This window comes from Hippichthys cyanospilos, chromosome 2 (genome assembly GCF_059441005.1).
Source record: "Hippichthys cyanospilos isolate Australia breed blue-spotted pipefish chromosome 2, RoL_Hcya_1.0, whole genome shotgun sequence".
Lineage (NCBI taxonomy): Eukaryota > Metazoa > Chordata > Actinopteri > Syngnathiformes > Syngnathidae > Hippichthys > Hippichthys cyanospilos.
In genome coordinates, this window is record NC_142370.1 from 23,930,997 (window position 1) to 23,997,264 (window position 66,268).

Consider the following 66,268-nt stretch of genomic DNA (forward strand, 5'->3'; position numbering starts at 1 on the left):
GGCAGATCAAAATCTCTGATTTTCTTTCCCTTCTTTCTTTCTTTCCTTCAGCTTTAAGGAAGGGCTGTGAAACTGTTATAGTATTTCGATGATTACGTCAACAAAAGACAGACTGTCCAATATGTAATGAGCTCGCCTTTATCATTGCGATGATCTTTGTGTAGATTTTTCATGGGTCGGTAAAAAAAAAAAGCAGGGTAGAACAAACTGCTGGGTGAGGTGGCAGTGTTATGACTCCTGGCTGACATAAAATTCTATTATTGTGGCCAGCCTACAGTGGATTGAGCCTCTGAGACCCGGATGCAACAGCCTGCTTTCCCTTATTTCACTCTCCTAAGCAGGAGCGGGAAGCAAACGTGGGTGAGGTGTGCTGCCAAGGGAGGTACCCCAGTTTCATGAACCGCCCACACAGCTATCAATCTCACTCAGGCCTCGGCACTGGCCCATGGATCTTTCTGATTGAATTCTTCCAGGCTTTAACAGCGCCCAAGCCTTAGAGCAATATGTGTTGCAATTCTAGATCTACAGGAGCACGTATATGTTTTAATCGTATAACGTTTTATTTTGTACATTCAAACACAGATATCTGAAATTTTGACGTCTTGCTTTGTCAAGATAGTGTGTTTGTTTTAACATCTATGGATTGACAAATAATGCATAAAAAAGCATGACGAGAAGCAAAGTCAACTAAAGTTGAGATCTTAGTTTATTGATCGACTGACATTACGGGTTTCAATATGCTGCTGATGACAAAGAGAATATGCCTTAACAACATGAGTCTTATATGATGTTGCTAAAAAAATGATTCGTGGTGAATCCTTTATCCTGTACAGCAGATATGTCTAAAGTCCGGCCCTGGGGCCAAATGCGACCCGTGGTCAATTTCCATCCGGCCCGCAGCCTCCGTCATAAAATCAATAACGTCTGGCCGGCATGGAGAATGAATACATTGGGCAGCAGCGCTGTTACCTGTGTGTGATAAATGCTGCCATCTATAGGCTCAATTAGGAGCAGCAGATTAGGATATGAGTACTGTAATTGACTGTGTGAGCCCCTAATTTTCTAAAATGGCGACAATCAACAAAAGGAGGGAAGTTGAGCTGCAGTGTGACGCAGCGAGATGCAGTCAGCACCAGCAGCTGTATATGGCCAACTTTTACCGACAGCTGGATAGGGACAAGTTTCCGAGAGGTTCGAGCATTTGGTAAGAAAATGCTAAGCTTGTTCGGGTCGACGTATTTGTGTGAGAAGACATTCTCGGTTATGAACTTAAATAAGAGCCGTGTGTGTACACGGCTATCGGACTCTCACTTACAGGACATCTTGCGCATCCATACTACTGCCGTAGAGCCACACCTGGCCTTTGTCCTGCACTCCAGATCTCAGTTTCAACCACTCATGCGGACAAGTCACTTTTCATTTACGATAAGTCTGAAAACTTTTTTTTTAAGTTTTCTCTCCAGAATAATAAACATTTAAAAATCCAATCAACATTTATAGTTTCTAATTTCATATATTAAATGAGCCATGCACTTATTTCTTATTTTAAATGAGCTCTGCACTTGTTTGTCACAGACTGGCATGGCGAGTGGAGTGCGGGCGTGCAGGAGGATGGACCAAGAGTGCAAGGAGCAAGGAAGCCAGGAGAGGATGTGCTCAAAAATGCGGTTTTAATGAACAAACAAATGCAGGAACAAAAATAGACCCAAACTGGGCAAAGTACCAAAGGAACGAGAAATAAGCAAAACTAAGCTTACGGGGAAGAGCGATCGGGGAACTGGAGAACGCTATGGACGAGGGAGCGAGGGCGTGGGGGTGGGTGACCATAACAATAAACCGACAAACTAACAGTGACTAACCTACTACGTATATACACAAGACACTAATTACAAACAATGCGAGGCAGCTGGGAGAGAACAAGAGGAAGGGGAAGCTGGTTGGGTGACACACAAGGAGCAGGAACACGCAGGTAACAGGTGGGCAAGATCAACTAACGAACAAGAGGGAGAGGTCGACGCGGGGGTGAAACAATCCGAACAGAATGGCTAAACAAACAAAATCTCCACAAATAACCCCTCAACAGAAAAAAAACCCAGGCAAGAACGTGACACTTGTTGATATGACTATTACTTTCTCATTTCCCTGTTATTGTGTTTAAAAATTATATAAATATTAAACTGCCATGGTGAGACATTTTTTTATGTTTCAAATGGAATTTGCACCCAAGAGTACAATTACTTCTGTTGAACTGTTATAAAAAAGGTAGTGTTAAAAAAAGTGGTTAAGTGAATATTCAATTTCAATATTTAATGTCAATTCAATTTTGATATGCATGTTTCAAATGAACCAAAACACATACTTAAGATAGCTGAAATAAAAATAAAAAAGCAAATGTTAAACACAGAACGGCTCGCTGAAATGTATTTAAATTAATTGCTGCTATATGTAAAGAACGCCTGCCAAGGTTGGCCCCCCCTTACATTTTTAACACACCAAAAGTTTGGACACTCTTGGTGTACAAGATTCAGCCTCATTAAAAGAAAAACAAAACAAAACATAAAGAACAGGAGCATTGTTGCAGTTGTTGTATTTGAGATTACACACGTTCCAAGACAAATTGAAACACATGATTAAGTACAATTTTGTGCAGCTGGGCAACAGAAACAAAGAAAATATGGCTAGGCTATCTGCAACCACATCTGGCTTGTTCATGATTGTTTTGTTTTGTTTGTTTTTGGAGATAGTTCTAAAATTTGGGGGTTTTTATTGTTTCTTTTTTTTTCGGTAGATGATCTGTGGCAGCACTTGAATGATGAAGTAGGGAGACTTGGAAGAAGTGCAACTGCAGACGCTTTATTTGAAGTGCATCAATACTCAGTAAAGGGGAATAACAGACTCAAAATCATCTTGTATATTGGAAGAGCCATCGGACTGCCCATCCTAATCTCATGCTGCTAGCCAGAGAGTTTCTGTGTGCACCAGCATCATCGGTGCCTTGTGAATCTGTTCTCCATGGCAGAAGAAATTGATAGCAATCGCAACACATTATTTAAACATATAAAAAAATACATTATGATTGCAATGACTTGAATGATATTATTGTATGTACTCGTACCCCTGGGAGTACTTGAAGCAATTTAAGGGAGCACTCCAGATTTTAAATAAAACAAACAAATATGCAAAAATCATTTTAAAAATATGATTGAATTAATTGTTTCAGGCTAACCCTAACTTCATAAACAATGTTTATGTTCAGTAGGTTATTCAAGTTCTTTAAAAGTAAAAACTCAAATTCTCCTCCTTACTAGAATGGTTCGACTCAACTCCAACTCAATCCCAAAAGAGGACACTTTAAGTTGAATACTTTTTCTGTGGACAAATATTTATTAATAATTAAGTTAATTCTTTTTTATAGCAGATTTCTTCTATGATCCAAAAGAGGACACTTTTGGACCAGTACACATGAAATTTGAAAGGCTCTTAAACTGAGTAAATCAGACACTAATGGCATTTTCAAGACCCCCTCCCCACCCCTCCGAGAAGAAAAAAAAACAAAAAAAGAAAAGCCTTTGCACTGGTTAAGGGCTACTTGGCTGAAAAGATATTTCACAGGGGGTACATTACTGAGGACACTTTTGGACCAGTACATATGAAATTTGAAAGGGTCTTAAACGGAGTAAATCAGACACTAATGGCGTTTTCAAGACCCCCTCCCCACCCCCGAAAAGAAAAAAAAAAAAAACATAACAAAAAAAGAAAACGCTTTGCACTGGCTAAGGAGCACTTGGCTGAAAAGATATTTCACAGGGGTACATTACTGAGGACACTTTTGGACCAGTACATATGAAATTTGAAAGGGTCTTAAACGGAGTAAATCAGACACTAATGGCATTTTCAAGACCCCCTCCCCACCCCCCGAAAAGAAAAAAAAAATCATAACAGAAAAGAAAACGCTTTGCAATGGTTAAGGGGTACTTGGCTGAAAAGATACTTCACAGGGGGTACATAACTGAAAATAGGTTGTGAACCACTGTACTAGGTCATCAAATCAGTGTCAGTTCAGTCTGGTAAATTCGTTGCCTGCCGGGATTTTTAAAGTCGAGAAGATGTCAGTATTTTGATGACACAATACCAACTCAGCGTGTCATAGTGCCAACACGCTCCACAATGCCTCAACAATACATCACCACACAGAATAGTTACTCGAAAATGCAAGAAGAACACGAAAGAAGAACACAAACTATTCTTACTCGGGCAACAAAGTAGCTATTGACAAAACGACAAAAGTTACACAAATGATCAAACAAGGTAGCAACGCAGAAAGGATTCAGACGATAGAAACGAGGAGTAATAAACAGTAGGTTCAGAGAACAGTCTAATAACGAACAATGTCCCTCGGTTCCGGCAGCACTTGAATAGTGGGCTGATGCAGGTACATAGCCAGTGGTAAATGTAAAAATGGTAGTTGTTGCCAATTACAAAGCTTTTACATCCCACCTCCTACCTATGTGCATGGTAGTTGGTAGGATGACAAAGTAAATACATTACTACTTTAATAACTCTCAAGTCAGACATGAGGCAAGGAACAAGGCAAGGAATCTCAAAAGCACTGAGGCATGTACTGTAAGTACCTCCACAGTAATAAACTTGGTCATGTTACAGTATGTTCAATGTTTGACAGTATTATTCAACTTAAAGCAGACCTTTTCCTATTTTGCTCACCACAGCTAGATAACAAACAAACAAAAAAAACACTATCCTTAAAATCCGAAATGTTGTGAAGATTCTTCGAATCATTTCAAAAGTCCTGTCTACCACACAGAAGAATGGGACTCATACACGATAGCGCTTCTTCAGGAGTTTGTTGCATTGCAAGTGCAAGCATTGGTGGCTCCATGCATTTTGTCCATAAATGTCCCAAAAGCACAACGGGTGCACAACCATAACCTGGGAGAAAAAAAACAAAACAAAAAAAACTGCGAAGACACCCACTCTCACCAATACAAATGAACACACAGTTGAAAACCAGAGGCAACTAAGACATGCCTGCTATCCAACGGTAAATGGTGGTATTGCAACTTCAAATTACAATTGACCCTTGTATGTTTGTTAGTTCAGAACTGTAGATTTACATATTTGTCCCTTCAATTTCTACTGTATCTTTTTCCATATTTTGGATTGGCGTTGCCAAGGGAATCAATTAGTGTTCACCATGCATGTTCTCTCAAGTAGCATGATAGCTTCCAATTACACAAGAGGCTGAAAGTGAGTCTCCGCCAAAATATCTCCCACAACAAACTTAGGCAACTTCTACAGGTGTGTATCTCTCATTGATGTTTCAAACAAAGTTCACTATGACCTTTGTGGAGCTCAACTAAATTCCATCTGGTACTCATGATCAGCACTTAGTCTCCAAACTAATCATTGCATTTTTTTGGCGCTATTTGATGGATTGCTTTGTGTGTGCATGAATAAAAAAAAAAAAAAAACAAGCCCGAGCCAATTGGTTAGCCTTAATGACATAATATTGACTTGAGCTGTCTTCCAATCTCCAGGAATTTAAACTGCAGAAGCTACATCAGATAATGTAGTGATAGCTACTTTGTAACAATAGCATTTGAATAGCATTAACACGGAAACTCCGTTTTTAATTCAGCTTGTGAATCATCATGCTAATAATGATAATGATAAGCGTCTGCATGACCAGCAAACGTTAGCATTTATTTTCTTTTATGTGCGTGAAAATAGCCACTAAGCCGTGCATTGATTGTTGATAATGTTTTTATCTCTCTTGTCGTTTGTAAATCTAATGTAGACTAATCAAATTTTTCACTCCTACCTGGTCGCTGGAAGTCAATCTCAGAGATGTGATAGTGAATGTGAAGCTCTCAAACATCAAAAAGGAAATCAAATGTTTCTGATTGCCACCACTGCGATGTCATTTTTTTTGCCTCCTCAAGTGTGACATTGGGTTCTTTCGGGCCAGATGCAAAGTATTCTTATTCCGTCAAATCATTGTGTTTTTCTGTCATCTTCCACCAAGAAACAAATAAACATAAACAACAACAAAACATTCCAACCAGGACAGGACACAAAAGTGGAGAAGTAGAAATAATGTATATACAAAAATCCTAAGCAACCACAGCGAGCTTCAACAATTAGAACTAGTCTTTGAACACTAGACCTAGAAACTAACTCGGGGAAAACCAACCAAGGAAACTAGAGAAACGGAAGGTCCAGTAACTCTGAAATAGCTTGACTTGACAGCTGACTCGACTTTATTTTCTGTCACTGAGAACTCAAATACTGTCAGGCATCAATCAGGAATAGCATAAAAAAGCAAACTTAGCAAACGGATGCAAGGAACAAACCAGTCACAGTTAAAATCACAACAGATTGGTGTCTACGCGGAATCAAAGATAAGTCACATACGTCCCGCTGTTGCACTGCAGCTGTCTTTTGTAAGCTTAAGAGAGGAGTCAAGGAGGCCATGGCGGACTACAAGATAACTCGAGCGAACCACGTCTCCAGCAACAACCCTCGGCAGATATGGCAGGGCATCCAGGCCATCACGAACTTCAGAGGAGCAGGGACGGCAACAGTAGACCCGAGCGTGTCTCTACCCAGGAGTTAAGCAGCTTCTTTGCACGGTTTGAGACACAGCAAAGGGCCACATCTGCACCACCCTTCCACTCATTCTGACAGAGCAGGAAGTGAGACAGCAGCTGAGGGCGGTGAACCCCAGGAATGCCAGACGGAGTACCTGGGAAGGTGCTTCAAGCCTGCGCGGACCAGCTGCCTGAAATCAGCCATCATCATCACAGTAGTAAAAACATCAGCCCCGACTAGCCTCAATGAGTACCTTCCCGTTGCATTAACACCTGTAATCATGAGGTGCTTCTAGAGGCTGGTTCTCCCTCACATCACAGCCTGCCTCCTCCCTACCTTCCTCCCCCAAAAGTTTGCTTATCGGCCGAGCAGGTCAACTGAGGACGCCGTAGCCCTGCACTCTATGTTGACCCACCCGGGGCAGGGGGAGAGCTATGCTAGGGTGCTCTTCATTGACTGCGGTGCGGCCTTTAACACGCTCATCCCTGAGATCTTGATCAGGAACCTGCTGGACTTGGGCATCCCCCCACTCACCTGCTTCTGGCTAAAGGATTTCCTCACTGACCGGCCCTAGTCTGAGAGACTTGGCCCCCACCTCTCCTCCACCCTTTTCCTCAGCACCGGCTCCCCCCCAGGGCTGCATGCTGAGTCCACGGTTGCACTCTCTCTACACGCACGACTGTAGCCCAGCCCACCCGAACAATACCATCATCAAGTTTGCGGATGGCACCACCGTCGTTGGGCTCATCTCGGGGGGTGGGACGAGATCCAGAGGTTGTCCACGTGGTGCTCGGTGAACAACCTGTCACTGAACACCTCTGAGAAAAAGGAAATCATCTTTGACTTCAGGAAGAAGAAGCTAGTCTGCTGACCTACGTGCGTGAAGGTCAGAAGATCATCGGTTGCCCTCTGCCCTCCCCGATGGACATCTACAACTCCCGCTGTCTCAGCAGTGCCACTAACATCACCAAGGACAGTTCTCACCCTGGTTTCCACGTCTTCGACCAGCTGCCCTCCGGGAGGTGCTAAAGGTGTCTGAAGCCCAGGACCAACAGACTGAGGGATAGCTTCTTTAACCATCGATCACCATCTTAATGTAGATTATTTTTTGTGGACAAATATTGTCAGTAACTAAGTGAATGATTTATTTTTGTGAAGGGATCTCTACCGTAATCCCAAAAGATGACGCTTTTATGTTGGATATTTATACATTTCATAAACTGTGGTAATATTGACATAGGTCTGTCATTTATACATACATGTAAAATACATTTTTCTCTCCATTCCTATGTTGGGAATAAGCTCTGCTGTTCTCATTTTGCATGGAAAAATACCGTTTTAAAGGACACTTTGAAAATATATGTAATGAATCCATGATCAAATTGATGTTCACGTTTGTCATTGATTAATCTCAATAATTTGTTGTATTTTGTTTCGAGTCAATTCTTGGATTTTCAGCCTCTCTCATGAATACAAATGGACTGTTTTCATGTTTACAAATCAACATTTGTGCCTATTTTCCCACATTACAAATTAAACCAGTAACTGAATCATAACATTGTTCACTTTCTGCGTTGCCAAATTGAAATGATGTTTTCAATAAAGGGATGGTAATCCGAATCTAATTCAACATATATCGGACGAAACAAATGTCACTATTATATTTTGGTATGGAATGCAATGATTGCTTATCTCTTACACGATATTTCATATCAGTTGCAGATGTATTTCTGCAAACAAGCAGTTCCATACTGCTATAGTCATCCAAAATGCCCCAGGCGGAGAATTTGGTCATGTGTTTCAGGCAAATTACTGATGAGGAATTCAATTGCCAAGCTCACACACCCAGTGATGAAATTGGATTTGATTACATGTGACAACTGGCATTTTGGAGTCAGCAGCAGAAGCTCTGCGCACTTACGATTTGCCTTCCCAGTGCACTAAATGAGAAAGCAGCGGCATGACATCTGAAGGGAACCATTACTACTGGGTTGCGGGCGAACGTTATGCGTGGCAATGACCTGTGTCATGTCCCATTAGTAATGGTAATGATGGCATTGGCGGTGGGAGGGTGCCACCTGATGTAATTCAAAGATCTGCGGAGCGCGAGTGACAAGGTCATTGCAAATGACAGTGCACAAGCCTGACAGTCACTTCCGAGGAGAAATATGTCCTACTTTCGGATGACTCAAAGTATCACAGAACTTAAAAAGCGTCATCGGCCGCAATCAGTAATTGTCACAAAGACAAATAAATTACCTTACAAATTCACCCCGCTGATTCCAGTCACTGCGATTGCTCACAGACTGTATGGATGTATCGTCTCATTGTTGTTGAAGAGATAAGCATACCTTTTTAGCATTTACGGGGCAGTCTTGGAAATACCACGAGAGCGGATTTTCTCAACTCCTGACGCACCGGGACGTTTATTTTTCTTCTCATTATATAATAGTATATAATCAATGAAATTGATCAAAATAGCATTTTAAAAATAAATCTAAACACACAACATATTTTGTCTTGGCTTCCCAGATTCAAAACAGATTTCTGATTCTATGTAATGCAATGTTTGTTTCACAACATTGCACTGTCACAAAGACTCACAGTGATATCACCATTATTTCATCCCCTAACTGCTATGTTTGTCCCTCTGATTGGTTGAGCTGAAGATGTGTTCCAGAGACTACTTATCTACATTAAGGCTGAATGATTTTAGTAAAAGTTGAATTGCAGTTTTTCTGACAGATATTGTGGCTTGATTTGCAACTTTCATCAAATCTCAATCTAGTGGAATCATCAAAATATAGTATTAAAAAAAAAAAAACCTCATAATTTTGATTTATCAATGTGTGAATCTTAAAACTCAGTACCTGGGGTGTGCAAAACACAACCCTCCAAAAAAACCCATTGCTGATGTTTGATTTACTTTTGACCGGGAGTTCCCGATCTGTAATTTGTGCCCTTACTGAAAAGCAACTTTTGTCTAACTTTATGTCTCGATATGCATTATTCGTGATAAATATTTTCTGTTCATAACTACCGGATTTCCGCCCCTGATGAACACATTTGAAGTCCGTGTTGCTGCGGAGCTTTGCAATGAGCAAAGAAAGTACCTTACCTCCTGGAAGATTTGGGACAGCATGTTGTAGATGAGATGCTTTTTGTAAAAAGAAGGTACCTAAATATTGACTGCAAGGTGTTTTATCCGTGTGGATTTATGGTGTTATGACCCTGTGGGTCCTTTGTTGTTTTGTGTGTTGTTCTGCTGTGTTTTCTCTTTTCTTGGTTTGCGTGTCTGTGCCTTTTTTTTTCTTGTAAATGAGTAAATTGAGAACAAATGGCGTCCACTCATTGGCTGGCTTGCCTGAATGAAGCCCTGTTTGAAAAGCCCACCGATAGCAGTCGTTCTTTCTCCAGCCATGCTGTTGCCAGGAGACGCCAGCTTGTAGAAACCATTTGTAGCAGCGCTAAAAAGGTTTGTGAGCTGTGGGTTTTGTTAATAGTCGGAAAGAATTGCCGTAGTAAATAGGAGGGAGTTATCATTTTCTGTTAAACCTTTCTCTCCTGTTTTTTGTTAAGTAGGTAGGTTAGTACATTGGTCCCCAACCCCCGGTCCGTGGAGCAACTGGTACCGGGCCGCGTGGGCTGCAACCGAAATAATGTTTTGGAGATGATTTCGTTTAATGGTACGCGCACACCGATACGAACGAGGCGAAAAAGCGGAGAATTTTGTATTGTAGTCAATGGAGTTCGCGTGACTGGGCGCGAATGCACGTCGGGCGACGCCATGGACTCATGGCGGCCGCTTTGCGGTCACCGGGAGCGATCCAACACGGCCAGCTGAGCTTTCAATACAAAACAGAGCCAAGAAAGAGCACTCACCTGGCTTGTAGAAATGCGGAAGCGAGAACTTGGGACAACCGGTATGTGCAGCGTTTGCTTCACTTAACAGCTGTTGAACCGTAGTTACTGTGCTAACGATAGCGCAGAGAACTGAGCTAACGATAGCGCGGCAATGTCAACACAATATTTAGCACCTGTTTTTATTTTGTGTTTTGTTCATAGATATATTGTCAGATTTTACAGTTGTCTATTTTTATATATATTTATTTCTTAATTTCATTTTTACTTGCCACTGAGGTTAGAGAGTCACGTAATTTCAATTCTCTGTCTGCCCTTGCACATGTGGTAGAATTGACAATAAAGCAAACTTTGACTTTGAATAAAGGAGCTGTCGGTAAAAATATTGGCTTTGTCACATCCCAGAAAAGTAAAAGTTCTCAGCAATGCTCTTCTTTCCGGATCTACCGTAAAGTGCACAGCAAGCTCTTTCCACTCCCCTCCCCTCCCCTCCCCTCTCCTCTCCTCTCCTCTCCTCTCCTCTCCTCTCCTCTCCTCTCCTCTCCTCTCCTCTCCTCTCCTCTCCTCTCCTCTCCTCTCCTCTCCTCTCCTCTCCTCTCCTCTCCTCTCCTCTCCTCGCGCGACAAAAAAGTGGACAAAAAGTACAACAGCGACAGAAAGCCCTGCGAATGAGCGTAGCGATTCGGCGAATGAGTCAGCGTTCAGTGTGCACGTAGCATAACAGTTCTTATATTTGTGATGTGGTTTTTAGAGCAGCCAGCCAGCCACCCCCCACCCCGCCTTGGTCCGCAATATAAATCTAAGGCGTTGACCGGTCCGCGGCCATCAAAAGGTTGGGGACCACTGGGTTAGCAAAATGCCATTTGTTCATTTTTGGGTGGATTTAGAAGGGTTTTTATGTTGTCGTCGTTATTTTGGCACATGTTCTCCCTTCGAAGGGAGGGAGAAAAAAGCCTTTTTTGTTCAAACTTGACTTCTTGGTATCACTGACCTTTTCTGGTGGTGAGAAGACAGGGGGAGCACACACACGAATGTTATGTCCCACGTTCCCCTAGACCGGGGCATAGCAATGGACTTGTGTAGATATAACACCCAATATCTTTCATGCTTCAGTAATAGTGGCGATTATATTAAGATTGCAAGGAAGTTTATTATTATTGATTTTTTTTTTTTTTCTTTTTTCGTCCCCCCAGCACCGGAGCACTAATTACAGACAGACTCAGCCAAGTCCATTACTTTTATGGGGAGACGCTAAAGTAGGTTGTTTCCAGCGGGTGAAACTGGATAGTCATTGGATAAAGGCTGGCCTTATCCCGTCCACCGGACACTGTCTATTGGGCAGTGTGCCAGCCTGGACGCTAGGCTTTTGCATGATTGGATGATGTTGTTCAAGGCAGGATCTCTTTTTGATTGCCAAATTCCAATTCAATAACCTTAACGTATAAACAACAGTTGTTGTTCTGAACTTGTTCTTGATCTTGAGACCTCACCGGTCCTCAGGCCTTTTCCTTCATGCTCAGCTCCTTCTTCACTGAGAAAACCACCTTTGAATAAGACCCTGAGATACTTGAACTCCTCCACATGAGGCAGCACCTTATCTCCAACCTGGAGAGGCCACCCATTTCCGACTGAGGACCACGTTCTTTGAATCTCGGTATTCACTCGTATTCACTCGTTTGCCCCCCCGCCCCCGATCAGTAGCAAAGACAGTTGGTCAAGATCAATGTCTGTGGTTAAACTTTACATGTTTTTTGTTCAAATAATTGTCTATAGGTTATCCCATATTTGTTTTTGCAATAAGTATATTGGGAGAATATTAGACATGGATGTTTTCTGTTGGAGTTGTTTGTGAAGGAGGTGTGAGCAGATGACAGGAGAGGATCTGCTGCAGCTATAAGAAGAAAGCAGGCGCTGCGACCTGACCACAGGGGGGACCAGCTTGGGGTTGGTCTTTATGTTCCCGCCAAAGAAGATAGCAGCCTTATATGGAAATAAAGTTTTGTATAATATTTTCAACTAGAAAGTGTTATTGAAAAGTGGATTAGCTTTTTAGGTGGTGTGCACCATACATTATCAATAGCAGGTGGCTTCATTGGAAAGGAATTACTTTGAAGAATTGTGACCACATGTAGTTGCAATTATGTAGTTTATTGCCATTCATAATTTTAAAATGACGGATGTTGCGCATCATTTTAATGTGAATATATGCGTGTGTGTGTGTGTGTGTGTGTGTGTGTGTGTGTTGAGACTTTTTTTTAAATTTAATATATAACTATTGTCCTCAAATGACAAAATTGGTCATGTTATCACTTTTGTGATGAGATTCTTATCGCGGAACGATTGTCAACTCAAGTTAGCATATGTGGTCCTAGATTTGAGTCATATCCCCTTGCATGTCTTGAGGTAACATTTGTTGTGATTTGCTTTTATCTTAAAAATTAACAATGAAATAACATGCAAGTGTTACCCTTTAATAAATGGGAAGAATGTTCCTACCAATCTAACTTTCAGGCTCCTTTTTGTTGCCTGGTGCATACAATGTGTGTGGATTTCTCTGCTTTTCAGAGTTATGCTTTTAATTTAGCCCAATTAAAGAACCACAATATTGCCTCGTGAGTAAATGTGACCATAAAAGCAGTGCGGTGTGGGATCATTCATGTCTTGATGAGAAGTAAGCAAACAACATTTCCACAGACTGTTTCAGCAGCATCTGGTGTTGAAACTGACAAAAACCCACACACAACGGCAGCCATAATTTAGACTGAGGCTATGGTGTTACGCATCATCAAAATCAATTCTGTTTGGGGGAATTCATCTAAATTTGATCTGCACTCTTTCTGCAGGGACATTACATTCTAAGGCACAGACACATTTTATTTTGAATTACAGTTCTGCAGCAGGGATGTTTTACAATGTTGCCACCGCAGGATTGATTTCTTTAACTCGGGAGTAATAGCTTCTCGGTGGGGGAGGCATCTTTCCACTGCAGAAGATTTCGCATCCATTGTGCCAGCTCCCTTGGCTGCACTAAGGCAGCGATCCATCTAACATCACAGCGACAACACTTCCTGTGGCTGCAGGAGCTGCTTACATCTGATTGAGTGAAGGTACAGTTGACCTTCAGCCATTTTACCGAGACTGACTTAAAAAGGACCGGTCAGAGCTGGGATTTTATGGCTGAGACTTCCCAAGGTTCGACTGACCTGACGGATATTACCAGGATAAAGCAAACTTTCATGCCGCCACGCACGTCCATACAGGATCGAAGTATGAGTGTACAATGCAGCCGGTTTGTGCATGAAAGAGTTTCCTAGTTTTGGAATCAGTGCACCAGAGTCACTTTGCGATGAGTGCGAAGGTCCGACTATACATGCCTCTGCCAATAAGACAGTGAATTAAAGGCCCGCAGTTTAGATAGCTGTGGCCTATTTTGTGTTGTCCCTCACATTCACACTGACTGCGGTCAGCATCACGCACACATGATCGCCATGCTCGGCTGTCCTCACACTCACCCCACGGCGCGTGCCGATGATGTCCGCGTGATGCTGACCACAGTCTCACATTTGGTGAGCAGCAAACGCTCGTCGTGCGGATTTAAGACGCAGAGTGCTGACAGCTTGATCAGGCTTTCTTCTCTGGAATTACTGAGGTCAAATCATCTTAATGACGCACATACAGTCAATGACTTCTTAATGCTGAAAGCCTCTTATTTTGTCTCTCCATCAAAGCATATTGTGGCAGCAGTTTCCACGAGTCCAACAAATTATTCAAGAATGTGCATCGACACTGGCATGTATATACTCTGTTTAATGTGAGAAAGCTGAATAAAGTAGTGGGTTTTGAAAGCTTTATTTATAATAGCATTGACTCTGCCAGGGGAAGTACAGTGGCATATTAGTTAACAATATTTCTTAGTAGCAAAAATGATCCAGATTCAAATCTCTTTTTACATCTGTCAACGTTCTGCATTTATTCTCTGCAGGTAATTCAGCTTGCTCTCACATTCCAACATATGCTGAATGTTAGTCTTCATTGACTAAATTGTCAAAGGGAGAATGTGTGGTGTTCTCTTTCTGGTAGAATCTCTCATTTTGGAGCAGTATGTGTGTATTTTTTTTTTGATGGATTTTTTTTAACAAATTTTTACCTTTTCTTGATTCCGTCAGATCTTAAATATGTCACACAGGGTAAACTAGCTATCATAGAAAAAAGTGGACATTTTTCTTAACTAAACCTGTTACATCCAAGCTTGCCAAATTCAGTAGCAATCTGCATTCATTCCCTTCTAAAAAATAAAAAAATCAACATATTAATGATTACATTGGAAAAAAATAACTGCTTGATGTTGTGTTTCGTGTGCTGAACTTGGTGCCAGCAAAGCCAAAACAAAATTGCCAAGATTCGACCAGCCAAACCTTTGGTACGACGCCCTGTATGAACTTAGTCAGCATGCAAACGATGACAGAAGGGGGAGAAATAAGTCACTGAACCCTCTGCCTAAGGATACTTAAAGAGCAATTGAAACCAATTTTTACCAAACAATTTAAGTCAGGTGTGTGCCCAATCACTGATGAGTGGCTTAAAGCTGCTTTGCCCACAATAAAACTCACACCTGGTAAGAATTGTCTTGATGAGAACCATTGTCTGATGTGCACCTGGTTCGCTCAAAGGAGCTGTCTGAAGACCTTCGATCAAGAATTGTCGGTTTGTATAAAGCCGGCAAAGGTTACAAAACCATCTCTAAAATCTGGATGTTCATCAATCGACAGTCAGAGAAGTTGTCTATAAATGGAGGGAGTTTGGCACTGTTGCTTCTCTCCCAAGGAGTGGCTGTCCACCAAAGATGATGCCAAGAGATCAGCACAGAATACTCAGAGAGGTAAAAAAAGAACCCTAGAGTGTCTGCTATCCGTGACGTACAGAAATCACTGGCACAGTTCATCAGAGCATGCATCAACTGTATGTAAAACATTGACTAAGAATGATGTTCATGGGAGGGCTTCGTGGAGGAAGCCATCCCTGTCTAAAAAAAAAACCCATTGTTGCTCGTTTAATGTTTGCTAAAAGGCACTTGGACACTCCTCAGAAGTTTTGGCAAAATATTTTGTGGACTGATGAAACCAAAGCTGAATTGTTACACACAATGTCATGTGTGGCGGAAAAATGGAACAGCTCACGTCAACACCTCATCCCCACCGTGGAGCATGGTGGAGCGTGCATCATGGTTTGGAGCTGTTTTTGCTGCCTCAGGGCCTCGGCAACTTGCAATCATGACTTGACACTTCACGGACAAAGACATCCCCGCATTATATGCAGAGACCAGAGCCAGTTTTTGCATTGAATATATGCATTTTGTCATGGTTGGCATTGGATAAATTGAATTGTATAGTCCCACCCCTAACACACACACACACACACACACACACGCACACACACACACACACACACACACACACACACACACACACACACACATATACATATATATATATATATATATATATATATATATATATATATATATATATATATATATATATATATATGTATAAATTTGGGGTATATTTGTGATGTGTACATTTTATATACAATACACAGTATAGGTGATTTTATTTATGTATTAATGATTGTATTTGAATTATGTATAGAGTGTTTTGTTCACTGAAATAAACAAAAGGAAACACTGGAAGATGCTATTGAAGTATTGATTTTGACTTTGAACTGCTATTTAACTAACAGATATCCATCAATCCATTTTCTATAAATATGTTGGGACTAAACATGCAGGGATGTTCAGTCTGTTAAAGAGAGGTTGTTGCTGTTGGCAGACATTTACAAAAAACTGAAATAACTAAAAAATATTTTAAATTTCATATACCATCTTTTTGCGTAAAGATCTGATATTATCTGCGGCTTACAGTCCAGTACGGCTTATCCGTGACAAAAATCAATTTTTTACTCATATTTTGCTGCTGTGGCTTATATACCAGTGTACCTTATAGTCTGGAAAATACGGTCTGTACACACACACACACACGCACGCACACACACGCACACGCACACGCACACACACACGCACATACATTTATATATATATATATATATATATATATATATATATATATATATATATATATATATATATATATATATATATATATATATATATATTGGTTACGCTCCTTCCATTGTTGCAGTTTTAGGTTTTTATCCAATCAGAATTCAGTTAATAGATACTTGCAATATAGCCAATCATATCACGAGTTGGCGACAGGAAGGCCAGTTAGAAAGCCTCAAGTTGAACGTTACATATACGCACTCAGTGATCTGATACACAGCATGGGAGGCAGTGCTATGCACGTCAACCAAGCTTGGCCATTCAGTTGTGTCAATCCATGTGTCCTTTGCTTCTGTAAAGGTGTCATGCTCAGTCTTTTTTAAAGACAATTAAAACATACGATAGAAAAGAATTTATTGTTGGAACTGAAAAAACTACAACCAATAGAAGTCTTCTCAAGGAAAGAAAGAAGAATGGATTTTGTGATTTTTTTTTTTTTTTTAATTAAGTGTTTTGGCAGACAGCCGTTTTGGTGAGTGCAAGTATCTTATTTATATTTTATTGTGTTTGTTTTATTTTAATATAAAGTTCATATTCAAATAATGGTAATTGAATAAAATGATGTTCTTCCAGTATTAAACTGTGATTTGTACCTTAATAAAACTTTGTGGACTAATGATTTTAAATTTCCTTCTATTTTTAAGTTTTGACAGTACAGTATCACGTTAGAATAGGTGTGGTGGGTTTATTGGTGTTTAAATACTCCAGAAAATAGTCTGTGTTGTACACAATTAATGTCACTCCCTCTCACTGGATCAACCATGCCACAAGTTTTCATATGTACTGATGGCTGTATTTCGGCGTCCAGTTGCAGGGGCAGCAGCTTGAGCAGGGAAGCCCAGACTCCCCTCTCCCCAGCCACTTCATCTAGCTCCTCCAGGAGGATCCCCGGGTGTTTCCATACCACCCGAGAGACATAGTCCCTCCAGCGTGTCCTGGGTCATCCTCGAGGGTGCATGGAAGTTTGCCCAACCGGTCTACATGTTTTGTGAACTTGGCAAAGGTGTTCGACCGTGAGGGGGCTACGGGAGTACGGGGTACTAGACGCCCTGATATGCCGAATTAGTTTCCGGTGAGTTTCGGACTCCGCCAAGGCTGCCCTTTGTCACGGATTCTGCTCATTACTTTTATGGACAGAATTTCCGGGTCCAGCCAAAGTGTTGAGGGGGTCCAGATTGGGGCTCTCAGCATTTCATCATTGATATTTGCAGGTGATGTAGTGCTGTTGGCCTCCTCACGTCGTGACCTTCAACTCTCACTGGAGCGGTTCGCAGCAAAGTATGAAGTGGCAGAGATGAAGATCAGCACCTCCAAATCCGAGACAATGTTCCTCAGTCGGAAACGGATGGGGTGCCCTCTCCGGGTCAGGGAGGAGGTCATTCCGCAAGTCAATCAACCGATCAAGTTTTATTTGTATGGCCCTGAATCACCGAAGTCTAAAAGGCCTTCACAGATGAAAAGAAGTCAGGTCGAGACATCTTTTGAAAAGAGAAGTCATACAGACATCTTTTCGGTGTGAGGTACACAACAGCATCCCCTGTCAAAGCTCCCCGAAGGGGAAGGAAAAACTCAAAAAACCCCATTTGGGGAAAATCAGAAACCTTCAGAAGGGACCACAGGTGGGACGAGCCCACTGGTTGAAGTGGATGCTGCATGTACCAAATACAGACAAATACAGGCAAACAATATAGATTACAGAAAACATTGTGATATATAGTGCGACGATGACTTGACAGCAGGCAAAGCCATTGGGCAGGAACCATCCCACATTCCAACCAAGTGGACGGCGGACAGTCGATCTCTTAACCCGTGACGGTCGATCAGCGCTGGGCCAGATGGGAGCGGTCAAGTCAACCTTCAACATCTAGCTAGCCCCCTTTCCGAGCCGAGAGAAGGGGGCAGGAAAAAAAGAGCGACAGCTATCAGCAGCAAAGTGGCTGATCAGATCAGCATTTTGTACATAACAAGTACATGTTATGTTCTTGTCATATTCTTTTTTTAATGCTTATTTTTAACTATTATGCTGCGGTGCAGAGGCTTGGACTTTCTTGGAGGTGACGCGTCGAAAACAAAGGTGCAAGAACATTGATGGTGAAGTGTTATATCTGGGTGTCAAGATTTGGACTTGTTCGAGGTGATTTATTGGAAGATAAAAATACATGTGTTTCTGTTGGGTTTGAGAGTGGGCTCGTTACCCCGGAAACGATCCGAGGAGAGGTGAATTAATAAAACCGGAGTCAGAGAGTTAGTTTTACCACTGCAGAGGGGAGAGCTCGAAGGAGAGCGTAACCGTGTGTCAGCCTCTCGTTGCAAAGTCTCTCTCCACGAGTTCTCAGGCTGCAGCCTTTATTTGAAAAGCTGTTTCTGGGTCGTGGCGGGTCTCGTGTTTCAAACTGTCGCACACCACGTGGCTATTGAGCAAATGGCAGGCTCCGGTCGTGCCTTTGAACATTGTATGCAAATCACACACAGGTGTATGGAAGTTGAATATTATATTTTTTCAACATGATAGTGTTAGGCTGCAAATCTGCAATCTATCAACAAAAGAGAAGCCAGAACAGAAAGACAACATCGTATTATCCTGCGGACTTGTTGTTTGTTACTCTTTGTGTTTTGAACTATTCAATTTTCCTTTTGTAAATACCTTGTTTGATATTTTACGACTGAATACCTTTTGTCACACCTGGCAATATCTGGCACAGCCGGTTGCAAAAACATGGACCTAGGGACCGCTGACTAATAAAACTAAGGCGAACGAGGAAGAACCTCAGAGCGCGGCAGCCCTGCAGCCTTTGTGGTCCTGTTTTGTTCTCCTCATGCATGAAAACGTAAATGTTGCCTTCTCTCTCTCTCTCTCTCTCTCTCTCTCTCTCTCTCTCTCTCTCTCTCTCTCTCTCTCTTAGTCAAGCATTCGGACGGTAATTGGCTTGGTGAACCTGACAGTGCTATATGTAAAATGTACACGTCACAAATTAACCGCAAATTTTATACATTCTCTTATTTGGTTTAGACTTTTTTTTAATAATATATTTTTAAAACTCTTTGAGCACAGCCATTGATTCACATCTTTTCAACATCTATTGCATAGTTGTTCTATAAATGAAAACCTCGGACAGATACACACATTTGCTTGCCGGTGGCTAGATAAAAAAATAAAAACCAACAGATAAGCAGCATTGGACTATAAACCGCATGGGTCAAATCAAGAGGAAAAAGTCGCGGCTTATAGTCCGAAAAATAAGATACACAGAAAAATGGTATATGGATGTTTTTTTTTTTTAAATATTTCATAAAAAATGTAATTGTATTGCCTACTTACAGCAACATCACTGTAGCTGGCGCTAGCAGTGTTCCTGTATGCCTGCGTCCACAACGTATAATTTTTGCCAGGGACATATACTGTACCCTCAAATCTACTGTATGTGTGCCCCCAAGTGGTGTGCTAAAACATTGTTTCACATAAGAGTAGTGATTCTCATTTCCTTCTATTTAATTCCATTTAAAACATAACTTTATCTATACTGAAAAGAAAAGAAGAAAATAATGAAAAGAAATAGATATGCTTCCTGTCTGCTAAGGTGCTTTTTTTTTTTTTTTTTTTTTTGTGCTGTCCACTTCCGTACTTGTCACAGTTCACCAGTTCGACCACCTCACTTCCAGCTTCACATCCGCTCAGCCCTCCTGCTAATCAGCCCCGAACATTAACACCTGCAACCACTTACCCGCTCAGTATAAAGCCTGGTCACTTCCCTCCACAACCCGCCAGATCGTTTCTATGCGCTACGCCGAGCTTTCCAGCAATTCCTCCTGCCTGCCTGCCTATTGTCCGACCCTGTTTGACCCTGACCACCCGATTGCCTGCCGAATTGACTGGATCCTTGGTATTTCGACCCTGCCTGCCTCTGACCGCCCGCTAGCCTGCCGCTTTAACCAGTCTGCCCAAGTCCCCTTCCCGTCTGCTTTCCTCCGTCCGGCCGCCAGCCAAACCCCAGCTCCCCTGACTCCGGAACCCCCCAGACCTCTGTGCCACGCTCCCGTCAGCTCCCACGACTACCCGCACCTTCTGTTCAATAAAAGCTCTACCATTGCCCTTACCAGCGCGTGCGTGCTCTTGGGTCCTCTCTCCTCCCGTCGTAACAGTACTATGATATGGGCGCACTGTGCAATGACGTCACTACGCAGCCAGTTCTGAAGAGTCATGTATTGCGGCGGCACGACACACAATAACGCCTGGTCCTGATTGAAAGCAGTCTTGTTGCATTCTGTTCACTAATGTGACGCACAAATGTAAGTACAATGTTTCATACTAACATTTCTGCCGCCTTCCCACTAAGTAAATCAACATCGACAGGAATCGTGGTCAGTCCCCACCAGTCACTTCACTCCACTTTTCTCGATCGCATACCACATGAATTAAATTACCTAACCAAGAAGAAATACTCGTATAGAACAGAAAAGAAATGTTCTGTTATTAACACAACACTTCAGCCTGTCCACAAGTTAAATAGAACAAAACCAAATAAAATACTAAACGATGTGTGCAAACCCCAAATTGATTCACACATGTATTACTCATATACATGTAAAATGTATAAATATTACTATTGGAACTGATAATGACCCCGATATGATGGGGGATGAACAAACTGGCACATGTTTCATAAAATACATAAAATGTAGCTGCTCACTTGAACATGTTAAGTGGTGAAAAATGCATTGTGAAAAATAAACAATGGTTTCTCACATATTTTGGTACTGGAATTTCCTTTGAAATGACAATGTATCTTGTTCTAGCTTTTTTAAATTTTTGCTTATTTTTGTATTATAAAAGCAATACAGTTTATAGCTAGCTTTAAGAGTAGCAATTGTCCACATGCTATTTTTTAGGGGAAAAGGCATGTTCCTTACAAATCAGAACTTAGTAAAGGCAAAAATAATGATTAAAAATAAAGACAGTTGCCCTTTGTTATTCTGTCTTGCAAAGCAGCCTGAAGTACTATGTTGATTCTTTGCACATCTGTAGATTGAAGCAGGAATCATTTTTTGATTGAATTGAATCAAGCCATATTGACTCAAATCGTTTTGAATTGAAATCTGAATTGAATCAGAGACCTCGAAATCAGAATTGAATCGAATCGTGAGACAGTCAAAGATTCCCACCCCTACTTTGTTTTTTTACATTATTACATCAATATATTACTCATCATCGGACGATCTGTGGAGCAATGGTTAGTACGTCCGCTTCACAGTTCAGGGACCTGCGTTCAAATCACCTTGCAATTGCCCTGTAATTGGTTGGCAACCAGTTCAGGGTGTCCCCCACCTGCTTCCCAAAGCCGGCCGGGCTAGGCACCACCAAGCCTGCGACCCATGTGAGGATACGTAAGTGATTAGAGAAAATGGATGGATGGATGGATGGATGGATGGATGGATGGATGGATGGATGGATATCAGGCATGGGACAAAATACAAATTCCACAAGACAAGATATCTAACAAGTCTGAGTGCATGAGAATGAGGTATGACAAAAAAAAAAAAAAAACTGCTAATAAGTTTTTCAATTTCAAAATGACTTATTTTTCTTGAGCAGGCTGCAATTGATCATGTTATTTTTTGGAAATAGAAGCATGTCCATATTGTAAGGGAGACTGTTCAACCTGTTACCTACGATCTAGATCCAGACCTCAGAAGTAGCCGTGTTCTGCTGAAAATGGTCAGAGTTCTTCTCCACAATGGCAAACACAAACTCGAGACGTATGCGATTCTCGCTGATGGCTCTGAGCGCACAATCCTACTCCAAAGTGCTGCTCCAGAGCTAAACCTCCAGGGACCAAGTGAGGATTTGGCACGTTTTCATATCCATATCCTCCATATCCTCAACCGCTTATTTTCAGAAATTGTTTCACATTCACAATGCTTTCTCTGCGGCAAAGCTGGGCCTTTTATAGCATTCTCATCCTGTCGAGGCATTGCAGAAGACTTAATGCCACCTTAGAGGACCCCCACTCCATTCATTCAGTCAAGCTCAGCCACTCCTCCTTATTGGCTTCGACTGTCCCCCATCTCATCACACCAATGGAGCATTTGGGCCCACCAGGAGGCCCAGTGGAATGAAGGACACACCCAGGATGACGCTACATCGACCTGCCAAAGATATAATGCAGCAGCCGTCTACACTTCGATGTCTTCTTACCAACATTTCGACTTCTGCTGACCTTCTCAGTCATGTGTCCCGATTATGGCAGATGAACATTCTCCCATATCGGGGCGAGAATCCCGTAACTAGGTCCAAGCAGGATAATGCCGCGATCATATTGGAGGAGAAGACTGTCAGAGTTGAAATCGAGAACATCCAAAGATATGCCACCCCTCTGTTGTGGAAGGAAGGCGAGTCGCCTATCCAAAGATGTAGCCAAGTCCTGTATCATTTTCAACTGTCCCTTCACTTTCCAGAAAACCAGTCTCAATGAACATCTACTTCATGGAGCAAACTTAAGCTCCAGTCTCCTTGGTGTCCTGCTCCGTTTCTGGTAATACCCCTCTGCTGTGAGCAACGATGTTAAGGGCATGTTCCATCAGGTCCACCTCCTTCTTGAAGACCAGCCCTTTCTCCACTTCTTTTGGAGGGACCTGAAAAGTAATACCAAGCCTGATATTAATTAGAGGCAAGTTATTCCCTTTGGGACTACATACAGTCCTTGCTGTGCGACTTTTGCCCGACAAAAGCATGTCGCTGATCACAGTAGTTCGGAAGAAGACAGTCGACAATCAGTTCACAACTGCTTTTGTGTTGACAATCTCCTTCAAAGCTTCCAATCCGTATCAGAAGTGAAACAGTTGATCACTAAGCTCCACAGCTTGCTCCAGTCAGGAGGATTTGAAATGCGTTTGTGGGCCACCAACGCCCCTGAAGTCACATGCCAGCCGAGATCACTTCGGAAAGCCGAGAATTATGGCTCTCGGTAGATGACGCTGATCCACCAGAACGTATTCTCTGGCTTCACTGGCACTGCAAATCATACAGCCTCACCTATCACATCCAGCACACTGAGAAACCAGAGCCTACCTCTTCTAAGTCCTAGCTCCACTGTATGACTCCCTTGGGCTACTCATTCCGTACCCCACACGAGCAAAGACCTTGGTGCAAAAGCTCTGAGGGAAGAGAAGGGACCGGGACGATCCTCGCCTGCCGGAGGATCTGCTCCGGCTGTGGCATGCGTGTGTGAGTGGACTTTCATAATTTTCTCATAATACTTTCAAGCGCGGTTACGTTCACTCAGGTACCGACCTCTCAGCTGCATTCCAGAGCATTCACGTCTTCTCAGAGGAGGCCTCCAGGTCGGTAGCCTACCTGCGCACTGTGAGTAACGAGAGTGAAATCCAGTTGGCCTTTTTAGTGGCCCATTCCTGTGTTGTCCCAGCTCGCCAACAGTCCATTCCACGATTGTAACTATGCGCTGCCCACATTGGAGCCCAGTTTGGCACAGTCCTGAAATGTAAACTCACAGTCCCCATTGTCAAGATCACCAACTGGATCGACTCTGTCCCTGTGTTATCCTGGCTAGTTTCCCTCATACTGCTACAAGGTGTTTGTCGGTACCAGAGTTGCAGACATCCAAATTAACTGAGAGCAGTTCATGGTCCCTCTCGCGAGAATCCTGCTGACGATATAACTCGTGCAATGACCCTTTCACAGATTCAAAGTAAAAACCGCTGGAGCTCTGACCCATCTTTCTTCACAAGGGTGAATCCAATTGGCCTTCTAGCCCTGATGTCGTCGGTCCTGAAGATATAGTTGAGCTAACCCTAACCCGCAAAGCCAAATTCTCTAGCCTTGTCACCACTACCCCTCATCAATTTGTGCCTGACGCTAGCCAGTTCACTTTTTTCAGAGAACTGTTGGAAGCTACAGTCAAATCATGTCATGAGGCTGCCACAGAGAATTCACCAGCATTTGTAAAACCTTGTCATCAAGATCCCTGTCGCAGCTAGCAGTAGTGACGATACTATTCACTGGACAAATGTTCTTAATATTAGTCTATAAATAGTTGTGGTCAATGTGTATCACGATGTGGTCAATGAAGTACTGTATACACAACTCATGTTAGTCAGTCAGTAAAAAACCTTGAATTTTAACATTCAATGTGTGTAATGTGCTAGCTGTTTTTGCCTACAGTCTAAACAAATGCATTGGTATGCTGTGATGCTAAGTTATAAAGGGATTAAAATACAAAAAAAAAAAAAAAAGATTTTGTATCTTATCTTTAAAGGTTTACGATACAATATAGATGAAATGATTTGTACAGGTTTTAGGCTCAAAATGTGTAATGACCGTAATGAGATTCATGTAGAAGTAAAGCCATATTTCCAGCTGTGGTGGTGGGAGTAATATCAAAGTAATGCAATACTAGTGTAATGCATTACATTTAAAATACAGTAATATTGTAATGTAACTAATTACTTTGAAATGACAGTAATAAGTAATAAATAAGGCATTATAGTTTTGAAGTAACTTGCCCAACAGAGACCACCAAGAAGACTGTTTTACTGTTGCCTGGTGGCCAAGTCATGCAGATGCTTAAGAAGGAGCTGAAATTGATCAGTTATAATGAAAAAAAATTTTCAACCCTCAAAATGCCATGAAGTGCAACACAATGGAGTGCTACTTCCCCTATGTTGCAGACTTTTACAATTTTCTTAAATATGCTGATTGTGGGATGAAAGTCATAACCATAAAGAAATGTTAAAAAAAAAAACAATTACAATATTTTCAACAAAAAACAAACAAAAAAAACCTTCAGTTTGTTTTATTGGACTGGAATACCATAGGCCCACCCCATACCTTAAGACCGCTATGTGTCCATGCTCTGCTGCTATCAATCTCTGTTTCATTCAAATTTAAAGCAATATTAAGTGACCCGAATAACTCAACGTGCATGCATTGAACGCATATCGGCGTGAACCCAAGCATGCGGTTTGAATGGAAGCAAGCGCACATCTGTGGTCTTGCATGCAGTTCAGTCGTCTACGAATGCATATTGCGGACACTGTGAATCGGCCTTTAATATGCATTCAGTTCGCGCAGACAGATAACAGGTGATGAACTCTCCTTTTCGCCCGACATTTAATTTATGATAGGTGGAGATGCTGACTTATCCACAAAAGAGTGAGGTCTCTTCAATGCAAACACTATTGCAAATGACAGTTCCTCCAATATCCTGACTGGCCCCAAAGTTGATGAAAACGTCTATGATGATCATGTGATTCTGTATTGATAACAAAAATGAAAATTGCTCTAAAAGTTTACAGAAGTAGTTGTATGTATATTTATAATGAATAAAATTGTAATATTCCCATAAATTATTGGAATGTTTCCAAACTAGGATATTTATTAACTCACTGCCATGTGCATTTATTATACGATTGGTGACCTCAGAATAGTGAAAAAAGAGCTCATGTCGTGGTCTAGGACTTTTATACTGGCAGCGCACTTCACACAAGTAGAGCTCAAAAGGCTCCATAATCTGTTGCTATTGCCATCTTTATTAATGTTTAAAGCAATCCTTAAAAAGCCAGATGACTCAATGTGTACTGTATGCTTTGAACGCATATCAAAATGAACCAATGCATAATGGCATGAATGGAACAGAGCGCACGTCTACCATCTGGGTGCAAGACAGTCAGTCATCTGCGAACGTACATTTTGGACACTGTGAATAGGTCTTTAATATCCACTCAGTTCACGCAGACTGATAGCAGGCGATGACCTCTCCTTTTCATCCCACATATACAGTAACTTATGACAGGTGGAGATGCTCTTCGGCATGTGATCAAGACCTCACAGCGCATCTGTGGAGCAGCCTTCCTCTCACTGAAGGACATTTACCACACCAGGATATACCTCAGCACCACATGCGAGTAGAATGCATGCTAATTGGTGTTAGTACACAGCATCAAACGTCAAAGATCGACTGAATCCAAGTCCTAATCCACCCAAGATTTGTTTTCACAATGGACTAATCAACAGAGTTACAGTAAATGTGTCTGCCTGAGTTTTATTGATGTAATCATTGGGAATACTGTATCGGGAGAGCAAAATAAACATCTTAGTTTGGCCACTTCAGGGGCAAGATTGTCTTAGACACATGACGTCAACACGCAATGGTGCACCGCAGCACGTACACCGGCACTCACGTCATGAATGCACGGGTATTAAAAAAAAAAAAAACAATTAAAGAAGAAAGAGTTAGTGTTAATCCAGTGCTCATTTTATCTCTGGAAAGTGTATATATTAAAAAGCTACGTTCCCAACAGAAATGTTTGGAGTCCCAAAAATCGTGTAGTAAAAAGGACACAATTTATGGTTCAAACTGTATTTACAAGGTGTGAGCTAAAACCAACAACAGATACAGTTGCGTCATTACCGTATCACGTGACGAAGTGGAATATTAAGTTTGTTTTGTCCCCTCTTTGCGGCCTTTTCCCCATTTTACAACAACAATAACAATGACATCATTCAAACTTGCCGGTCAGTGTTCGTGCGTATGACTCTGCCGGTCGCACCGCGCTCATACGTCACGATGCGTGTCACTGCATACGTCACTAAAATGCTGGTCTGCTATTGGTCGACGTCATGGTGTGACTAAGATGTGACATGCTACAGACTTGATCTTGTGTGGGTTAATTACAATATTGCATTTATTGTGCATTTTAGTGCTTAATTCCAACTTTAATTGGTTAGCCATGGGTCCCAAAATTGCTATCAATGTTGAAGGGAGAAGCAAGAAGATGATTAGTATGGAAACGAAACTGAAGATTATCAAGAAATACGAAGAAGGCTAGTGGTTGTGGAAAGAAGCGGAGAGTATCCCTGTTCCCAAAGTCATTAAGCCTAAAACTCTTAATGATTTTAGACCAGTCGCCCTCACCTCTTTTTTAATGCAATCCTTTGAAAAACTTGTTAAGAATGAACTTTTAGAGAAAACTGCGCATGCACTTGACCCTATGCAATTTGCTTTACAGGGCCCATAGAGGTGTGGAAGATGCCAGTCTTTTATTTAAGCACCTAGAGGGGAACAAAAATCATGCCAGGCTCACTTTTATTGATTTCTCATCAGCTTTTAACACTATCAACCACACATTTCAGCCAGGAGGCTGTTCAAGCACTTCCAACTGGACCAGAACCTGGTGAGTTGGATTTTAGATTTTTTTTAACGGACAGAACACAAAAAGTCACTGGCTCACCTCGGGGATGTGTTCTTTCCCCTTTGCTTTTTATACTGTACACAAACATGTGCAGGAGTGCACGACAATAGAAATATTATCAAATTTGTGAATGACAAATTGATTGTTAGCCTGTTGCACGACGCAGAAGAAAGCGCAGTCCTGCAGGATTATAGCAGTTGCTGCGATCAGTCCTTCCTGGTGCTCACCGCATCCAGGACATAGGGCATGGTCACTGATTTTAGAACCCAGACACCGAGCTACAATCCCACAGCCATGAAGGGACAGCCTGTGGAATGCGTGAGCTATTATAAATACCTCAGGACTGTTATTGACTCAAAATGATCCTTTAACCAAAACAGTGAAGCTGTGTGTAAGAAAAGACAACAGTGTTTGTTTTATCTTCTGCGACTGCCCCATTTTAATGTGGATGAGACCATGCTTGTTCTTTTTTTACCGTGCTTTTATTCAATCTGTTTTATCTTTTGCCCTGGTGTCCTGGTTTGCACACTTGACGCTCCAGGACGAAAATGCACTGGGAAGGGTTGTCAAGTGGGCTGGAAGGCTAATTGGGGAGCCTCAACCCAAAGAAAACTTACCGTAAGGTATGAAAAAAGAAACATTTGCTAAGGAGAATACGGCAGTAACTTGCTCAAGTCACGTCACTCCAAAGGTAAATAAAATGGATTTTTTCCATCATATATTTTCTATGTTATTTAGTCATATACTTATTAAACTATTGTCACAATTTTTTAATATGTATATCCTATTTTGACATTTGAACTGGTGTTTTATACGCATTAGCTAATGTGTAGCTACAGTACAACAATTTTGCCTTACGATCCCAACTCCGGAACATATTAATTTTGTATTGCGGGGGTCCAGTGTATTAAAATAGTAGAATGAACTTACACGAAGCCTCCGTCATCATGTTCTTCATATCGCAACTACTGATACAACTGTTCATTTTGGTAGAAAAGTCAACATATGTTACTCTTCTCAATCTTTCGAAGCATCTGGGCTTTAAGGGCTTGAAGGAGCAGTTCCCAGCCCAGCTCGTTGATCAACTTCAACACTGCACCTTCCTTCTTTAAACAGTTTCGCCCACTTTTAGACATTTTTTCGCCATGTGGCATCAAACCAAGTTGACATTCTCCTGTGAATTTCAACTGATTTGCACGCTTCAGCAACCAAAAACTTGACAACTGATCGACGTTCAATCCTGGAGCGTGCTTCTTGGTTGTCCATCATTGGTCATCACCAAAACACATTATGATTGGTGACCTTGGAAAAATGAAAAGAAAGCTGACAGGCTACTTAACACAAGGAGTTGTTCTGCTGCTATTGCAGTCATTTATCAATCAAATTTTGGGCAATCATAAAACAGCCAGATGACTCTGTGTACGCATGAAAAGCATATCGACGTGAATCCTGACATACAGCATGAAGGGAACCGTGTGCACATATGCGGTCTTCATACAGCCCAAAGCTGTGGGCGGATGCAATTTGCAGAAAGTATGAAAAGGCCTTTGTATTGTATGCTTTCAGGTCTCATGGACAGACAACCAGTGATAAAATCACCTTTGTGCCATACCTTACTCATCATTTATGATTGATGGAGACATTGACATCTTCACAAAAGTGTGAGATTGTCATTTTCAACATTGTTGCCAAATAAAGCCCATTCAACCTTCTGGCTGGCCATAATGAGGTTGAAAATGCCACTGCAGGTTGTGGCATGAGATTCCGTACTGATAATAAAAATGAAACATGCCTATATGAGGCATACACTCTACATGTTGATAAATACATCAGAAATAACAAAAATGGATAAATACATAACATATGTGGGTTAGGTGGGACCTATGGTCCATTGGATTTGGCGCATTGGTATTTTTTAATTCGGCCTGCCTATTGTTGGAATTTTATTTCTAAATCAACATAAACTCAAGTTAGTAATCTGACTCCAATTTGTGACTTTACCCAACTGCCACTCATCCAACAATTTGCTCGCTCGTTCTGCAATAGAAAGGTATCAGGAAGCCGGCATTTTCACACACGAGTGGATTTGTTCCGAACACGCAGATCTAATACAAGCACCTGGGTCTCGGGTCCCTCTCAATACAGCTCTGTACGCCTCTGTTGTCACCATCAGACGTACTCTACATCCGAGTTGCCCAGCAATGAGTTATACTACACAATATGCAAATGGCACAGCAACAAAGGTATCCTGGCATTATTCTATTGGCTATGTGTAGACTGCAGTTAACTTTAGCTTGCTCTCATTGGTCTTTCTTCCCCTGCAGAATCGCTTGCTTACTCCTCCTGGTTGTAGTTTTCCTCACAGTTGTTTCCCACCAGGTGCCTCTGGGTTATCTCGTCCCTGTATACTCCCTGCGACAAGTACCGTTTGCTCTGAAACATTCCATTCTTACACTCCCTTGCACCACACATTCTGTTTTGTTCACTTTACAGTCTCACTCTCATACACAGAATGTAGCAACATCTAATGAACTACTTTAAGCTCAAACTCTTATGTTCCTTTACTATGATGGTACAGAATTGTAATGACAGGCATTTCCACACCAGGTGGCACAGTAGGCGCGGTGACATGATTTTGCAGAGCCTCAAGGAAGAATGAAAGAGAGCAAGAGAGAGAAAGAGAGAGAGACGGAGTAAACATGAACATTTTTAATTATGGCTTTTCTACTGGTCAGATCAGAAGCCATCTGCAGCAATGTCAAAGAAAAGATAAATCGACGGTGAGTGATGGGTGTTAGAATAATTGTATAGAGTTGATCTCATATTTGTTTCTGCAACATGTTCTCACGCCTCCTGCAGCTATAAGCAGGAGTGACGATAGCAGTGATCGTCACAACAACAACAACAATCACAAAATTCAAACTTGCCGGTCAGTGTTTGTGCGTATGACTCTGCCAGTCGCAAAGTGGCTTTGAACTCGGGTCCCTTGATGTATACCAACATCCCCCGCTATCAGAAACTGATTGTTACCTTGCTGCCATAGTGTCTTCCCTAACCTTTCAGGACAGCAGGTGGTTTTGTAACTATAGGGTCAACCCTAAAGAATAAAAGACGGGAGGAGACAAAGTTTAACCAGAACGGTAGATGATCTTTAAAGACGTAAATCTTTGTCCGCCCTCCTCGTGAGTAAAGGTTTGTTGTCTTCCTTCTGACTTGATTATTAAATGTTCTAGGTCACCTGAATCTGACACCAGATGTTTAAGAAAGAATGGACACCTAAACATTTTGACTGTATGTCTTATTAGCCAGGAAACCCTTGCGATTTCAAAAGAATAAAACATTGATGACATACTAACGTATTACTGCTGACAGGTTGGTTGCTAGCTCGAAGGCTCAGCAAAAAAAAATCTTGACTCGAGCAGCTACCATCCAAGAAGCAAGCACAACATTATTTACTGGCATACAAACGCTCAAAAGCCTGGAGGCCTATTCCGAAGGGGAGTTTAAAGCCTGCATGGTACAGACTTCAAGTATTTTATGTCCTGAGAGCAATAGCCAATTTGAAAAAAATATCGTATCGTGCAGGTCAATCACAAACACTAGCCATTATATTCTTTCCATTATACGCTTTGGCACTGGATGAAAGCATAGAAGGACACCGCTCAGTTTTTAATTTTTATCAGAGGGATTCATGAGAATTTCAAGATAATAGAGGAGTTTTTCAATATTGAATCCCTGAAAGAAAAATTGCTGGGAGAGGACTTATTTAACATCATATCAGAGGTCATAGAAGAGGCACGAGTTACCTTGGGAGTATGCTCGCAGAATTATTGTACCATTCTAATATCTGCTGTTAAATTTGGGAAAGGTATGTCAATGTGTGTGGGAGCTCAAAAAGTAGATTATTTCATTTTTTGAGCTACTTGAGAGCAATTTTCCCTCTACGTTGTGTGCAGGTGCAATTGTGCACTGCTTGCATATTCTCAGCGCACAAGAAAATGTTTGCTGCGCGAAGAACAACATGCTATACAAATGTATTAAATAATATCTAATATCGGACCTCATCTTCCTCATCTTCAATTTAGAGTGTCCAATTCACCTGCCCTGCATGTTTTTCGAATGTGGGAGGAAGTCGGAATGCCCGGAGAGAACCCACGCGGGCTCGGGTAGAACAAACTCCACACAGGAAGGCCGGAGAAGTGGCTTTGAACTCGGGTCCCTTGAACTGTGAGGCGGACGCGCTATTCACTGCGCCACCAAGCCGCCGGGACCTCGTCTTATCTCATTTAGACCAATGATAATGTTTTCTCGACCATTTTGCATTGTGACTCCAATGATATTGTTTTCTCTACCATTTTGAATTGTGATTCCAAGTTGTGACTCCACAAGTGTCCAGCCGATGATTCGATAAGTTTCACTCACAATATGCAGCCAATCATACGCATAACAACAGTGTGGGGTTAAGAAAGGCAAAATTCCAAACATCAAGAGGGTGATACAGAGGATGCTGGTAGTGTTTGACTCTACATGCTGTATGTGTGATGACCACCAACAAAGCACCCCAACAGATCCCAGATGAGTGATGAACACCTCAGATTTGTTCTGAGATTTGCTACAGTACTCTACCGAGGTTCAATGCACTGGCCAGAGTGGGTGATTAACGACACTTTTCTTATTAAAAGGTATGTCAATACGTATATGCTTTTTCTCTGTTTATGTTTAAACAGAGTCAAAAGGTTTGCCCAGCCCTGCATGTCATGAGTTGTGATCTACCAATACTTCCATCACGATCGAATGGTCCACGTGATCGACAGATTGAGCTCATTTGTTTCATGATAATGCTTTGAGTGCATGCGTTGTTACCAACAGGAACAACTTCTCACAATGGTCAAACGCCAGTGCTGAATGAATAAGTGAGTTGAGTTGAATTTGGTTGGTTTAAAAAAAAAAGAATGTGTCCCCCTCCCCCTGGATATTTTGCCTGTGTTTGGAATAACCTCAAAACAACATCTCCATAACCCAACGCCAGCATGGTTATTATTTTTTTTTATTATATAATATTAGAAGGCTATGGATGCATGAAAATCTTGAAGGATTGCGGGCAAAGTTGGAAAGAAAGCCATCCAGGCAAATTATAGGGAGGAGGAGCATCGCTGAAAGTCTGGATGATGGCAGAGGGGAGAGAGAGTTGCAATTTTGGAAGGCAAATGATGTGAAATATGATTATGAGCTATTCAAAGGAAGATAAAGCTATAGGAGGAGTTCATTTGTCTTTAAAAATGGCCAGTCAAGCAATAGCATTGTGCACCTCATTGGAATGAAAACGGCAAATGCGAAAATGTCCATTTAGTTTCAGTGTTTAATATAAATTACTTGACCAACAGTACACTTCTTCTTCTCTTGAATTCTATTGGCCTGCAGATAATTTGCACAATTAGAGCCTGCTGATTAATGATCAGCGGGTTATTTGAGAGTAGTTTTGGCCTTTTCCTCTCCATTTCAGTAACTGCCTGACAAAAGCCAGCTCATATTTGTCCAATACATGAGCTCATTTATAATGGAGCCTGACATCTATATATGTGTTGCTGCGTCCTCTTGCTCATGATGGTAGATAACGAAAGGAATTTTCGTTTTTGAATCCCTCATTGTTCATTTGCAATTTTTACCGAAAACTCCTTGTCTGAAGCCTCTTGGAGATATCACATCCAAGATTCCAATTCAATAAAAAATTCTGTTTCCATTCCCTCGATGAAACATGCACCATGGCAAGACATTTCATGTCACATTTCGTCAAAGTAATACTTTATGACAGAACTGACTGCAGCTACATTCTCTTTCAATTACTGTATTTCGTCCTTCAGTTCTTGGGTGGAGCTGTAATGCTAATCCAAATGAAAAAGACTGGTCTTACGTCAACCAACCGTCGAGACACAGATATTTCTTTTTCATTTTGACTTTCTAGATTCTAGAACAAATGCAGCGCTTCATGACTGCTTTTGCAGGACCTCAAAGCTGGATAATTGTGAAAATAGTTCAATAAAGTTGAGTTTGACAAGTATTATCTCTGTTTTGGTATGGCATCAAGGCACAGGCCTCCCATTTAGCGCAAGTGCAAGATGCTTAGAAGCTTTCTGTGGCTGAGGTCAATGCAATTAGCCTGATGTCAATAAAGGGCATGACCCTGGTTCCAGCAACTTTGACTCAGAGTGGATTTTATGCTTGTGTGTCAGGGAGAATAGGTCAAGTTCAAATGCAGTACGTAGTGCAACTCAGTAGAATTGTGGTTTAGCTATCAAATCAAACACTGTTTTGGGATTTACCCAGGAAGTGAGCCACATGACTTGAATTTATAAAGCTGCCCACAATTAAAATAAATCTACTTGATTGAGTCTGAACATTGTATCAAGGGTCACAGGCGTGACCCTTTAGGTGGGGCACACCCCTAAGTGGTTGCCAGCCAATAGCAGGGCACACAAAGACACACAGTCACTGTCACAAACACACTCAAGGACAATTCAGAATGTTCAATTTACCTACCATGCATGTTTTTAGAATGTGGAAGGAACCCAAAATACCTGGAGAAAATCCACACATACACGTGGAGCAGATGCAAACTCCACACAGGAAGGCTGGAGCAAAAAGTGGACCTGAGAGCTTTGAACTGTGTGCCAACCAGTCCGACACCGTGCCGCATTAGACAAAATCTTTAATGAAGGAGAAAGGTTTTGTGTTTTCAGACCAAACCTTTCTGACATAATTCCCTATATAGTGCCCATTTACATAGCACGAAATGATTTCACTCAGTTGCTGGTCTGCAACTGGCTAGGAACCACTTCATGGTGTACCAAGCCTACTGCACAGCAAGAGCGGACAGGCTCCACCACGCCTGGATGGATGGATGGATGGATGGATGGATGGATGGATGGATGGATGGATACTTGCAATACTTGGAACTGAAAACCTTATAACTTGTGACTTGAATTTTCAAACGCTTCATTATCAAGGTGGTATACGCCGGTAACCCTATGAACTAATCAAGGACTTTTTTTTAAAAGTGAATAGTTGATGAAAAGGTGTGTTTTATGACCGGTCACAACAATGTAATTACTCATTGTGCAAACACCAAACCAATTTGAGTAAGTGCAAATGCATGTATTCTCTTACAGATCATGTGTCCGAAAAATCTTTGTTCTATGTTCATTTGAACATTTGAATGATTAACATGATCACCGCCTATATAAGACCTGTTTCCAAAACCATTTAATCCTCCCCATTTGTTTGTGAAAAAAAATGCCTCAACACCCAAACACATAAGTGCGCCTTTAAATTCATTTGCAAGCATATCAAGCCATTAGACAGCGGCAAAGAAGATTTTTTCACACCTGCAAAAAAGAAAAAAAATGCAATTTACAACTAGCGTCACATTGTGCAATACACAAGCAAAGCCTACAGGACACAAGTCAAAACATAAAAAGTGAAAAAGTGAAAAAGAAGAAGCATGGCAACAGATAAAGGAAGCAGGAACACATTTTCTTCTTTCCCTCCTATACCACAATCTTATCCAACTCGGAGCTGTGTGATTTTGCATCAGACAGAGCAGGTGAGCAGTACACGGGCAGTAAACAAAGTTGAGAGCTGCTTGCTCGAGCTGTGTGTGAGTGAGTGAGTGAAATCATGAGGAAAAAGTTGCGGCTTATAGGCCGAAAAATACAATATTTGGTATTACGCGGGGGGGTCGTTGTAACGAGACGCAAGAAAGAGTAAAAGGCTTCCATGCATTGAGATATTTTCACATTGGGGGGCTTTTTTCGCAAGTTCAAATTTCATTGTAGAAGAGTTTTTCTGTAGCTAAGGTTGAATTGACTGAAGACTTACCTTTTCAAGGATTATTACATAATAGTAAACATTTTCAGACAGTTTATTGAGAGTAGGACTTGAAGTTGACTTTAATACTATGTTCCAATATTTTTGTTAACTCAAATATCATAAGCAATACTTTTAATCCAGTACCAGAACGGAAGTCAGAAGTCCAGACACAAGTGATGGGCTTAGCTAACCAGTAAATATTTGTATTATTTAAAGAAAAGAAAATGATGAAGTTATAAAGATGACAACAATTGTCATATATATATATATATATATATATATATATATATATATATATATATATATATATATATATATATATATATATATAATATACACACACACACACACACACACGCACACACACCCAACTATGTGGCTGAGCAACATGGAAAAATCCCTTAAGTGCAAGCGGATTTAGGGGAACAGAAAATTGGCACTGGTGTCATCCTCACTTTTCATTTCACTCTTTTTCCAAATTCAATCTCACGCTGCCAATGGAAATCCCACATTCGATGCAGTCTTTAGAAATGCTATTTACTCATTTACGTATGCAAATGAATCTATTAAAACATTGATGAGGGGCGGAAATCCATTCTGACATGTTACAATGGTGCCGCACCATGTCGTCACTATCCAGGTCAAAGGTTTTGGTAGCGCCATACTGCATGCAGAGATAGAAAATGGAAGGCACGGCAGGACTTGCATCGCCCATTTGTTTGTCATGTTTTAATGCACACCCTGTTCATTTCCATATCACGTCGGGACCTTTATTTTTATTTTTAATTATGTTGTGAATTTACATTGGAGGCATGCTGATCTAAAATAGCCACATTTACGTCCCAAATACCTAAAATATAGCCACTGCTGCTGGCACCTGCTCATTATTCATGTTCAGGCATGTTTCATATAGTACATGCAATGGATGTGAAGACATCCATCTTTCCTAAGTGATGCTCGTCGCAAATAAGAGCTTCCAAAGAAAATACAAAGACATCATGTCATTCGCCAATGGAGTGTTTGCAAGGGCCAACTTCAACATAAACACAAATAATATATACCAATGCAATCGCAGTACTAGGTAATGGTCAACCAGTCCAGTCAAATCATTCTCTGTCTCACCACACCTGCTAAACTTCTCTGCCAATCACCACTCAATACCAACAGCGGCTAGCAATCACCTGCTCTATATATAACTCGGTCCGTCCAGCACTCTTCCTTGCCCGCTTATCCCTGTCCTGATCCAGCCTAGCCCTGCCCATCCACCAGCCCGCCAACTGTTCTTGTCTACCCATTTTCTGACCCAGCCTGCACCTGACCATGCGCCAGCCAGCCGGCCGAACCCCATTGCCTGCCGGTGCACCGATACAGCCTGTCTCCGACCATCCGCCAGCCTGACGAGCAACCTTGCCTGCCCGTGTACCTATCCAGCCTGTCTCCGGCTACCCGACTGCCTGCCATCGACTCTCTATCTCAAGCGTCCAACTTGCCTGGCCCTGATGATCACCCACAACAGCTCACCCCCTTCAGCTGGGCTTTGTTGGTTTGGTAGCGTTGTGAATATCTTGATATCTCACGCTTGCACACCACCTTTAAAAGGAATTCAGATTCAATTGCTGAGTAAGAAGCCGCCAGTCAGCTTGGCTGTCAGTATAAAATACAGCACGGAAAAACAAAAAAAAGTCAGTCAATGCATTAAATGTGAATAACTACAAATGTCTAGACCAGGGATACCTCACACGTCGCCCGCGGTCGACCAGTCGACCGTCGAGCTATTTTGGTTGCCCGCGTGCATCACACTTGATGGGAAAAAAAAACAAACAAAAAAACTCGAAAATAAGAACGTGAAAGAAAACAAAATAATAACAACAAGGCTTGCTAATGCTTGGTTTCCTGTCTTACTTTTACTTGTCACTTGTCAAAATAAATTCCAAGTTTGTGGTCAATCTTGCTTTCTGTCAGCAAAGGTTTAACTGTCACACCATGCTTTCCACATTATTTAGCTGTACACAGATGTGAGGGAAGTTTTGGTCCGTCAAATAAGGAGGGCTTAGTGTCAGATAAGGTCGAGAGGGTTCAATTCCATCCTAAACAAGCTCCTTTTGTAACCTATTGTAAATCTGGGAGCTCCAACACGAAGGATGAAAAGTCAATCCAGACGTCCTGAAATGGGATTGAAACCGTTGAGATTTTACAGAAATGAAATGGTGAACAAATTACTTGTGTCAGTGGAAGACAGAGCAGCTACAGCTACAGCAATAATGAGTGAGACAAAAAGAAGAGGCTTGCTATCATATTTGACAGAGACCTCCAGCTGCAGCGCAAAAAATAACGAGCCGCATGCCTGCTGAATTTCCTGTGAGCATTTCTTCAAATTTGGGAGTCTGTAGTATGGCAGCTGAATTTATTGGAGGTTTGAGACAGCTATCAAACAGACAAAGGCTGCTATTATTAACTTGCTCCCATTTCATTTCCTCTGCGGCCGAGCATATTCCGAGTGTGATGATGAAGCCTGGGACTTTGACTGTTTACTCATGTCTGGCTAAAGTATACGGCGAACACAATTTTAATTTTAAAATCTAATTTGCACCCTGATATACAGTGTAATTGCCTGATTAATAAAAAGACTTTTAAATTCCAGTGTGTTTAAATTATTTCAAATTTTTCGACATAGTTGTGTTTCAGTATTTGAATTGAGTATGAAATGTAGGTAGTGTATCGTTTAAATCTTTCAATTGAGACAAAAGTAATCCCTGTAGTGGTGCCATGAAATCGGAGTTGAATTGGAAAGATGCAGAAATGCTGACGTCAGGACCTCGACCGAGCTCAGGAAAGGGAATTTGAAATCAGAATGGTTTTAAAGAACCAGGGCCAGGAGAAAGGCATTTCAGTAAGGCCCTTATGGACAGATGAGAGTGACATAGAGGCAGAAATATGAAGACTGTTTATCGGTAGTTACAGCCAGTTCCAGCAACCATTTCAGATGGAAATATCTCACCTTCAGATAATGGACAAGAGTTGTGGGTAAAGGATGTCGTCCTCCGCGACACTCATATTTTGTTCTAGCGGCCTCTTTGCTATAGCTCTGTAATGGCTCCTTCTACCAGTGACAAAATCCTTGTGTTTTTAACATACTTGGCCTATAAAAGATGATTGTGGTTCTGATGGCAATTCTGAAGAGAAAACTCAATTTAGTGCTCTAGGCAGTGGTGTGGCAAGCATTGCCTTGATCTCATTTGAATTTTCCAGACACGTTTAGCAGAACCTCACAACAAAGTCACTATTGTCTTGATTGCAACGTCTATAACGAGCTTTACATGTTTTAGCTATGTCTGTGAATCACAGCGGCTGGAACGGCGTCTCAGTGAAAGTGGACGACTGGGACGACTGATGGATAGGATTACGGCATCATAAATGGGCCGTGGATCACAAACAAATGTCATAACAATCAGTGCAAGGGCGATAGGAGGAGGGATGATGTTGGATTCTCTGACCGTTGACCCACAACACTAGGCGTCAAGTGATTGATTCATTAATGAGCCACAAAGAAAGACGGAGCTGGTGACTTGATCTCATTGTCTTCCGTTCCGCCCTTGAACTTTGCACAAATCCAGCATGGGACCCAAACACATCATCCTCTATGCCAGGCGTGTCCGAAGTCCGGCCCGGGGGCCAAAGGCGCCCCCTGGTCAATTTCCATCCGCCCCGCAGCCTCCGTCATAAAATCAATAGCGGCCGGCCCGCATGGAGAATGAATACATTGGGCAGCAGCACTGTTAAGTGCGTGTGCTAACTGCTGCCATCTATAGGCTCAATTAGGAACAGCAAATTAGTATATGAGTAGTTGACTGTATGAGCGCCTAACTTTCTAAAATGGCGACAATCAACAAAGGAGGAAAGTTGACTGCGAGGGTCGACATTTTAAGGATGAGTGGAAATTGGACTATTTCTTCCCTGAAATACGGAACAACTGTGCCTGCTTCATTTGTAAAGCGACATCGGCTGTTTCTAAAGAGTTCAATGTGAAGCGACATTACCAAACAAAACATGCTGACTGACGTATATGGCAAGATCACAGGTAATGAACGCAGCGAGAAATTGAAACATCTTGAAGCTAGTTTAATCTCACAGCAGCAGTATTTTACAACTTTTACCGACAGCTGGACAAGTCCGAGAGATTCGAGCATCTGCTAAGAAAATGCTAAGCTTGCTCGGGTCGACGTCGGGTCGAGTAGACATTCTCGGTTATGAACTTAAATAAGAGCCTTGTGAAGACACGGCTATCGGACTCTCACTTACAAGACATCTTGCGCATCTATACTACTGCCATAGAGCCACACCGGGCCTTTGTCCTGCACTCCAGATCTCAGTTTCACCCATCACAGTCATGCGGACGAGTCATTTTTCATTTACGATCAGTCTGAAAACGTTTTTTTTGTTTTGTTTTTTCCTTTTCACTCCAGAATAATAACCATTCAAAAATCTAATCAACAGTTAGGGTTACTAATGTCATATTTTATAATGAGCCCTGCACTTGTCGATATGACTATTACTCGTTCATTTCTCTGTTATTGTGTTTACAATTTTTAAAAATGTTAAACTGCTATGGTGAGATATTTTTTTATGTTTCAAATGTAATTTGTACCCAAGAGTAAAATGACTTCTGTTCAGCTGTTACAAAAAAGTTCATTAAAGTGCTAAAACGGGTGAAGTTATGTGAATATTCAATTTCAATATTTAATATCAATTCAATTTTTAAATGCATGTTTCAATTTAACCAAAACACATGCTTAAGATAGCTGAAATGAAAATAAAACAGCAAATGTGAAATACAGAACGGCTCGCTGAAATGTATTTAACTTATTTGCTGTTATATGTAAAGAACGCCCGCCTGGGTTGGCCCCCCTACATTTTTAACACACCAAATCTGGCCCCCTTTGCAAAACGTTTGGACACCCCTGCTCTATGCGCTGGCTGGTGATTGAGAGACTGGAAATGACTTTTGTCAGAGCTTGGTAGCACAACGCTGAACCTAACCGTCAAATTGGCCCTCAAAAATGATATCCGCTTTACAAATGACTTGATCAGCGAGGACATGCCGCTTTACACCAACACTTGGAATAAGGTCTTATTTATCATCCTCATAATGGCAAGGTTACACATCATGGGAGAAGAGCGGGAGCCTTTTTGATGCAGCAAAAGTTGCTTTTAAAAGCGATTTACATTTCAAAACTGGACAAGCACAACTTTGAGGCTCAAGTCCAGAGTTGTTTTTTTTTTCTCTTCTTTCAAATATACTGATTAATTTCCCAACCCAACCTCCCTTTTACCATATTCTCAACATTTTCACTTGTACTTCCACTTTTTCTATCTAGATTTCCGGCTGCCAATCTGAGCAAATTGGTTTTGTCTTTGCATGATTTTGTTGTGGTCTCACGACAGGATATTAAGAGGGTTATTAAACAATGATGCACAAAGAAAGACTAAGTGGAGCTGAAATTGCTGTTGAACACCCGTTAGAATCTTGCTACTGCAATCTCTTATGTCAAACATAACACAAAACATTGGAAATCCCTGGGGAGCCGACAAACAACTTTTCACACAATGCGGCCTAGGTCAGCTCGTCAAATTAAAACAAGCGTGTCATTATCCTGACATTCCATGGTGACAACCAGTCAGTGAGCAAAGACTGCCCATGTAATTAAACTAATCAGTTTGAGAATTTCTATTCATTGCATTAATAGTCTCACACAATCGGCTGCCATTCTTGAAACAAGTTGCCGCAGTGCAGCTTTTGTTCTTTCCAGAATAACGCCATGCACCTTGAATGAAATTTGACCTGCGGCTGGAACAACTAGGATGCAAGCGCACTGGCTGGTTCATCGCCTTAAATGTCGGAGTCACAGCCACACGACAGGGAAGCAAATGTTCACAAAACACGAGTTTTCCCTGACGGAGAGGAACGGAATTCGCAGGAGAATGACTGATCGGGTAAAAGTAGCAACTGAAAATCAACGAGGTAAAAAGGTCGGATCTAAAAGTACCACCAAAACTACAAGGCACACTGGCTCAAGTGAAGCGCTGGACCCACCACTTGGGATAGGGCGAGGCAAGGAAATGTTTTCCGGTGTCGTTGCCCTGCCACGGCCGCTGTCCCACTGTCCCATATTGACTGCCCAACGGTTGCTTGTATCCCTACCGCATCGCAAAGACGCATGATTATCAATAGTCTATAATCTTACCTGGTGAAAAAAAGGATCAGGACCGTTGGACTTTCATCAGCAGTTTTGATCATTTGCACATGCTGTGTGTGTGTGTGTGTGTGTGTGTGTGTGTGTGTGTGTGTGTGCGTGCGCATGATGTGGGATTCCCGTTTTGAAGCGCCGGTCTCAAAGAAAATCCTGCCATCAACCGCAGGTTTTATTTTTCAGTGCCAAACGCACCGTGCATTGTTCGGTCAACTCTCAATGCCTAGTTGTGCACATTATACTATGTGCACAGTATTCTGATTAAATTGCTTGTATTATATTGAGGATTCGGGTTGGTGGCGCAGTGGTTAGTACATCCTCCTCACAGTTCAGAGACCCGAGTTCAAATCCACCTTGCTCCGGCCTTCCTGTCCAGAGTTTGCATTTTCTCCCCAAGCCTGTGTGGGTTCTCTCCGGGAACTCTGGCATCCTCCCACACTCCAAAAACATGCATGGCAGGTGAATTGGACATACTAAATTGTCCTTAGGTGTGATTGAGTGTGTGAATGTTGTTTGTCTCTGTGTGCCCCGCAGTTAGTTGGCAACCAGTTCAGGGTGTCCCCCGCCTTCTGCCGAAAGTCAGCTGGGATAGGCACCTGCAAGCTTGTGACCCTTATGAGGATAAGCAGCTCTAGAAAATGGATGGATGGACTGAAGACAATATGAACGTAGAAACACATGCGCCTTTAAAGTAGACTGTAAATGAGCCGCTCACACGTCACTGGCGATGACTTCCAGTACCGCGAAGCAAGGTGATTTCATAACACCTTTTCAAATAAGATCGACAGGGGGTATTCACACCTCTCATTCAGGCTTGTTTTTGTCTTCATATTTCCTTTCATGATGCCTTATTCTCAGATGATACCACGGGCGTCACCAGACATATTTTGCTGGGCCACGTACCCCAGTATGGTTCTGCTGTACCCCGGTAAAAATGTCATCATTAAAAAAATAAAATAAAATCATTTTAGAACACTTTTAAAATCTTGGGTTGTGTCACCAACAAAGCTCACACCATTTGCCTGGCCGCAGAAGATGAAACCCTCCAACACGACAGACAACTTCACTGTTACCAAACACTGGCGCACTTATATCAACATCACGCATGTACAAACTGCTCCCCATGAGAGTCAAGTGCAGCGAGAGGGGGAATACCTACATCAAGCACACTGCTTCTACTGTCCTTTATGAACATATGTCAGCAACAGCGCCCCTTTTGACAAACAAGAATATTACAGTAACAAGCAGTCATACAATAACACTCAACAAACGCACATTCTACTTTCTATGATACTTCACTCCTACCGTGTTGATGTCGCGGCGCTCCACATAAGCAACGCACGCATGGCTAATGAATATGGTCATTTATTTACGTGCAAGACGTCAACTTTATCCTCAGTACTTCCTTGTCAGGGAGAGAGAAAGAGAGCGCGAGAAAGAGCCCCCTCTCAGTCGCAATCAAAATCGCTACGTATGGAATTATATGTGCCACTGTCGAGCAATTAACGAGCAATGAATCCAAAAATTTGCAAACAGAAAAAGATTTTGCCCGATCAAAATCTCTCACTGCTTGCGATAGCCTTCTCTCCCTGCCCAACATCTAGGTGTGCTTTCTGCGCTCTCTGCTTGGCACGCTCGTGACGAAAAGTGCCAGCCAATCAAAGCTAGCAAAAGTACATTGATTGAGTGTTTACTGTCCGGTCAAGATTGGGCGATCTCAGTTTTCAGCAAACGAATTCGAGATTTGACATTCTGACATTTAACCTTTTGCCCATTTCCAGACGCATCACATACTTCCATTTGAAGTTGGTGGACCAAATCCTCAATGTGTTGTACAGTTTATCAGCTTTTCCACACGGCTGTGCCTCTGACAAAGTTGTACCCTATTAACGTCACCTGACCGGCCTCCGAAGTGATGATCCATGACACCAAAGATTCACGGGCGCGTAACGTGTAATGTTTTATGTCGCTGTAATGAAACTTTTATGAATGCCACAGAGGAGGGAAAGCAGCGCTGCAAGCCTGAGTGCTGCTATTCGTGGGTGCAGGGTGAGCTCCATGTGACATTAAGAAAAGAAATGGAAAAACAAAACGATATAACACCTCCGGCTTCTAAAAGCAGTTTGGATATGGCAAAGAAAATCATGTTCAGGTGGTCATCATAACGACAATTGCCACAATAACTTTAGTTCTTTAATCAATAGAGTTGTCAGATTCATTTGTCAGACATTTGTAAGAAACTGTACACAAAAAAAGGAGGCAAGGCAATCTTCCCAACTCATGCATGAGGGGAGCGAAGAGGAACCGGCCAAGGACAATTCCACTGCGCTCTGCCAATCTCGCAGACTCCCCTTACTTTTATTTGATACAGAGATCCCTAACTATATGAAGGTCCCGGCCCTCAAGAGGCAGGAAAAAACGCAAGTCTATGGCCGGGACCTTGTGTACTTGTCCTTCTATGTGTGAGCATGTGGGTGAGAAACTAATGCATGTATGAAAAAATACGTAGCGAAACATTCTGATAATGCATAGCAAAACATCGATAAGAGTCACAACTGTGGGAATGCTCCGACTGGCAGGCTTGAGCGGCCTTCCTTCTGCTTGAGAGAAAACAATGACGAGACAGTTCTTTTCCCACAAACAGTGCACTCATTCTCCCAGCGTACCATCAACATACCGAGCAGTACATCGGCAGTTTATTTATTCATTATTATCATTCAGTGTATATTTATTCATTCACACAGCAAAGCATTTCTTCATTGCGAGCATTATTATTTTGTAGCAAATGTATAATCGCTATATCTACAACTATTCTAGCAATAATTATTCTGAGAATTGTCAACGTTGACCATCCGTGAGCACGCCCACTTGTAGCGATTTGTGTTAAACGGCATTCACTCGAAATGGAATGGAGGCATGCATGCAGCAGCGTTTTTTATTTACTGCATTTATCTGGAAAGCTAGTGTTCTATCATGTGTGCACCGAGGCAGCTTCATCCCACGGAGCTGAGTCACGAGCCGACTTTATTGACCGTCCAAATGTGTGAGCTCATCTATCCTAATGACCCCTTCCACCCCAATGAGATTTCTTTAATTATTGTGCCCTTTCTTTTGATAAAACAATGTAGAACTTGTTTTAATCGATAGTGTTGCTCGGTTTCCCATTGGCAAAAGCATAGTGGCTCAATTTCAAATTCTGACGAATGTTTGTTAATATGCATTATTGCATTTTACTCGCCAATTTAAACAAACCCCCTTTGCTACATATAGAAGCCAATGTTTTTCGGGGACCGTAAAAAAAGAAATTCCTCCTACGAGAAGCTGAGCAACCAATTCTGCAGCATGGTGCCATTCACTCTGAAATGAAGTCGATAGACTTACGTGAATGTGTAAATGTATTGTATATTGTGTACACACAGAACCAGCATCTTCAGAGTGCGGTTTGTGTTCCGCCTGGGCCATGTTGAGTGATATGAGGTGGAAGCTACTCCACCCACCGAATCTGCTTAACATTTTCCCTGTGGTGGGTTTAGCAACCGGTGTAATCTCTTCCCTTTTACTTACAAGCCTGGTTTGTAATGCCAGGCGCTCCATCATCCTCTCTTCCTCCCGCAGACTTCCTTTAAAGCGCCCCTGCGCAGAAAACATACGTCATCCTGCTTGTGCTCACAAACGCTTGTGAAGGTTGAACGGCGCATCACACACCGGACCAGCAAATATGCTTATGCTTTTATCAGACTGAAGAAAACAGGCAGGGGGTGGTAAATTAAGATCCAAAAGGGAACAGTCTGCCATTAAAAAGAAAAAAAGAAGGCCATTTGGAGCCAGGTCATTCGCATATATTGACTTCTGATTCAATCCCCTGATTGTGTTTAATGATTTTCCTAAACTATTTTTCTGTTTTAGGAATGAACACAAACAACCAACCCTATACCTTTGTCACCCTTCCTTAGGACTCCCTCGAAAATGTTTCCAATTCCCACAAGTTCTCACCAGTTTAAAACTTCTTTTTCCTAGACAACACTGGATTTGTCACCTTAAGTTGATGCACTTGAGTAAATATTACCAGTGTTCTGAACAGAGCCGTGAAGAGGCAATGCAGTGCTGATGATGATAATAATAATAATAATAATAATAATTTTAATAATATGAGGGCAGCTCGGTGGCACAGTGAGTAGCACGTCCGCCTCACAGTTCAAAGGTCTGGGTTCAAATACCACCTGCCTTCCTTGTGTGGAGCTTGCATGTTCTTCCCGAGCCCACGTTGGTTCCCTCCGGGCGTGTGAATGGATGCGTGAATGGTTGTTGTTCTCTGTGTGCCCTGTGATTGGCTGGCAACCAGTTCAGGGTGTCCCCCGCATACTGCTGAAAGCCAGCTGTGAGAGTCGCCAGCAACCACACGAAAACCAAAATATGCGCAGAGGAAACAGAGCAAATCAGATGCCAACAAAGTTAATAGTAGCAACAAAAAATGTCAACTAATAATCAACTCGAAATTATACAAAGTAGCAAAGTAAAGCATAGGTGTAATACGAACCAATTATTCTATATCATCACAGGCCTGTAGGCAATGAGGAGCAAAGAAGTAGCCTAAGAAATAATCCAACGTTGTCTTGCTGTTCTGACTGTGCCTAAATAGCAGGTGGGCAACTTTCATTTTTTGTTGGCCTGACATTTGTCAGAACCCCGCCTCCTTTCCATCATCGTCGATCCGTCATTTTTTCAAGACAGACAAGATGGTAATCTTAGGTCCGTATATATTTTTTCTGGTCCGTAATTCGTCAGGCGCTGGTTTACTCCTCCTGTCTGCACTCATATTAATTCTTTTGTATGATTTTGTACTAACACTTAAAGTTAACACCATGTTACACTCAGTGACACTGCAATTGAAACACAACAGTAATATAAGTTACACGAAAACAAAGCCAGCTAAGGGGTTTAACCCTAGCTATTACTCACCACCATGTGTATCTGAGGGAATGCAGGGGAAAAGACTGCGATTAGCAATCATGTCCACTGGATGGCATTATCATGCTTTGCATGGTATTCAAATGGTAGAAGTCGAGTCTCATTTATAACTGCCTGCCCTACAACTATAGAAGACAGTTTCATTAACATCTGTCACATATACTAAAAACTCTATTTTGCAATTCTTGGTTAAGAGCCAATAACAGAAACCATGTAAATTTGTTCTGCATTGCCTGAATGCTCTTATCAACAAGAAGCTGGGACTAAGAAAAGAAGCAACTACAAATAATTTTCTGGTAAAGTCAACAGTAATATTCTGTGAATGACAAGTAGTGACTTGGACCGACCCAGTTCACACCTGCTCCCCAAAGTGGGGTTTTTGAGTTTTTCCTTCCCCTTCTGGGAGCTTTGACAGGGGATGCTGTTGTGTACCTTATACTGAAAAGATGTCTCTGTATGACTTCTTTTCTCGAAAGAGGTCTCCACATGACCTCTTTTCATCTGTGAAGCCCTTTGAGACTTTGGTGATTTAGGGCTATATAAATAAAATTTGATTGATTGATTGATTGATTGAGTTCAGTCACTCACCTGAAAATATTTCTCCACTGCTTGATGGTGCTGTGACGTGACTATTGTCACGTTGAATGCAGGCTGATTGCAATTTGTACTCTAAAGGTGCAGAAATATGGCAGATAAACATCCAAGTCAGTTGAATTATATTTCAGTATGCAAAAAGGGGCATGGCGGGCTGACAGACATATGACAGACATATGACGAACATCTGACGTGAAGTCAGATGAAAATTGCAATCCCGATGTATTTAATTTGCCATTTTTTTTATTTATTTTATTATTTTTTTTAGCATTTCCGTCATTCGTAGGTCCGTTGGCAAAACGGGCGTCCGTCGGCGACAGACTGACGGACAGTCTGTCAGTGCTGACAAAGTGCCCACCTCTTCTAAATAGTCCATTGATAGCAGATGAGAAGCAGGTGTGCAGCCGGTGACCTCTTCCTCCCGGTGACGAAAAAACTCTCCAAATGGGGGACACACTGAGCAGAAACATAACAAAAGTAAAGAATAAACATGTCTTATATTTAAATATTATAATATCTACCATATAAAAACTGGATCACATTAAAAGCAGTATGTTTTAAGTAGGAATTAAAACACTGACCAAAAATAAGAATCAGAGCCATACTATCAATCATCAACAGACCCGTGCAGGACTCTGCTGGTGATGTACAATCTGTTTGCGGGGCTATGGGAAATGCAGCCTCGTACCAACTAGCCAACAAACTGGCAGCAAGCCAGCACTTGAGGAACTTGGTGCTTAGACTTTATGGCTTGAAATGCTCCAGGTGAAGAATTAACCTCACAGATTTTCCCACAACAAAATTAAATGACTTCTATAAATGTATTACATGCAATTATCTTTGTTTTATGTCTAGTTTGCCAATGATATGCAATAGGAGGGAATTTGAACAGATTGAAGACTCTTTAAAAAGATTGTTTTATGTGCTCTTCTCTTTTTCATAAAACATTTTGTATCTTAGTTGTGGAAAGTTGACTTTCAACGAAACTGAGAGCGCACACACATACAGAGAGATACAGTGGTTCTGTGTGTGTGTGTGTGTGTGGGGGGGGGGGCTGATGGGTGCTGGTAGGCAGGCGTAGGACTAGTTCGTCTATTGCACAGTGTAATGAGAGTTAGTCACCATCCATCTCCATTACGCACGTCCGCATGCCAACAGGCAGGGCACAATGCTTCCAAGAGTAACCGGGGGAGGGAAGGGTGACAAGTGCAGCGGGGGAGGGAGGTGCTTGTCTGTCAAAATGTCTGCATGTTGCGTTTGTATTAGTCATCGATGGAGCAAGACAAGAATGGGATCTGTATGGTCCTTATGTGAGTTCCAGGTGGACAAATTATATGAAGTATTCTCTGGTAAGAATCATATTTGTGTTGTCCAATCTTTCCTTATAACAGGATGTCCTTATGTGGGAAACGATGGTACGTGTCCTGGCGAGCGTGCAAGTACAATATGTACACAAAATACAGTACATGTGTAACAACACAAGCAAAAATATATTGTCCAAAACCTGTTTATGAAGCACAAATTGCAGTATTCAGAACATGGTGGCTGCTCTAAAAACCACCTCATCCTTCTTATTATGTATGTAATATCAACAGCGGCCAGAGGCAGCTCCAAAAAACAAAGATCAAGCACAAATGTATGACCTGTTAAAATAAACAATCTCCAAAACATTATTTCGGGTGCAGCCCATGCGGCCCAGTTGATCCGCGGACGGCGGGTTGGGGACCACTGATCTACAGGACATAAATAGATAACGTTAAAATTTTTCGTAATTACAGCCAAACTCATAACAAAGACTCACTTAGATGTCACCATTTTGGATCCGATGATAGAAGGAAAAGGAGGAGCGGACAAAAGTAGTATCAAGCGGAACCTTCCGGCATTTGTGCTACTGCAGGCTTCTGTATAACTTCCGAGTACCGGAGGTTCCGTTCCAAGGGATCAATTGTTAATGTAATATGTCGTAGAAAATTTAGTGCATACATTTATCTTCCATGTTCAGGAATTTTCATTCCTTGTCAGATGTCCATAAGTGGGAATACTTACTGTAGATGCATCCCATGTAGGCCACAGTTATGTTTGGCAGTTTAGGACTCCCGTGGTTTTGGTGGCTCACATGTAACACTGAAAGTAAAAGTACATCTTTGCTCACGTCTGTAAGCCTAAAATGCATAAGTGAGGTTTTTTGAAAAAATGCAAATTTTTCCAAGTTTGTTAAAAAAGTCCCGTTATATTTTAGCACTTTGACCTTTTGAGCTTGAGTTTAATTCAATCTTTTTTTCTTTTTTTTTTGCTCTAGGATAACGTAGTGTCTTTGGCAAATTTAAAATCAAGGTTTGTATAGTACAAAAATTCATCACATATAATTTAGGGTTGTAATATACTGTACTTGTACTTTTACTTTCAGTGTTACTGGAGATGGATAAATTAATTGAAATATCAGTTGGTTGGGTCTCACTGGGTTTTCTTTAAGGACCTCAAGGCCACTTTGTGTGCTTTTGCTTCTTCAATCCCAATGTTGAGTTCAGTTGTATTCGTAATTTAGCAATCTCCAACTATTGCCAAAAAAAAGGGAATTATTTACGGTGTTTTCTTGCCCGAGTGCATCACTGAAATGATGTTCCTCTCACAAGTGCTGTTTCAAAATCTTTAGAGGGGTGACAATGATGCTGCTGGTTGAAAACAGCAAGTGTCACGTAGGAGTCCAAGACACTATAAGCCTTGCTAGTTTCTCTACAATACACCATTTTCTTGCCTAAATCAAGAGATTTGATGTTCCTCAACACCTTAAAAACTCACCAATTTCTGCGTAAGCTAGACAGATTTTTTGTTGCCCCCCCCCAAAAAAAAAAGTTGTCAAGAGGAGTTGTGTGGTTGGGGTTTTTTGGTTTTGGATTTGTTTGTATTTTTGTTGTTTCTATGTATCCAGGATCAGCGTCTCTCTTTTAGTTTGACTGTGCACTTCTGTTGACAAGCCGGTTCCTTGTGTCACCGAATCAGCTCCCTCCATCCCCCTGGTCCAGTTGTTTCTCATTGTCTTGTCAGTTTGCTTGAAATTAAAATTTTTAAGTCCTTGTTGGTTCATTGCCAATATCATCAACGTTGTCCATGCGGCCTCATCAGGTTTATGCCAATAGGTATGAGTAAACTCGCTTGGCCCGCATACATTCCATATCAGACCCAGACATGGGTACCCAGTTCTAACCCAAGCCCCCATATATCCCATACTGAACCCAGACATGGTTAACCAGGTCTAACCTGTGCCACCTCAGCCCACGCAGAATGGATGGATAAATGCCATCCATCCATCCATCCATCCATCCATCCATTTTTTAATCACTTGGAAACCATGCCCTTAAGCTCACACATAAACAATGCAGGTTCCAGACATAGTTAAACAGTTCTATCCCATGCTCACTCAGCCCAGACGTACGCCAGATAGGACTGATAAATGCTGACCAATCCTAACCTGTGCCCAATTAGCCCACACATAACTCAGACGGGACCAATACATGTTAATTAGTCTAAACGCATACCCACATACCCCACGCATAAGCCAGACAGGATGGATAAATGCTAACCAGCTCTAAACCCTGCCCACTTCGACCACACGTAAACCATGGAGGTCCCAGACATGGTTAAACAGTCCAATCACATGCTCACTTTGGCCAGATGTAACCCGGATAGGACCGATAAATGATGACCACTTTTTTACTGATGTTTTCAATAGTTACAGTGGCAGTATGGCTTTATGTTGATACTTATGATCCCTGATGTGTTTTTGTGTTGATACTTTAATGATTGTATCTGCCCTCGGATGTTACATACTCCTTTTGTTCATAAATGTACCCATTTTTGTTCACATAAGCAGTATCTTCTCTGCCTGGGGATCACTTTTTCCTCACATTACTATCATCGGCTATTTTATTTTACATGGTGGTTTTGTTTTATTGGTTGTTTTTATTTTTGTTAACAAAAGCAGCAACCTTTTTGTGTGAGCATGACGGTTGTCCTATTTTAGATCCGTGTTGTAAATCAATAACAGTATAATTGATTTTTTTACTCATTGATTTTCTACCACAGTTCAGTTTGAATTATTTTTTCCTTCTTCTGTTAAAAAGGATAGATTCAATCTTACTTTTACTAGCCTATTTCTACAAAAGCATTGCACTTGTCCTTGCTATTTACGTAAGTAAACAGTGTGATTGCTTTTTTTGCCACATTACTTTTTTGTACGTGTAAGATAAAGGCATAATTTAGGAACATTAATTAAGGCATAATTTAGGCAAAATGTAGGATTTGTTCAGCTTGTTTTCCATGTTGAGCACAGTGTTACACCCAGCCTAGGGGAACTGGGATATAACGTGTGTGCTCCCCCGTCCGTACCCTCACCTCAGAGCTTGGTCCGTGGACTGTTTAAATCGGGCGGCAAATCAGGAGAGCCAGCCAATGGGATGACACCACCTTCACACAATTGACACACTCCAACCAAAAGGCACTCATGCACACGCACACACACACACACACACACACACACAAACAAAGGAGAACACAGCAGAACACATACAAAAAGTACATATGACCCACGGGTCATAACAACAGGAAGAAAGAACCTGTAACCATTGGAAACCATTTCACAAGAACATACAAATCGGATGCACCATTTGACCAACGAATGCAAAGTTGGAGATGCATGTTAAGCGCTGTAAGAAAAAAAGCCTCAAAGGGGCTTTGTCTCTTGTCCCGGTTGATTTAACCTTGATGACCTAGTTTTGAGAAGGTTTTTCAATTTCACAGAATGACAGGTGTCACATTAATACACTGAACAGAAGCATAGCAGTAGTGATCCTCGCAGTGGTCGATAAGGCCAAAAATATCGTGTTTGCGGAGATTAAATGAATTCTCCACAGTCTCTTGGAAACACGTCGCAAACGATTCACGGGATGTGCGGAGTCGCAATCTTCATCTTGTAGCTTTAAAGATGTTCATATGTTGATGCTTGGAGGGAAAATTGCTTTAGTAGATTTTTTTCTGCTTTACTCTGTTCGCGGCCACAAACTCTTTATTACCACAAATGCAAACACAGGGAGCTTCTTAGCTCCCAATTCCGAAAGTAAACATAATTCTAAGACTCAGCAAGCCGATGACACGAAACAAACCTGGTGCAATGTGTGGATTACGGTCGACTGGCAGCACGAGGCTGACAAATGAGCAAACAAGCACACTTATAAAATATTCAAAAATGAGACGCGCACCTTAAAAGGGCCGTATCATGGGAGTTCAACATTTTGGAGATTTTAAGTATTTTAAAATGTTGATTTCTCAACCCAAACAACCCCAAAGTGTTACTTCCCTTAATTGATCCATTTCTAAGTATTCCTTGCTTAATTTGCGCTCTCAGCGCCGGCCCATGCAGGTAAACGTGACATGCGAGAGGCACGATGACTATCGCAAGCCGTCATACCATTGGTGCAGCAGTAAATAAGCGGCAACTTCATCTGCATGTTTTAGTTTGGTTTTGGATCCAGAGTTGAGAAGGAGCAATTTTACACACTCGGCCAAGTAAACAGCAACATTTCGTTTATTAGCTAGAACACTTTACTGTAGAAAATGCAGAAGAGGCAAAAATGTGTGTCTGGTAGCGCACGGCCGGACAATCAATGTCAGTGGTAAATAATTCACCAGCGGGTGGACCCTAACCCTCTTGTTATGAATCCTGGTTTCACACAAGACCTTTTTGATAGGAGGAACGGCTCTTTGTGAGTGAGGTCTCTTTGACACTCTTTGCATTTTAATGTTAGTAAAACGCCTGATTTGGCGCCTTCATTCACTCCACTAAGATATTCTGCAACCCTAGTGAGATTAAGCAGTCTAGATGATAGATGGATGGATGGATGTTTCGTGTGGCTGGTCGGCATTGAACAACGTCATGAAGGGGGCGCGGCAGTCAAGTGGGGAGAGGTGCCGCTTATGGAAACAAAACATTTAACTTCCTGCTTAGAAAAAACAGGAACATAAAACTCATATTTAATCAGAAATTAAATCACCAACCGATAAAAATGTTATTCTTGAAAAATGTAGCTTAACTTTCAAATTTTTAGAGTTCTGTCAGGAACATTACAGACATAACATACATAACTGGGGCTTAAAAACAAGAAGACTAATTAGGGAAACACGCAACAGCTGGATAGGAACAAGAGGCAGGGGAAATTGATTGGATGAGACAAAGGGGCGGGGACACGCGGACAACAGGTGCAACAAATCATACCAACTAGACCGACCTATCTGAGGAAAACAGAACATGAAGACAAACAAAAGTAAACAGAAACCCCTCCAAAACAGAAACCCCAAAACTCACCACTTAAAACCTCAAACCCAAACAGACATGACAGAGCTCTGCATGACAATAACGCGAGATGCCAAATGTGGCGAGAACACCCAAATAAACATTAGCGTACTAAATTGCAGTGCTTCAATTCTATTTTGCGCAGATCCCCCAGTAAAGAAAAAAACTCGCCCCCAAATGTGGTGTGAACTTCAAAATAAACCTTACCCTTTAAATAATGATGATGATGCTGTGCTTCTCATTTATATTTTTCAAACCCCCCAGGAAAGAAAAAAAACACGCCCCCAAATTTTCCGTGCAGACTACAATTATTATTTATATAAATTATATAAAAAGTATACCGAAAACTATCCTTTTAATACAGTAAAATGAGTCACAAAATGTTCTGGGTAAATTGATAGCAAAAGAAAAACTGTTTTATTTTAAGCACCTTCACAACTCTGTGCCAGCAATTATGGCTGAAAATGACATTCACCCCCCCCCCCCCCCCCCCCCTCTCGCTTTGGCTCCTGGAAACAGCGTTATTTTCTCCCCAGATTCGAAGTAATGTGCACATGGTTTGTTCATTTACAGAAATACCGGTTCATGACGCACGGTTAAGTGTTGCTGGCGGTTCACAAGAATTTTTTCAACTCCAAGCTGACTTGCGTCATCAATGCACCAGCCTTGAATGAGGCCACTTTGGTTGGCTCTGTCCAGGGCCGCAGCTAGCCCCTTGGATATACTCAAGAGCCCCTCTGCTTCTTTTGCTCGTTTTTGACAAAAAGATTTAGGTCACTTTGTGAGCAACGTCAAACATGCGCACGGCGACTTACCATGTGTATGGCTGACGTCGCTCGCCGCGGCCCAAGGCCTGCTCAAGTGATGTTCAGATGCGTTGAAAATAAGAGGGCGCATTGGGCAAGGTTGTTGGTAAACATGTAAGAAGGTTACTTTAAAATTCAGAAAACAATCAAATAGAATCAGTCATAATTTGACACTTCAATTAGAAAAGACATTTCTCTTTTGACATAGGCATGAGAAATTTAGCGAATGTTGAAAATTTCTAGCTGTTTTGGTCAAATCTCCAATGAAATATGAATAATATGCTTCGGGAGAGTGCTCAGCCAAAGTGTGGGATAAAAGCGCCAAAAGGGGCAGGGCGACAGAGCATTTACGAGGACCGAGACGGAAGTGCGCAATGGATGCTCAGAAGCTTTGGACTTCAAAGAGATATGCAACTTGTCAAGTCTTGTCTGCCAATAGTTGAAAAATCAGCAATTCTAAGAAAAATTGTGACATTCTGTTCCATTTTTTGGAAGAAATGTTTTGTAAGTGTAACACGGGCAAATCTGGGAACCCAGCAGTGGGCAATGATGCAGATAACATTATCAAGGCGCGGACTTTAGTCTTACTTGGTGGGACAACTCTTGAATACCGCATTTTCCGCACTATAAGGTGCACCCAAAAGCCTGATTCTTTTTTAAAAAGCTGACGGTGCGCCTTGTAATCCGGTGCGCCTTATATATGGATCAAATCGTGTGCTGACTGCATAAACTATAGTTTATGCCTCAAAAAATCCAGTTCAAACCGACCTGGCCCGAGGGTATTAAAGCCGACACGGCCCTGCGCGATTAACTTGATTTGCAGGCCCAACACAATTTTTTTTTTTTTTTGAGGACTTAAGAGTGTGTGGCCCCACACTCACGTTTGTTGTTTAATTTTCCCTGACTTTTGTTTATTCGTAACTTCTTTGTGCTCCATATCGTAAGAGCGTGTCAAAAATATATAATGCACGCCCAGGAAAAAATGAAAAAGACAGCGGTGCCAGCCTTCACCCGCGCTTGGCCTCAAACTCATTCCGTTGCATGTTTGCTGTTTAAATTTCCCTGACTTTCGTTTATTTGTAACTTCTTTGTGCTCCATAACAAAACAGCTGGTCAAAAATGTATAATGCATGCAGAGGGGAAAATCAAAAGAATTGCTGCGCAGCGTTCACAAGTGCATGGCTTGATCTGGATCTATTCTGCGCTCTGCGTCTCGTGTTTAGTAGTTAAATAGCAATTACCAATAACGCATTCTCGGTTTATCAGATTTTTTTAATAACAAATATTTCTTAGTATAATATGCATACAACGCTTATATTGTATGAATAAATTGTATATTCTATTAATAAAGTTTGATGACTTTGCTGATTGTTTTTAATACATTCCCTTTAGTAAAGCGCCATCTAGTGGCTGCATAATGCAACCCCAGCCGGTACTATGGTTTCAACTCTATGTGCGCCTTATAATCCGATGTGCCGTATATGTGGCGTTTTTTTAGAAACTCGGCCATTCGTTGATGGTGCGCCTTATAATCCGGTGCGTTTTATAATCCTGTGCGCCTTATAGTGCGAGACAGAGTGGGGGCAGAGCCAGAGGCAGCGCGTCAGCGGCTTTCACTGCGACAACTCAAACACACGCTGCTTCCATGCCGAACTTCAATGGAAACAGGGCAAAATTGTCAAGTTTTAATGCATAGAAGCACGCGGGAGTTTCCAGAGGGATTCAGTCGAAGAATCCAGGTCATTATTATCGAAAAGATCACCATGTGTGCACTTTGAAAACGTTGTGCAAAGAGCGTAACTTTAGGTTGAATTATTTACGTAAAATGAACGATCACTGCCGGTTTAATTATTTTATTGCTTTTAACCGAGAATCTAGACTGTTATACATTCATAAACATCCAAATGACGGGATTTACTCATTTATTTTCAAGAGATTTCAACTTAAGTATCCCTTTGTTTTGTGCCGGCCGCCATGTTGGATTTTGTATCTCCACAACAGCGTAACTTAATATTCAAACAATAAGGTCATTTTAGGCCATTTTTTTTAAAAGGCAAAACATCTGGTCATTTAGATATTTCTGCGTCCTTACAAAAAAAGTTTGGCTTCTATGTGTTTTATGTTACATTTCAATCTAAAAATGTTACCATTTTATAAGAAGAACAAAATAAACACTCATCTTTCTCAAACAGAAGACTTTTTTTAGGCAGCCTCGGCAGCAAATTTGGGGGGGAAAAAAAGTAAAAATAAGTTGAAAAAGCTAGATACGACGACAAGGTGATCTTGGCCGAGCTGGCCGACGACCAGCCGGACCCGTCAATGTACGAGTTGCTCCTCACTGCGATCGGCAACTACACCTAGCCGGGAAGGTCCAGGCCAACTAGACCTGACCTGGCTGAGAGCTGCAAGCGGGACCTTACTCAACTAGAGAAGATGGAGATTGCCATGGAGCTCGAAGGGGGCGAAGTGATGTTCGACGCCCTGATCAAACTGGTTGAAGGGAGCGCTGGAGACGGGCCGGGCGGTCCCCGAGTGGTCATCTCCCCCCATGGCCCACGTGGCATCCTTCGGGATGTCGTTGCGGGACTCCCTGATGTGCAGGGAGGACAAGAAGGAGCGCAGGGTGCAGTTCCTCTCCCTTGCCATGCCCTATAGGGACGGGTTCAGGCACCTGCTGGAGTTCCTGGCGGCCTCAGACCTGACCTTGCAAGGATACAGGTGCCAGCAGGGGCACATGCTAGCCAACACCATCTTGCCGCACAACAGCAGGTCCCTCTTCAACTGTCTGGGTGCTAACTTCTCCAAGAATGTGACTTCAGAAGCAAGGAAGAACAAGGCCTTGGAGCAGATGATCAGCAGGAAGAAGAGCAGGGTCAAGGAGGGCAGGAAGGAGACGGCGAGGGACAGGAACTTTTACGAGCCCACAAGTCATAGGCCTGCAGGCTAAAGTGATTGTTGAAGGAAGAGGGCCAGCTAGCCAGCAAGACGTGCTGTGACAATAATGACATTGGAATTCAAGCTAAATAAGTTGTGAAAAATGCAAATTCTGCTGTTGTTGAGTAAAATTAAGATGTTTCTGTATGCTTTCCTCAAATATAAAGTTTGTGAAAATTAAGTGATTTATTTGCCATTTAAAACTGCACTAAATTGACTGAAACTGAAAAAAAAAAATCTAAAATGTTAAATATTGCTATTGCTCCAGAAAATATACATGATTATCTCTGCATTTGGTGATTTTTTGTGCATCTAGCGTGAAACCATTTGAACCCAGCACCCAAGAAATACCATGCATTCTCTCTCTCTCTCTCTCTCTCTCTCTCTCTCTCTCTCTCTCATTCGAATCTCATTATTCAGGTGAATCAGGTGTGTCGGGGAAGGAAACCTGAAAAACATGCAGTACGGTAGTCTTTGTGGTCTTAAGTAGAGTGAGTAGCAACATGGGTGCTCAGGCATTGTTTCTTGGACAGGTATTGTAATTGTGCTTTCTTCATTTCAGCCCCTATCTGTGCACAGCACCAGTCCAGCATACCCCTTCAAATGTCATCATCCACTAATCAAAATATAAAAAATATCTCAGATTAAAAACTGGACACTTCTGAACATGAACCAGAAGAATCAGATTTGTCTTCAAAGAATAGAAACATGAATATGGACTGTGGCGTTATGGGGCTGACTGGTTAGCACATCTGAGGTCCTAGGTTCAATTGGTTCAACAGCTCTTAAATAGGGAAGTAATTACATGTTGAGACCACTCAGGAAGGGTTATTACCTTTACTTATTTACCTTTACTTTACTATTTACTGTACTGCAATGTGCCAAAGGTGTTGAAGAACAGACTCAAGGGGACTTGAGAAATAACGACCTCAATATATTAATATTAATATATATATTAATATACATCAATATTCCCCACAGCTCCTGAAAATTGCTTTTGCATTGGTCCTTCCACTCGATATCTCTTTGCCAATCACCGCAGAAGCACTGAGTGTCCTTGCACAGTCAGAGTTGCACATGTCAGGACTCAGCAGCTGTCACCAAAAAATGAAAGGCTGGCCCGAGCATGGCAGACAATCTGTGATGCTTGTCAAGTTGCAATAAAGGCAAAGCCCAGTTGAGTGGCAGAGTCGCCCAGTGGGTAAACAGACTGCTGTCTCAATCTATCTTGGGTTCTTTGCTGCCCAAGTGTCTTTGAGCAATATATTGACGAAAAGCTGAGGCTGACAAAAGGCTTTCCCTTTCCGAGCTCTCAGAAGAAACAAAAAAGACGAAAGGATGCAAGACTCACAGACTGGCAAGGGTCGCAGCCTTGTGCAATTGTTTTAATATTTGAAAACATATTGCGCTTCTCGTTTAGGCCCTGTTTTGTCTAAAACAGATAACAAATACTCATGAGCAAAGAACAGTCCCACCCAGAAAAACACATCAGCCTCTTAAAAAATACTGTCACATAACCTTCTATCTTGTAGCTATCAGTGATTTCGGAGCTCAAAAACTGTGGCTATCCGCTCTCGCAATTCAGACTTTGAGTAGAGCAGGGGTGTCCGAACGTGGTCCTCAAGGGCCAGTATGCTGCATTTTTTCCAGCTTTCTTTCCCTGACACACTTGATTTAAACGATCAGCGAAGCTCAGCAGAGGCCTCCTAACAATCCTGATGATTCAAATCAGGTGTGTCGGGGAAAGAAACCTGGAAAACACGCAGGTCGGTGGTCTTTGAGATCCCCGTAAGTAGAGTGAGTAGCAACATGGGTGCTCAGGCATTGTTACTTGGACGGGGATTGTAATTGTGTTTTCATTTCAGCCCCTATCTGTGCACAGCACCAGTCCAGCGTACCCCTTCAAATGTCATCAATACATATACTTTTTTTTTTTTAATTGAAACTGTTGATTGCAGCACAATATCTTCCTCCTCCTCCAAATCTTTCCCCATAAATCTTGGTCCATGAGACGAGATTCCTCGCTGAAAAAGTACAAGTGAGTTAGCATGCTTTGTTAAAACGGATCAGTCGGAATGGCTTCAAAGTCATTTGCTTATATGGATGGAGCACTCGAGCGCAGCTCAGTCGCGGCTAAATGATGCTATATGTAGCTATAGAGGTGCCTGAGTTTATCGGTAAACAATGGTAACAGATGCACTTTGTCAATGCCCGCGTAATTGAAAGGCCTGAATCACGGAAATCAAGTTTCATTCATTAAATAAAACATTTGACTAATGAAACGTATTTGAAAGGAATGAAATTGATGAGCTATTTCATTTGTTAATGGCACTTTTATTTAATCGTTGAATTGTGCATTGATTTATTGAATTTTGGCACTTTCGGTCCTCCATCCGCTACAGAAGAAGCGGGCACAGGGATCATCACAGCCAAACGGCCAAGCTTGGTTGATAAACATAAAACTGTCACAATTCCAAACTCGGACACTGACAAAAAGGTTCATTAGTGCTGCCAAACCATTGAGAATGGTGTTCTAGCGCCCCACTCTGTTGAAAACGCTTATGAAGCCATCAAAGGTAGTGTTTCACCAGACGGGAGTAAATACGGCCCAGGGAGAATATTCCAATGCATAATCCAATTTACTTCGACTGGAAGAAGGGTGGTGTGCAAGCAAAACTAAGGTGAAAGACACTCCAAATGAGACAGCAGGAACCACTGCACGATATTACACCGAAAAGCTGTTTTAAAAAAAAAAAAAAAAAAAAAACATTTGCCTGAAAAGTGTAGCTTTACTGGTGACAACGCAAATTTCACAGGAATCCGACGTAAAGGAGGAAAGAATGTGTTTGCAAGTTTTAAGAGGATGCTGCGCAACAAGACTGGTTGATGTGGGTTGTCCATCACTTATACTGAATAATTGCATTAAAGGTGAAGAAAAGCAGGGTGAAGAACAAAACAAGGAGGCGGAAGAGAACTAAAGACTAAAGTGACAGTGTTTGTATTTAAGTTAGTATTGTTGTGAAATTACAGTTTTATTCACATTGTTGCACTGAAAAAAAACATATTATTAAAAAAGGATTTTCAGAGTATTATTTCAGATTACTTTATTGTTTGTCAAGTGTCTTTCTCTTTCGTAACCCCAAATATGCTCAGCCTAACATACACGATCCAAAACCAGATAACACGGAATTAATCTGCTCAGGTTTAGTAGACAGTTCCGAATGAATGGTAGGGAGACGCTTATACTGCGCAGTTGCTTGAGGACGCACAGATGTTACTGCAGTGCTCGAAGTAGCACACAGAACGAACGGCACGTGTCTTGTTTGATGAGAAGCCTCATTTGGAACTGCCATTAGTAAGACGTGTGCGATTTATAGCGCTGTTTGCCTGCTGCTCCTCCACAAACTGGAGCTCTCACTTCACAATTGAATAGCGATATGGAGAAGAGGGCCACCTTCCATCCCGCGGCCTCTGTCTTGTTACTCAAACATTGCACTGTGAGCGTATCCGCAGAGAGAGAGAGGAATCCTGTCACAACTCTTGTCAATAGACTGAACGATTGATGGAAAGAAAGACCCCCTGTATAGGTTTACACGTGCAGTATTAGGAGGACATAGAGACGCAGCTATTGGTATTTTTGCTCTTTTCATTTTATCTGGAAATGTGTTTAAAAAAAAAAAATCATGAACACAACAGTAATGCAAAACCATCGCTTTTTCCGCTGATGTGCTCAGTCACCTTAAGTCAGCTGCTGAAACTACTGTATCTATGCATGGCTTAGATTAGTTTAGAACATATTACCGTGAAGAACATTTTTTACTTGACTTGTCTTTTAAAAGCTTAACAACGAGTGTCAAGCTATGTGTTTGTTTTCTGTGTGTTCCCCCTAACTTTAAAAAGGGAGTTTGGAGTTGGACTAGGGTTTCGCTGGGACTTCACTCCGTTTTCATTCAATGAAAAGACTGAGTTCACTTTCTCCTTTGATTTTTGGACTTGAAATGTCTCTTTTAAGTCAGGTGATCACTTAACAGCCAGGTGGAAAACCTTGCAAAGGTCTAAATGCAAGAAAAAGTGAAGAAACATTACAGCAAATCCTTTGGCAAATAATTATGTTTTCTAAACTATAATGCCCCTTTAACTAGACATGCATTGCACTCTTGACAAGCATTTGAACTTTAACAATTGGCTGTCAATCAAATTCAAGATAAACCTACGTAAATCAAACAAACAATAACATCAAAGAATAAACGCTTAAGTCCTCTCGCTGTCTCAGCAAAGACTTGAGTACAGTAATGCAATAGGCAGATGTTCCTACAGCACCGCTTGGTGTTCTGACTCCTGAGCTGAGGAACCGCAGAATATAAAGGGTGCTGATAGCTTCCTGCTGTGGAGTTTGCCAAGACAACGGGCCCAGACTTTTCCATACCCGTTGTTAGAAAGCCCACATTGTTTGTATGTTTGTACTTTCGTTCGATGTGCTGTTTGCGTGCGATGTTGTAGATTCCCATGCTGTGAGCATTTCGTGAACGCACCACTAGTTTAACGTGAATGACCCACCGTAGTTTTTTTTTTCTTCCTCGTCCGCGACATCGTTCAGTCCGTGACGTAGTTTGATAAAGTTGCTTATAACGCTCATTCCAGCACATTTGTGATTGTGTGTATGTGACGAAAGGTGAGTTTATTTCCTTGTAACGTTCAATTTGGACATTAGTTGTGTGTTATAGAGCAGGTGTATGCTTGTGTGTGACGTCCATAACTGCGCTTAAATTGTTGTGTTCGGCTAGCATGCTAACTATGCTAATAGCGTTTCGTTCCTATGAGGAAGCATTTATTTGTGTGTGGCTAGGGCTGAATGCAGTGAGATTAAAAGTTAATAATGTTATGCTGCTTGTTGAGTAGTGGATTGAATGGTGTATGTACTGTATGTATGTATGTATGTATGTTAACATTGTTCTTTGTCTGTATTATTGCAGACCACAGTTAATAAATGTGCTAAATGGAGCAACGATACATGTTCTTTAACTGGAGCATACACATCCATATTTGCCACTCGAAAAGGAACTAGCTGGAGACATCATAGTCAAACCTGAACCCCACGATTTATGATCCTCTCCGTTTTACCCGTAGTACACACAGTGTGTCCCCTTTTGCTGGTTGATTTTAGTATGCTCTGATGCCACTGCGCGGTAAGTTAATGGCGCGAATTTGGAAACCCGTTACAGGAACGGTCCCACTGCTAATATACTGTAATCAAAGACGGCTCAAGGCACGCCAGAGTGTCCAAGAACCGGTGTCTACCTCGGTGAACTTTTGTTCAATATCCATCGTCAACATTAACGCTGCATTGTTGTCGATGGCAAACAGCTCGACTGATTTCACAGTGGCTTCTCTCGGCCTAATGTTTCCATCAAACAAGAAAAATGCTGTTTCGCATCTCTTCTCTAAATTACGCTCTCTTATTTTCTTCCAACACCATTCTTGAGAACACCTCATTATCCCTTATCCGCTTTTAATATTCTCTTCCCTATCTCCCCTTGCCTTTTCACTCTAATCTTCCTCTTTGTCCTGCCTTCCCGCATCTCCCGCCATTTGCTAAGTGCCACCTTATCATAACCTCAATCAAAGCTGGCTCTCTCTCACCAAACACTGAAGGCCGGGTAAAGTGAACCCCTGGCAATAAACCCACGTGCAGTTCTTTTTTTCCGTGAAGCTTTCAACTTTTGCTCTGAAAGGCAACATCTGCACTTGTCTGTAGATGTTATGCTCGATCTGTAAAGTCCTTCTAATGTGCCATGTTGGGCAAGTTACTTCAGAGCTGTAATGCACTATGTATTACTGTCAATCCAAAGAAATTAGTTACATTATTATATTACTGTATTTGAAATGTAAGGCGTTCGCAACTGTTGCGTTACTTATACACATCCAGTGGAAGGTGGTGATGGAAAAATGTACAGGTTCTCATTTTAAACACATACTGTATAAACCATGTATTTGCCCAAGGTGTGTTAAGAAGGTATTTAAGAAATTTTGATCGTATGAAAGACCGCTGCTAGCCGGTATTGATGGGAACAGTTTTAAGGCGGGAGTTGAAAGGCCTTCTGAGAGGCGATTCTGCCAGAGGTTCCCAGCAGACCCTCACAATAAGATGTGTTACTTAGGTGTTTTCATGTGAATATGTACAATACAAGCCGTCAATTTTGTTTGTTAGTTCTGCGGTTTGAACCGGGAAAGTGTGGATGAAGCGTGCAAGGATGAAAAGTGCAAGACCGCACACACACAGACACACACAAAAAAATAGTTTCTCGTTTGTGGGCAACCTGGCGTATTATTACATGATAAAAATGCATCACAAACCTAACAAATGCGGTAAACATCACGGGTTGTGATGACGTATTACGTTGTGGTCTTGTTGAAGTCGACGCTGGTGTCAGAGGTACCGCTAACAACCAACACCGTGCGTGCGATACAAATGCCGGCTGGCGCAGCGAATAGCATGTCCGCCTAACGGCTCCAGCCTCCCTGCGTGGAGTTTGCATGTTCTCCCCGAGCTCGCGTGGGTTCTCTCTGGGCACTCAGGCTTCCTCCCACATTCCAAAAACATGCACGGCAGGTGAAATGGACATGCTAAATTGTGTAGGGGAGAGTGGGGTAAGATGAGCCACTGGGTAAGTTGACCCAGCCCTTGTATCTCGGCAATCGTGCTATGTGTGGTCATGTGATCACAATGGCAGGAACCCATTGCCGTCTTGCTGTGGTGAAAGGAAGCACATTGGAAAAGAGATAAGCCTAATTTTACTAGAAAAGCTGTTTTTTGACTGTCAAAGTTTCTGCATTTTAGGTAAAATGACTTATGTCAAACAAGATTATCTGAGACTAAAATTATATGTAACACATATTGGTGTAAGGTGTAAAAACATGGGAATCGCTTACCTCAAAATTAGCCACGTTTTTTAAGATAGCCTGCTTTTCACAAATTGGTGGCTATGGAGCAAATTGAGCCCAAGGCGTTTGGGGTCATTTGAGCCAGTGGCTCAATTTACCCCATAAGACACCAAAAATCAGATGAATCCTTGATGTAATAAAGGCTATTTTTCTATAGAACTGATTTGCTGTGTTTACCATATTTTAATCATTATTGTTCGGATATTTTTGTTTGCCCTCCGAAAGGGCGAGGCAGGAAGCACACGGGGGATATAACTCGTGTTTATCCTTTTTATTTTTTGAGACACACGGGTCATACACCTGAAAGGGGAAAAATCTAAACAATTTCACATTAACACGGTACTTAATACACTACCAAAATACCTATGTATACAAGCATAGTCTAACTTAAATGCAAACGAGCTCAGCGGTCATTGTGGCAGAAAAACACTTTACCTCTGCTCGCGCTACAACTGCGTCAAATAACAAATGTGGTAACAGACGGCCGGTCGTGCACTTGAGTGCCGTTAGCTTGCAGAGGAAATAAAAGCATTTCAATCATCACCTACCAACGGGCTGTGTGCTCCTGCTTGCTGGTTCAGTGACGGCAAGTGACAAATGACAGATGTCCAACACCTGCCACTTGTAACCTCCGCCACGCGCAGGCGCACATCTTCACCACGCTGGCGGTGGAAGTAACTAAATACATGTCTTTCAATGTTTTTTTGTTTTTTTTTTTTCCCATGAAGCACTCTGAGAGATTATTGCTTCAGTCCATAATTCGGATGTCTTTACAATAATAGAGAAGAAGAAAAAAGAAGTAGCATGCCGAGAACGTATAAGAGGAAAACAAGCAGGGCTTGGACACCCTTGGAAGAGCTGGAGAGAGCAGTCAATGAAGACAAGAGTGGATAGTCCATCAGATCAGTGGCAAATAAAAGAAATATTGACAGGTCAACATTGAGAAGGTACATGAAAAAGAGAACTGTAAAGAAAGTAAAAACAGTTGGATACGGCGGAACGGCCGAAGCAAAAAGAGTCTTCTCAGAGGAGATCGAGAAAGAGCAAACAAACCAAAAGCGGGTGAAGACAAGAATCCTGACCGATAAAATCCAATGTGCCCATTAAGAGTGGAAAAGCAAACTAAAAAACAAAATGGACTGATCCATCAAAGACCAAAGAGTGCTGAAGAGAAAAAAAGTTCAGATGAACATAGCAGAAAGCAGTTCTGAGGAGAGTGATATTGCAGCTCCATTAGAAGACACTACTGAGTTCCAGCGACGAAAGTGAACCAGATGACTCAGATCCGCAGGTTGACGACTTTGTAATTGTAAAATTTGCATCGAAAAGCAGGTACCATCATTACGTCGGCTTAGTCAACAGCCTTGAGGGGAATTCAGTTAGTGCCGAATCCTAAAATCCCAGGGGTCACTGGCAATAAGAAACCCACTTATGCTTTCAAGGAGAATGATGAGGCATCATTGCCACGGAGGGATGCGCTGAAGAAGCTGCCCCGACCGCAAAAAGCTGGAGGAACTGCAAGAAGGGACCAACGATTCAGATTTCACCGCAACCTGGACAGTCGGTATATTGAGTCGTTCTTTCGAGTAGCTAGATAGTTCTGAAACAGCAGGTTTTGTTGTACGCCGGTTCAACGCCTCTGTGGGAACATTTGTTTTAGTAAACATTTCAAATAATAATTATTTTTGGAACGTGTCCCACAACATGCTTGCATCCCTGTTAGCGTACATTTTGGGTATGGTAGAAGAAAAAATTGAATCACGCGATACGC

The 66,268-nt window shown here is 41.8% G+C and overlaps 1 protein-coding gene and 1 long non-coding RNA gene across 2 annotated transcripts; both read left to right on the forward strand.

The window, feature by feature from the left end:
• The first annotated feature begins 1,083 nt into the window (after positions 1 to 1,083).
• Positions 1,084 to 1,726, forward strand: LOC148427913 (uncharacterized). The gene is made up of 3 exons (XR_015864892.1): positions 1,084 to 1,204; positions 1,318 to 1,429; positions 1,576 to 1,726. It is a non-coding gene; the product is annotated as an uncharacterized LOC148427913 (long non-coding RNA).
• A 21,107-nt stretch (positions 1,727 to 22,833) lies between these two features.
• LOC148427914 (uncharacterized) lies at positions 22,834 to 57,568 on the forward strand. Its single transcript, XM_088435925.1, has 3 exons — positions 22,834 to 22,975; positions 23,869 to 23,948; positions 57,122 to 57,568. Exons 1-3 carry the CDS (start codon positions 22,834 to 22,836, stop codon positions 57,566 to 57,568), a joined length of 669 nt encoding a protein of 222 aa, XP_088292051.1.
• Positions 57,569 to 66,268: the final 8,700 nt, after the last annotated feature.

Coding starts and splice junctions, on each gene's coding strand:
- LOC148427914 (XM_088435925.1), top strand. CDS start 22,834: ATGAACATTCTCCCATATCGGGGCGAGAATCCCGTAACTAGGTCCAAG. Junction 22,976..23,868: donor CCCTCTGTTGTGGAAGGAAG/GCGAGTCGCCTA, acceptor ACGTTCACTCAG/GTACCGACCTCTCAGCTGCA. Junction 23,949..57,121: donor CGGTAGCCTACCTGCGCACT/GTGAGTAACGAG, acceptor AACTGGTTGAAG/GGAGCGCTGGAGACGGGCCG.